The 71,667-nt window shown below is 46.3% G+C and overlaps 1 protein-coding gene across 2 annotated transcripts; it reads left to right on the top strand.

The window, feature by feature from the left end:
- The first annotated feature begins 37,815 nt into the window (after positions 1-37,815).
- Positions 37,816-71,441, top strand: USPL1 (ubiquitin specific peptidase like 1). 2 transcript variants are annotated; one of them, XM_006278367.4, is made up of 9 exons: positions 37,816-38,010; positions 50,734-50,900; positions 51,492-51,620; positions 54,447-55,098; positions 58,610-58,696; positions 59,887-60,016; positions 60,940-61,065; positions 65,675-65,835; positions 66,949-71,441. In XM_006278367.4, exons 2-9 carry the CDS (start codon positions 50,802-50,804, stop codon positions 68,976-68,978), a joined length of 3,414 nt encoding a protein of 1,137 aa, XP_006278429.2. In that variant the 5' UTR covers positions 37,816-38,010; positions 50,734-50,801; the 3' UTR covers positions 68,979-71,441. The 2 variants fall into 2 exon arrangements, with proteins under 2 accessions (XP_006278429.2, XP_006278430.2); XM_006278368.4 differs by lacking the exon at positions 50,734-50,900 and having other exon boundaries at positions 37,817-38,010.
- Positions 71,442-71,667: the final 226 nt, after the last annotated feature.

The raw sequence follows: 71,667 nt of genomic DNA, 5'->3' as shown, positions 1-71,667 counted from the left end.
CATCCCGTCCTGCCTTGTCACCCAGTGACCCCGTCTCCCTCATGCCGGTCATGTGAGCCAGGTTAGCGATCGCGGCCAGGCTCAAATAACCCTCCGCTCCCTCGCTCCCTTCCCCCTCCCTTCCGGGCTTCATTCCTCTATTGCGGGTTCTCTTGGGTGTTTCGTCCCCCCTCCTTTGTCTCCCACCCCTTTCTTCTTCTTCCCATCTCTTCCTCCCTTTTCCTCCCTTCTCCCCTTTCTTTTTTCTCTTTAGCTTTTTCTCTGTCCCACACGCTGCCTGCCCCAGCGGGATCTCCTGGCTCCCGTCTGAGCATGACACATCACCCTTTGTGGCTGGTTGTGACCCTGCCCGCTTTCCCTCTTCTCTCCCGCCCTCAGGCTCTCTTTCCACCACGATTTCCATCGTGGAAGTTGTCAATCTGTCCAGCTCCTTCAACATTTCTAACCCTGTCTCCAATTCCAAACCTTCCCCTGCCTCTGTTTCCTCACACACCGATTCTTCCCGGCTCTCCAAGACCTCATTAGCAGACATTGCTGACTCGTTGTCTGCCTCCATCTCGCTCTCTTGTGCTTCTTTTTCCTCCTCCCTTCTTTCCTCCTGGTTTTTCGCCCTATTCGCATAGGAGTAGGGACACTCCCTATATGTGTGCCCCTCTTCCCCACATGTGATACATTTTATTTGTTTTTTGCACTCACTCGCCCTGTGTCCCATCTCCCCACATTTAAAGCACCTGGTTAGTGAGCAAAACGCTGCAATGTGCCCCCCTTTCCCACATCTACTACACAGCCGTGGCTGCCCAAAATAACTCACGTAGCGCCTGTGGGGCCCTGTGTAAAAGTTGGGAGCGATATGCTTTACCCCTCCGAAATGGGGGTCCTCCATTAGTCTCACTCTCGCTCTCCAGGACCCTGTCCAGATCTTATACTTATCCAGTACTCTCTCCACCCACATCACACTCTGTACTTGTCTCTCCACCCATCTCTCCACGTCCTCTTTTCCAACTTATCATTAAACATTCTCAAAAAGAGGACTCGCTCTCTCTCTCTCTCTCCTGTTTCGAACTGTAGCCCTTTTAATTTCCCTTCTTTCGTTAGCTTCCCTTGCCTTTCCCAAAACTCCTCATAAGCTTTCCTGTTCCAAAAGGTTAACCCCCACACTTTATAATTTTCATGTGCGATCACAACACTCAGATCCCGCGGGTTTAAGCCAATGTCTCTAAACAACACTTTTTCCATAAACTCAGTCCTCGTGAGCCGAGTTGCTCCTTCAAAGTCCTCCTTCAGTCCTCCTTTGCTCGTAGTTTCACTTGCCTTTGGGGGTCTTCCTTGCTCCACCATGGCTCCTGCTGCTCATCCTCTGACTCAGCCGCTCTCCTCTTCTCCTCCGATGTCTCTCCTCCACCTATCGTCGCCTGCTTCCGGTGATTCCCTTTCTCATCTGCCGCCAGCTCTCGCTCCTTCCAGCTGCTCTCATCCTGCTTCCGCTTCCGTCCCGCCACCACCGTCGTCCACATGCTCTGCTCCCTTTCGATCAGCTCGCCATTCTCCCACACCATCTCCGTTTGAGGCTCCATGGCTCCTCTCTCGATCTGCTCCGCCGTCGCCTGCTGCTCTGCTCTCATCTGCTTCGCAGCACCACTGCCGTCGCTATTCGATCTCCATTTTCCTCCTGGGGCTGGGAGGCTCGGCCCAGCTGCCGCTGCTTCGCTCCTGCCGCCGCCGTAGCAGGAGCCTCGCCAAGAGACCAGATTGACTTTTATTAGTAAATGGTAAGGATGGTAAATCCAAAAAAAAGATGACAAAGCCGATAGGGAAATACAGAACGCCCGGGCGAGGGACTAACAATAGAAGGATGGGGGTGAGGTTGGGAACGCACCTAGGTTACATGTGATACAAAGTTAGCCAAGAGACCAGATTGACTTTTATTAGTAAATGGTAAGGATGGTAAATCCAAAAAAAAGATGACAAAGCCGATAGGGAAATACAGAACGCCTGGGCGAGGGACTAACAATAGAAGGATGGGGGTGAGGTTGGGAACGCACCTAGGTTACATGCGATACAAAGTTAGCCAACTAAGCCCGGGGGTAAGGGGAGAGGGGAGTGGGGAGGGGGAGGGAGGGGGGGGTTTCGCGACGCTGAGAGAGAAAGAGGATAGAAACACACATACCCGTGACAATGGTCCGCAACGGTGGAAGAAGTGGTCCGAAGATGAAGTGTCTCAGTCTAGATATAGTCTATCGCGGGGGTCCTCTTCGGGTGGCGCTGGGTCATCGTCCGTTGTTGATGTTACACTTGATCTTAGCCAAAAGGCTGAGAAGCGATACCCTGAACCCCGCGAAAACCTCGGGGCCCCCACGGGCAGCCTCCCCAAAGACATCGCAAGGTGCCACGGAGGCCCCTCCGCTCACAGTCGTCACCTGCAGCTTCTGGCGCCACAGACCCACGCGAAAAAGTCCTTCCGCAATATCTCCTGCCCAACAGGTCCGAAGCACCCCCCACCTCCCCACGTAGCCCAAAGGCCCCCTATTCATGCCCTCTCAACACTTCCCTGCCTCTCACCTCCTCCTCCTCGCTGGCCGTGAGATGAGAGATGATTTGCTCAAAGCCCGAGCGAGCACGATGACGACAGCGTCTCGCTTTAACCCTCTCCTGTCTCGCAGGGTGCTCCTCCAGCCCTGCTCTCGCCAGCAGCAGCAACCCCCTGAGCAGACATGGGTACACTGGGAGCCCTTGTCAAAGGGGCAGGGATCAAAAGGGCAGCTGCTGATCCCTGGGGGGGAATTGTTGCCCGTGAGAGTGCGAATGTCTGCAATTGTGCTTGAACACCCGTTAATCACTGAGTGTGAAACCCACCCACCGGTATTTGAACAGGAACACCCTTAATTGTTGCCTGTGAGAGTGTGATTGGGCTTCAGTTGTGCTTGAACACCCGTTAATCACTGAGTAAGAACCCACCCACCGGTATTTGAACGGGAACACCCTTAATTGTTGCCTGCGAAGGAGCTGCGGACAACCGAAACAGAGCAAAACCTTTCTTTCCAGTTTCGGCTGCGGCGCCTCTCCTTTGCTTCGTCTTAGTTGTTCTCAGCTAGCTCACAGCTAACAAGTAGAACAGGGTTGCACGTGACTGTGCTTCACTGTTTCTGTGCACACACTTAATTGTGTGTCAGTGGACATCCCTGCTGCGTGCAAATGCACTTAATCGCAGAGTGAACACTGAGTGAACACGCTTAACGGTTGTGCAGGCATGAGCTGAGAACGACTTGAAGGTGGCAGCTCCCTTCCAGTTTGGGGCATGGAGCCTCTGCTTTGCCTCATTTGAAGCGTTCTCAGCGTGCTCACACCCCACCATTCCAACAGAGTTGCTGCTCCCCTCTCTCGGCTGTCACGAGCAGCCTCTGGTCCCAGCAACCTGGGGAGAAATCCCTCTCGCAACACCACCCTCAGCACTGGCATCTCCCTCTCTCATGTATCCCAAAGATTCCTGCCCCCTCAACACTTCCCTGCCTCTCACCTCCTGGCTGGCTGAGTGAGGAGAGGAGACAAGACAGAGACAGAGACACTCAGGATCTGCATGAAGGCAGCAGAACGCCCCAATGTGATGACGACATCCTGATTTTAACCCTCCCCTGGCAAGGGGATGTGCCTCTGGCCGCCCGCCCTCTCCTCAGAACCGCAACGCGTGGCTTCTGCCCAGCCCTACTTCCTCCAGGAGTACGCGCGACTCGAGCAGGGGACCGACCCTAGACAGGGACCCTGCGCTTACTGGAAGGCGGTGTCAACAAAGTGCACGTTAAATACACAGCTGGAACTGACAGTCAGAAGTCTTCAACAGGACGGGAGGCTGTCAGTATCCCTGCTGCAAATACCGCGGCACTGACAGCACGGTAAGTGATGCCCGTGAAATGCCCAGTGCTGTCAGCAATAAGACCAGTTCAGAAACTGACTTTTGGGGGCCTTGAAGGTTCGCGGAACTTGTCAATTCAGGACCTGCCAGCAAATATAACAACAACAACAAAAATAACAACAATTGTGGGGCTGGTAATATTAATACTGCGTAACGTCAAAGCGAACACCTTCAAACGTTCGAAGTGAACGTTCAAAAAAGTTGCACATTACTGTATCCTACAGAGAAGCGCTGACCCACCCTGTTATCTGCTGAGCACAAATCGTGACAGATAAATCTGGTCTCCCCAAAATTCAAGGCCCAATTCAGAAATAGGGAAAAAACAAAAAAAGCTACGAAAAGTCTATAGTATAAATAAAAGTACGAGGTCTAAGGAGATGAGGCGTAAGAGGTGCTTCTGAAAAACTGGACAGCCCTGCTGTAAAACACGATGTTTCTGAAAATCTTTTAAAAACACAATGCACATATTAAGTAATCAATAGCACCCATTTCTAACGCGCAGCTTCATCAAGTAACCAGAGTATGAGCATCCACCATCCTTTGATATGCCGTGGCATCAGGTTTCACTCTGGGCTGCATACCTAAGGGCCTGCCTTCAGCCTGCTCATTTAAGGATCCGAGCAGAGAGAGTAATTGGCCGTGCTAGCCTGGATTCAGGGGAGATTTGCAGGGCAGATCTGCCCTTCCTAGATTCACTAAACCAGGGATGCATCAGCTTTCATAAGCAGCAGCTTGCTTCATCGGATGCTGAGAAGCAGCTGTAGGAAGCAATGGTGCTAAACCGAAAGCAGGGATTAGGGTACCAAAGGGTAGGAAAGGGGAAGGACAAAGAAAGGGGTACCGCAAGCCCCGCTGACACCCGCAGGGTACCGCAGGCCCTGCTGACAGCTGCTTTTTCCTCCCTTTCCATTCTAATCACTGCTTTATATAGAAGTTCTGCTTCCGGCAGTCCCTTCTTAGCATCTGATGAACAGAGAGGGCCCCTGGTTTTGTCTGATGAAAAAAAAATCCCGAATTTTCAGTTAAAAAAACCACTAACCCCGAATTCACATTTTCCCATGATTAAAATGAAACCCCACTATATATATGAGAAAATTGGGGATTTTTTTAAATTGGAGAAAACCAGGATCCCTGCTGATGAAGTGAGCTAGCTTACAAAAGCTCATGTGCCTCTGATTTACTTAGTCTGCAAGGAGTCCATTTCACTCACAGGCGCTATAGTCTTTGCCCGTGGCCACCGGGTTCCTGGGATGGGGTACTTACTCAGACCTCCATGCCCCTGGGGTTCTGTCCTTGAGTCAGCATTCAGCAGAGACCGGTGGGATGGTAGACAGCTTTATCTTTATTAGGAAGAGGATTCAGCAACACACACACTCACAGCTTGCGGGGAGAACAACAACAACCCACCACCCACACACCGCACCCACCGGGCATCAGGGGGAAAGACTGGAACGTTCCACCGCAGGCCCCTTCCAGGGACACACCATATACCGCATCCCCCTTCTTCACTCTGGGAGCTCCCTCTTCAGTAGTTGAAAGTTCATCAGCAGCTACTTTAACTCGGAACATTTCAGGATCATGGAGCTAAAGGTTGCTAGCACTTGGCTCACCAAAGGGGTCTAGATCCCATCACATAATCCTTGTACTTCACAGGCAACTTCACCCATTCACTCTTAGTTTGCGTGGTGCCATCAGGTGTCTCTGTGGGTACTGGTGGATCCTCTGAAATGTAACGAAACTCTTGCTCTTGGTGCTCTGGTTTTACTTCTGATGCTTGTTCTGCTGCCGTCTCTTGAGGTGCATTAACTTGTTCTGCTGGTACTGAGGACTGATCTTTCCTTAAGTGTCTTCTGTTTCTCCTGTAGACATTACTGCTGGGAGTTTTTACCACGTAGGAACGCGGTTCATCCTTTTTGCCATAGCGGATGCTGGTGTCCAACCTGTACTTGTTTGCATCCTGACCTTCTCCCCTTCTCGTAGAGGTGGCAAGACTGCAGCCATGCGGTCATAGTGCTTCTTTTGGCGCCTTTGAAGGTTCCGCAATTTGTGGGAGGCATTCGACGGTAGTCTAGGAGTTAGCACCGCCGTTGTAGCAAGGAGGGTACTGCGCAAAAGTCTCCCCATCAGAAGCTGCACTGGAGCACACTCAAGACCAGTAATGGGCGTGTTCCTCAGATTGAGTAAAGCCAGATATAGATCTGAGCCGTCCTGCAAAAGTCTTCTTAAACATGGATTTGATGGTCTGAACCACGCGTGCAGCCTAACCATGGGATTGCGGATAACCCACACTAGAATGGGTGATGGTTATGCCCCAGTCAGTCGAAATTTTTTCATCACGTGACTTTGCAAGTGGCATGTGATCACAAAGTTTCTTTAGGCATGCCATGGCGAGCAAATACAGATGTTATTTTGGCTATTACCATGCCAGCTGTCTTGTCTGCAAGAGGGAGAACAGCGGCAGCGTGGGGCGTTAGGTGGCGGCACGCCATCCCAGCCCTCCCCCGCTTCCTCCCCCTCCCCCCCGCCCCCGGCATTCTTGACGGGCAATTGGCTATTTATCAAATAAGACTGTCCCCGTAGGTCAAAAATGTCCACTGCTAGTTTTAGCCAAGGCAGGTCTGGGATCTCATATGAGATCATGGGCTCTTTCTGAGTACTGGGTTGGAGCTCTTGACAGGGTATGCAATTTGCAATCCATTGCTCGATGTGGGCGTTCGTTATTTTTGGCCCAATCATAAGGAAATCATCCTGAATCCAGATTTGGCCAGTAAGGCTTTAGTTCGGGTTCAACTTGTCTTTGCCTTCGGTACAGAGAATCTGGACGTCATCTTTTTGGAGCTCCAACAGCGTCCGCTGTAACTGTGGCGGAGCCTTGCCTACAGGCTTCGCAAAAATCGCTCCCAGGGGCCTGTGGCCCACCTGGACCCATGCCTGGGTGCCATACACATATTGGTGGAACTCTGTCATGGCGAAGACAATTGCCAGAAGTTCTTTTTCAATCTGAGCATAATTTCTCTCAGATTGTGTTAGAGCCTTCAAAGCATATGCAACTGGCTGCTTCTGCTGAAACAGACATGCTCCTAGGCCATCTTTGGATGCATCGGCTTGGAACTCCAGCTGCTCTGCTGGGTTGACGTACCTGAGCACAGGTGCCGTTGTGATGGTTTGCTTGAGCTTATCCAGGGCTTCCTGATGCTCGGGTCCCCATTGCCAGATAACGCCGTTCCTGAGAAGTGCCCTCAGCAGGGCCGTCAGGCTTGACTCACGTGGAATGTGTTGCGCCAAGCACTGAATGGTTCCGAGGAGTCTCTGAAGGCCTTTTTTATCTGTTGGAGGGGGCATCCTGTTGGTGGCTTCCACTTTGTCCTCATCTGGTTTGACACCATCTTTTGAGACAATATGGCCTGTATACCTACCGCTGTCGACTAAAAACTGTATTTTGTCCTTATTAAACTTTACTCCTTTCAGACGTGCTCTCTCCAGGACTTGTTTCAGGATAGCATCATGCTCCTCTTTGGTAGCTGCCACAACAAGCATGTCATCTGCGATTATGTGGATTCCTGGAATGTCACCAAAAGCACTCACGATTCTTCTGTTGGAATACTTCGCTAGCTGACTCAACACCAAAAGGAAGGCGACTGAAGTGGTACACAGCTCGGCTGATTCCTTGTCCAATTTGACTTGCCCGTTGCCGTCCTTTTCATCAAGAACGGTGAACAGCTTTTTACCTGACAAGCTCTTTTGCACATCCTCTACAGCGGGAATAGAAAAGTGCTGCCTCAATACTGCCTTGTTGAGGTCTCTCGGGTCTAAACAAAGTGGTAGCGAACCATCCTTCTTTTGTGCGATCACAAGGCTATTGACCCAGGGTGGGTGGGCTTAGTCACCTTCGTAATGACTCATAGCTTCCAGCGTTTCGAGGGCAGTCTTCTATGTGCCTAGGGTTGCATAGGGAATTTTTGTACACCCGTGCACCACTGGTGGTACTGCCGGGTCGACACAGATGTGGTAGGTACCGGGAAATTGGCCCACTCCTTCGAAAACGTCCGGATATCGTTTGAGAAGTTCCGCCTTGGTTGCAGGTATTGTCAGGGCCATTCCATGGACTACCAGGTATCGGTGGGTCACTGTTGTCGGTTAGGTAGAAATTACATCAGATTCATTAGCACCAGATTTGCAGCCTGCAATGACTGCACCTTTTGGTTTGATGGGTGCACCGCCAAATGCAACTAATGTAACGTGAGTTTGAGCCTTGCATACTTTTGCAAAGCCTTTGCTACATCTACTGGAATAGCGTTAGCTTCCGCTCCAGTATCTAACTTAAAATAAACTGGCAAGCCAGCTATACCAGGCTTATCAAAGGTCGGTGAGTGCTCCTTTGCAGACATTGCGCCCATATATAGGGTACTGACTCCTTTTGCAGATTTTGGAGCCTCTCCCTTTGATTTGCACATTTTTTGCAAAGTGGTTCGCTCCAGAGCATTTGTAACATGTTTCTCCAAAAGCTGGGCAGGATCTAGGCTTGCTTGTGCTTCCGCATCGTTTGCAAACTTTGCCCTTTGCAGCTTGATGGCCCTCCTGTGGAGCAAACTTCATTGGCAGTTTGCTTTGCTTTTGCAAAGTGCTATGGCAGATTTGCTTTTGCTCAACTGTATGCAAGCTTGCTTCTGCAGAGAGCCTTTGGTCTGCAGATATCCACAGCCTGTGCTAGGGTGAGGGAGGGGTTTTCCACAAGCCTTTCCCTGAGTTTGCAGTCAGTTATGCTGCAAACAAGCCTGTCCCTCAACATAACATCCTCAGCAGATCCAAACTCACAATGCTGTGCTCTGCTTCTGAGCTCTGTAACAAAATCATCTATGCCTGCAGCCTCATTGTATCTAAGTTGCCAGAACTGATACCTTTCAGAAACAGGGGCTTTTTTCTGGGTTCATTTATCTTGAATGCTGCAAGCACCTCTGTCAGGGTTTTGTTACCAGGGTCTGCAAACACCCTTTGCATGTTGTTGTAAATTTCGAGGCCTTTATACTCAACGCAGTGAAGCATGACTGCAGTTTTATAACCCTCTGCCTCTTGCCCGGCCTTTGTGACTGCAAGGTGTAATCGTAGCTTCTGTTCCCGCCTCCTCCAGTTCTCCCCAAGATTTCCAGTGAAGGACAATGCTGGTGGAGGTTTGAAATGCTCCGGTTTTTTTTTCCTTCTGAATGAAAGCTGTAACCCCCTTAATCAGGCTGCTGGTGACTCCACTGAGAGACAGGTCACTTCTGACACCATTGCCCTTGGCCACCAGGTTCCTGGGATGGGGTACTCACTCAGACCTCCATGCCCCTCAGGCCTTCCTGTCCCCTCTGAGTACTCAGACCTCCATTCTGTCCTCGAGTCAGCGTTCAGCAGAGCGACTGGGGGGATGGCAAACAACTTTATCTTTATTAGGAACAGGATTCAGCAACATACACGCTCACAGCTTGCGGGGAGAACAACAACAACCCACCACCCACACACCGCACCCACCGGGCATCAGAGGGAAGGACTGGAACGTTCCACCGCAGGCCCCTTCCAGGCGCACGCCATATACTGCAGCCATCACCAGCATCCTCTGGCCCCTTGAACCTGCAGAACATCCCTCCCGCAATGTCTCCTGCCCAATGAGTCCAAGGCACCGGCCCCTGCCCACCCATGCAGTCCAGAGGCATGCCCAGATTCATTCCCCCTCTGCCCTGCCCTGTCTCTGGCTGGCTGCCAACCGGAGACAGAGGCTCAAGATTTGCAAGGAAGCCTCAGCCCCATGATGGCAGCATCTCGCATTAACCCTCTCCAGTCCAATGGGGCCCTACTCCCAGCAACAACTCTCTTAGCGGCACACAGGCACGTTGGGAGTCCTTTCTACAGGGGCAGGGTTCAAAGGGGCAGCTGCTATTAAGCTCTAATCACTGAGGAGGAAGGGAAGGCGCTTCACTCTTCTATGTGAATGTGCTTAAACACTGAGTGTAAACGTGTTTCAACTGCGGTTGAATGCTCTTAAATCGCTAAGTGTGAATGCACCTAATTGTATTTGAACGCGCCTCATCGTTGAGCGTGAACACGCGTTAACTGCTGCCTGTGAACGAGCTGAGGATTTAACCAGAGCAAAACCTTTCTAGTTTCGCGTGTGGAGCCTCTCCTTTGCTTCCTCTCAGTTGTTCTCAGCTAGCTCACGCCTAACAACAGTTAGACTGCTGCTGCACATGAACAGGCTTCGCTGTTTGTGTGCTCACACTTCATTGCGTGTCAGCGTGCTTCACTGTTGTGTGTCAACGTACTTCATCACGCAGTGTGAACGAGCTTCATCGCCGAGCGTGAACACGCTTAAACGTTGCGCAGGAACAAACCGAGAACAACTTGAATGTAGCGACACCTTTCCAGTTTGGGGCGCGGAGCCTGTGCTTTGCCTCGTTTGAATCGTTTTCAGCTTGCTCACACCCGACCATTAGAATAGAGCCCCTGCTCCCTCAGCTGTCACAAGCAGCCTCCGGCCCCAGGACCCCAGGGAAAAATCCCTCTGGCAACACCGCCCCTCCCGTGGGGCCCACAGCACTGGCATCTGCCTTGCTCATGTATCCCAAAGGCCCCCCCCATTCCCGTCCCCTCAACACTTCCCTGCCTCTCTCGCCTCCTCGCTGGCTGTTTGAGCACAGGAACCTAAGACTAGACGCTCTCAGCAGGAAGGCTGAGAAACGCCCCAGCGTGATGACGACATCCTGACTTTAACCCTCCCCTGGCACTGCTCTCCTCAGAACCGCAGCGCTTGGCTTCTGCCCAGCCCTGCTTCATCCAGGAAGACGCAGGACTGAAGCGGGAGGCTGACCCTAGACAGGAAAACTGCCCTTCTTGGAATGCGCTGTCAACAAAGGGCTCGTTAAATACACAGCTGGAACGGGACTGTCAGGAGCCCTCCATGGGATAAGAGGCTGTCAGCATTCCCGCTGCAAATACCGCGGCACTGATAGCGCCGTAAGCCATGCCCAGCGCTGTCGGCGATAACGCCAGTCCGGAAACTGACTTCTGGAAGCCTTGAAGACTTGTGGAACTTGTCAATTCAGGGGCTGCTAACAAATGTAACAGCAGTAGTAGCAGCAATGACAAAACTAACCATGGTTGTGGGGCTGGGAATACTAAATACCGTGTAATGTCAATGGGAACGCTTTGTCACACGCTCCGAGAAGTCGCACGTTACGGTATCCTAAATAGAAGTGCTGACCCACCCTGTTATTTGCCGACAGAAAAACATGTGATCTCCCCAAAATTCTAGGCCCACGTCACACATATCGGGGGAGGGAAAAGCCATGAAAAGCTTATCATATAATAAAAAAAAAATCAGCTCTAAAGACATGTGCTGTAAGAGGTACTTTTCAAATGTAAACGGTGGAACTCACCAGGCTGCGTAGATGAAAACAGGATTCTTTCCCTGGAGTCATCTTAACGGATAAACTTGTTTTACCGTCAGGATCATTCAGACCTCTGTTTCGTAACCTAGGAGATGTTTCGAAAAGGGAGTAAGAAAAGAAAAACTGAACGAGAACTAAAATTAACATAGGGACAGCACATAAGGAGAGTAAACCACGGAAAGCCAACCAGTTGCGGTCATCCGACTGGCGGCCTGTGGGCTGCGTGCAGCTCCCAAACTCCCAGTCCAGATTCTGCTTGCCCCATCACTTTTCTGCTACTGCCACCAAAATCCCCTTCCCTAGCCCAGCATCTGCTTCCGGCGTGCCCACCTCCCCCGCCTCCGCACTAGGGCCAAGGCAGGGCAGCACAGTCCTGGTGCAAGGGAGTCTGTGGCTGGGGAGGTCCTGCAGACCCCTTTCAGCTCATGCAGGATGCGGCTCTGGTGGGCATGCAGCCCCTACAGCATGCAGATAGGGGGCCTGCAGCCCCCAGCCACTCAGAAATTGGACGGAAAACACTACATTTCAGGAAGCAGAGGTTCTAAACAGAAAGCAGTTACTGGAAAACAAAGGGTAGGGAAGGGAGGAAAAAGAAAGGGGTATGAAGTGAGCTAGCTTACAAAAGCTTACGCACCTCTGATTCACTTAGTCTACAAGGTGAAAGCCTACCCTGCCATTTAGCATGAGTCTTTCAATGTAGAAACAACATAACAGAAGCATCTACAAAGCCCCAGCTGAAAAGGAACTATAAGAGGGGGTGGCAATCTACAGCCCACAGGCTTAATCTGGCCCACAAAGAGGTCTGATCTGGTACATGGGATCAGTCTCACAGGGTTGAGCTGCACTGCCCCTCCGCTCCGCAGCAGCGCACTCTGCAACTGAACCTGCTGCTCTACCGCAGCGTTTCTCAATTCGCGGGTTGTGTCCCAAAAGGGGGTCACAAGTACATATGAAAGGGTCATGAATAAACTTTAAAAATGGATCAACAAACTTTAAAAGTGGATTGTCTTTTAATGGAGGAAAACATGGGCAAAGGTAGTTTCTCCCCTGCAGGCTGGCAGAGGTCCTGGGATGCTGGGGGACTATGTGTTAATATGAATCTGGACAGGGTCTGGGTCAGAAGTACAATAAACCAATTTAATGTAAATCAGTTAAGTCTAATACTACATCCATCCAGGCTTATCTTAAACCCGTTTCAGCAATCTTGGAAGTGGCTTATGTGCACTTTACTTCTGTTGTGTTACAGATCTGAACCTGTTTCCAATCTCTTATACCAGTTTATGTGTAATTTCTGTCCCAAGCCTAACAGACAAGTCAAGAATTTAAATAGCTAACGACACTACTTGTTTGAAGAACATACCAAATGCATCCAGCAAATGTACTTGTGCAAAGCATTTGCACGTAACAATATATGTTTATATTTCATGCCTTTGAATGGATATGTTCCTTAGAGAACATGTGCACATTTGATTTTTCAGCAATTAAGTTATTCAAAACTAAGATGGGAGCCAGGTTGTTTCCTTCCAGCCTGTGCAAAGCGGAGGATGAATGCCCCGATCTCTGCCAGGGGCCACAGAAGGGTAAATCTAGTATTAAGTAAAATCAACATCAACCACTCTTCAGCCAATTTACTACCAAACAAGGAAGCTGCTCAGATTTAACCCACTTGTTTCTCCAAATCATTTCAATTTGTTGCAATTTACCTGTTTGGAACAGGCTATAGAATCATCATTCCTCCACGCGTGAACTGCCCAGGAGCTCATCCACTGGGAAAAGACAGGGAGACATACACTACTCCTGCCATGCCTCAAGGATAATTCCCTTTGGCTAAAAACAGACCCAGGATTTTTCCTCCTTTTTGCTCCCTCAAGAGTCTTTTATTTGGGGATCCTAGAGGTAAAGTACCCCATTCCCTACCATAAGTACCTGTGAACTGAGATAACAGGACTCCTGGGACAACTGTGACTAATCCATGCTAATTTTAATTCAAGCCTCATGTGTAAATGACTTGTCCCTCACTCCCCTTTTGATAGGAGTTAAAGACCAGTGATAAAGCCCTTGTTTGTTTTCTGCCTTAGGTACTTACTAGTGCTACTCTCTCACTACACCTTTGAAGAGCCTGGAGCATTAGCTAACAGAAGAGGTTCTGCAGACTAAACAAAGTGTAGGATTTTGCATGCAGCATGTGTGGACACACACACACACACACGCACGCAAGCTTGCAAGGTTTTCCAGCATAGCTCCAGCAGAATGACATTGTCAAAAAGTGGGATGCAAGGAAGGGGGAGGAAATATAGAGAATTACATGGTCTGTGGATTCCACAAGCTCAAAATGCATATTACTTCACTATAATTGAGCCTGTATTGTTCCAAAGACTAATTTAGGAAAAACAGGTGCAAAGGAAAGGGACCGATTCCTAAAGTGAACTGAAATTATTTCCTCCTCCATAAGTTAACAAAAATAAAAGGAAAGAAGAAATACCTTTCAACTGCAGTTTTTACTGTACCATAACAAACTTCACAGGTGGCCGTGATGTTTTAGCCTAGAGAGAGTGAGAACTATTTTTACAAAGAATGATGTTATGTCTGAAATATAACTGCCTCATAATTTCTGCAGATATAGATTGCTCCTTGTGATGCCTACTATAGCACTGCTATATGTCAAAATGGTGAAATATGCCCCACAAATTTAATGAGAATATTTACATACTATATTAGCAGGGGTGCAATACCTTAGCTTTGCATAATATTTCAGAAAGTTTTAACTTCTACAAATTAAAAGAAACAGACATAAGGACAGTTCTTAAAAAGCCACTCCTGTGCCCCTAGCTCTTGCATAAACTCTTCTAGTTTCTATGCAATGTTCTATGCAAGCACGTAGATTGTAATGTTTCTATCATTACATACTCTACCCAGGTTCTCAGATGTTTGTGTATAACAAAGTACAATCCTCAATCTGCATATCCCATGCATACAGAACTTTAAGTAAACAGCCCATTTTTCAAAAGTACATAAAATATGGTATTGAGAGTTCTTTGCTTTAATGTCAAAAGCTACTTAAAGAGGAAAATTGCTCTTTACCAGACAAGCTTTCTTTTTGCAGAGATCACATCCACTATTCCTTCCTTGGAAGAAATCTGGGCAGGGTGGTACACTGGAGACTAACTGGTTCAATGACACAGAAGCTTTCCTTCTTGGGATGCAACAAAGGCACTTACAGAAAGCAAGGGTTCTAAATAAAAGAGAATTTAAATATAAATGTTAAACTAAGGTACATTGAATAGTTCAGTAGAGATAAACAAGGTGAACAGGGGCAGCAAACAGGGAAAGGAGAAAAGGGAAGAGGAGCCAGGCACCTGACCCTAACTCCTGGAAGGAAAGTGAGCTGGGGCTGCCTGTATGTTTGGGCATGTGCTCTAAGGAGTTGGGAGTGCTGCAAGCTGGGTGACTGCTACCTGTGTCTGACAAAAGTCTTAACAAGGCCCAGGAGGGTATAAAATGAGACTCTGCATGACCAGAGGCAGCAAACAGGGCAGTTTGCAAACAGTTCATAAGTCAGTTTGCAGGTTTCAATGTGATGGTGATGGGTGTGCACACTGCACAGTACAGTCTTCGTAACAAGACTAAGAATGGTGTAACCGTAAAAGTGTGTTTTGGACTGTCAAGCGAACCATAGCAGTCAGAAGGCAGGTTGTCGGAGCAGTGCTTCCTAAACTTTTCCTCAGCACGATCCCATTTATGGTCCCATTCCTCAGCATGACCCCTCACTCCCAACCCATAGCCCCCCACCCCTGCCACCCCATCCCGCTGATGTTTCAATCCCATTTGGGGTCATGACCTACAGTTTGGGAACCACTGTGTTAGAGGTACAGTTATATATATATTTATATATAGAAATAAGGTTTTTTTCAAAGTTAGTTCACAGGTCAGTTTGCCCCCTGTTCTTTAAAGGGGAGCCTTTAAGGTAAGTTCTTTCTTTAATTAAGAGTACCTAATCTACATCTATTTACTGTAAGTAGCTAAAACACAGCAATTAGACCAGTTCTTGTGCTCCTTGCTTAACTAGAGTCCATAGTGAGAGGGAAGTTTGAGGGGGAGTTTGCTAGGTAATTTATCTGGAAAACTCTCTCTCACCTTCCTTCACCCTAAACTTGGAGAGAGGAAGCAGGTTAGCAGGGGAAAGGGAAGCTTTTGGGACCAAGGAGCAGCAAAGAGGCCAGTTTACAAGGGAGTTTGCTAGGAAAGGTCTGGTTGGAAAGAGGGGCAAGAAGAGAGAGGTAGCAAATTAAGAAACCTAACAACACGGCTGGAAGACATCAAAATCCCAGAGCCAATGCCACTGCCAGCTCTTTCTGTGCTCCTACCTGTGAGGTGTCCATCCAGGCAGGAGTGCTCACCATCTACACCATGGAGTTTGCCGCTGGCAGGTTCCTTTCAGTGACAGCAAGATGGGGGAGCCTGTGACGTGAGCAGCGTCTTCTGGTGGTGCCCCTCAGGAAGCAGGCAAGAGAGCTACAGAAGGAAGCTCCAAATCATCCTCCACCATAAAACTTCATCAATTTGATGCTTGAGGATACTTCTACTATGGGGAAAAGACTGCCAAAGGCAGCACTAGAGAAGGAAGGACTTGAACTCCAAGGAAGGTAGAAGCTGAATGCTTGTGACGTCTTGCAGCAAGGAGAAATATTCACGCCCACCTACAGCGGTTTGCCTGGAGAAGAGACATGAAGCCCTAACAACAGAGGAGGAGCATGTTCCATCGGTGAAAGAGGCCAGGCCAAGCATTTCCAAGATAGGGAGGGTCGAGACCACTGCTACCAAGAGGAAGTGAAGGGTGGTGGTGGTTGGAGACTCCCTCCTCTAGGGGAAGGAGGCATCTGTCTGCCAGCCTGACCTGTTGTCTCAGGAGGTCTGCTGCTTCCCTGGAGCCTAGACCTGAGATGTCACGGAGGAGTTACCGACACTCATCCAGCCCTCTGACTATCTCCATGCTGCTCATCCATGTAGGTACCCATGATACTGCCAGGGGTGACCTTGAGCAGATCAAAAGTGTTTACAGGGCTCTGGGTGCCTGGGCGAAGAGGAAGGGGACTCAGGTGGTGTTCTCCTCAATACTTCTGGTCAAAGGGAAGGGCCTGATTGGAAGCAGACGCATCTTGCAGATCAATGCATGGCTACACAGATAGTGACACCAGCAGGGCTTTGGCTTCTTCAACCAAGGGATGCTGTTCCAAGAAGGACTGCTAGGGAGACACAGGACGAAGAGAGAGAACAACGTATTTGCAGACAGGCTCACTAACCTAGTGAGGAAGGCTTTAAAATTTAAACTATGTGCGCTGGAGGATGGAGACCAAAGCCCTGAGGTAAGTGGGGAAGCAGGTGACCAGGAGGAAGTGCAAGAAAAAGGAGGCAAAAGGAAAGTCTCTCATTCTTCCTGAGAAAGCAGAGCAATCAGCTAGGTCCTCAGGTGTCTGTCCACAAATGCATGAAGCTTGGGAAATAAGCAATAAGAATTGGAAGTCCTTGCAGTCACAGAACCATGACATGATTGGAGTAACAGACTTGGTGGGATAGCTCGCATGACTGGAGCACTGTAATGGATGGATATAAACTGTTCAGGAAGGACACGCAGGGGAGAAGAGAAGGAGGAATTGCACATACACAAATATCTGTACAACAGCTCAAAGCTGTTGTAGGTATGAAACTGGAGATAGGTCTGTAGAAAGTCTCTGGATTAGGGTCAGAGGGAGGAGCAACAAGAGTGATGTCATAGTGGGTGTCTGCTATAGACCACCAGACCAGGATGAAGTGGTGGATGAGGCTTTCTTCAAACAGCTAGCGGAATTTACCAATCACAGGCCACGGTTCTCATGGGGGATTTCAATCACCCTGACATCTGCTGGGAAGGCAATACAGCAGTGCAGAGGCAAACCAGGAAAGTGTTGGAGAGTGTTGGGGACAACTTCCTGGTGCAAGCAGTGCAGAGGCCAACTAGGGGCCATGTTCTTCTTGACCTCCTGCTTACAAACTGAGAAGAATTGGTGGGGAATCAATAAGTGAATGGCAACTTGGGCAGCACCAACCACGAGATGACTGAGTTCAGGATCAGGAGGCAGACAGGCAGCAGGGTAAGAACCCCGCACTTCAGAAAAGCAGACTTCCATTCACAAAAGCAGACTTCCATTCACTCAGGAACTACTGATGGGCAGGATCCCCTGGGAGGCCAATCTGAAAGTAAAAGGAGTCCAGGAGAGCTGGTTGTATTTTAAAGAAACCTTACTGAGGGCACAGGAATAAACCATCTCAATGCGCAGAAAGAATAGCAAGAATGGCAGATGACCAGGTTGGCTTAGCAGGGAACTCTCAGCAAGCTAAAACACAAAAAGGAAGCATGCAAGAAGTAGAAAGTTGGACAAATGACTAGGAAGGAGCAGAACAGTACTGCTTGGCATGCAGGGATGAAATCAGGAAGGCCAAAGCACAACTGGAGTTGCACCTCATGAGGGGTTTGGACTAGATGACCTTCTGAGGTCCCTTCCAACCCTAATTTTCTCTGATTCTATGAACTCTTCCACATCAGTTTCATCCACCAGTTTTGTTCAAATGTTCTAAAAGACTAGAGACCAATTGTTTCCCTTTACAAAAGCTGCACTGGCTTGTCCCCCTTTTTTATCTATTTACTTCTTCAAACAGTTGAAGATAGCACTCAACTATGGATTATGGGTTTATAATTGCCAGGACCACCATTCCGCCCTGTTTTAAAAGTAAGGTATAGTTTATAACCCTCTGTTATTATAGGTGATTTTAATGAGACTGTATTTTTATTAGGAGAGAGGCAAGTTTTTTAGGGTGATATTTTTTATTGGATCCACTATATAGTTAAGATCAAGTTATACAAGCTTTTAAATGCAAGACAAGCTCAGTCATTTCATTCTTTACAGCTCCTGAATGAATGCTATGTGGTACTAGTGATTTAATGGTCTTTAATATACCACTTTATTCTAGCACTTGATCTCCTGGCACCAAAATCTCCAAACTTATCTCGTCCATATTATCTAAAAGGAGTAACAAAAACCTTGACATCCTTGGGGATGAGAACTGATGAGCAAAAGTTGTTTTATTTCTTTTTAATTCTCTCTCTTCCTTAATTGCCCCCTATAGTCCCAGGTAGTCCAGCACACCTAATAAGTCTCTCACAGACTTTGTGTTTCTAATATTTTTTAATGATCAGAATGAACATATACAGAAACCACAACCTTCAATTCACAATTAAAAAGTTAAATAGTTTAACAGATATTTTTCACATCAGAAAATATCCATAATTTTGAAGCAGCTCCTTGGTCACTTCAAAAGATTGATTAAAATATTAATTTGCATAACTATAATACTCAAGAATTGTCAGAAATGCACTGAGAACAGCTAGAATCCCTTGAAAAAGCTTATAACTCAGTGCATTGTCTCATCTAGTCCAAACCCTTCATTAGCTGCAACCTTGGGCTGCTGCTGCCACTGCCACTGCCACTGGGGGCTGGAAGCTGCACCAAGCTCTTCCCAGTGTGGCTCTCTTTGGGCATGGCCGGCGGCAGTGCTGGGAGGGGGGGCTACGGCAAATTATGGGGTGGCTGTAGCTCCCCCACCCACAGCTACCCCTTTCAATGCCGCTGCTGCCACTGTCCTTCTCACCCGGCCTGAGCACAGCCCCAGCCCAGCCCCCAGTGGCAGCCTGCCCTCACCCCGCGCACAGATCCAAGGGACACAAGCCCGCCCTGGGGACGCGTGCAGAAATGGGAGCCACCCCTTCCCTCCCTGCCACCCTCGGATGAGCCGCGGCTCCGTCTCAGTCCTGCCCCACTTCAGCTGGGCAGTGCCTGCCCCTACCCCAGCCCCACTCCCTCTCTCACTGCGGAGGACCTCAATCTGCCCCCCCATGCCTCTTTCCTTCCCAACACCCCTTCACCCTCACAGACTTACCATCCAAATGCTGTTCTCCAAGCTGCCAGGATGCATATTGGCAATTGGATCAGTATCATCCAGTATGGATGGTCTACAATCGGTCATCGGTATCGGCCCCAAAACATCTTTATCGGTGCACCCTTACTGCTAGTACATCATCAATAATCAATCAATCAATCAATCAATAATAAATGAACAGTTTTAAAAATATCAATCATGACAGAGCACAATTTCAGAACTCTATAATTAACAAAGGTTGATAAAATAGTCTTGCATGTTAACACCAAAATCTTGGTGGAGCTATTCATTAAGAGCACAGCACAATAGTTATTTAGGAGGTTACACTCAAACTTAATGTACACTTGGTATCACCAAAAGGACAAATGAATCCCATCCACTATTAAACTGGTCAATTCACATATCTGGAGGGGGAAAAAGTTAAAATAAAAGATTATTTTTTGTTCTTATTTGAAAATGAGCATTCTCTCAGCTAATACATTCTGATTTTTTTTAACCGTTACTTGAAAGCAAAAATTAATGTGACTATTACTAACAGTTAAGCATACACTAGTAGGTATACATTCTTGTCTTCATAAGAGTAAGTAGACACACCCAAACCCTATATACTTAAGCTAGTTGTGAGGTCCAGGAAATGTACAAGAGGCAAGGATTTTTGTGGGTGATATCTTTTATTAGACCAACTGCATGGTTGGAATAGATTAGTCAAGCTTTCAAATGCAATACATCCTTCAAGATATCACCCACAAAAACCCTTGTCTCTCACATGCTTCCTGGATCATCACAGCTACAACATCATTCCAACAGTAGGAGAAGCAATGATTTTTTTGGTGATGTCTTTCATCGAATCAACTCTATCGTTGTGAGAGCTGTTAGATAAACTTTCAGACATCAAGTGTCTTTCCTCAAGTCCTAAAAACCTTGTCCAACACCTCTCCCAACTATACTAAAGATAGCACCAAAAAAACCTTGCCTCTGACTCCATGTAAATGCAAACAGTCTGCATGGAGGCACAGAGGAAAACTGTGAACTAGGAGTGAAGAGGAATTATCATTACAGGATACAAGAAATGCAATAAAATAGTTCAAGCACCATGCAGGCTTACCCAGAGACATCAAAATTTCTCACATACTGAAATACCTGCTATTTGAATATGAAGCTCAAAAGATGAACACCAAAGCCTGGTTCCTACTAATCACAAGTTTATTGTCATGGCAAACAAAAATGCAAAATAGTTCTAAATGGTAAAATATACAGTCCTCTGTAGAGGGAATAGGCCACTAGCACTATCGAAAGATTTTCATTAGCACACTGCAGGTTATATAAAAATTACCAACTTATATTTAATACAGTTTTTCAGACAAGAAAAAAGCACTATCAGGCTGAAGAGGCCAATTACTGCCATTCCCTTCTGTGATAAGACAAAGGTAGGAATTATACTTAATACAGAGCAATTAACTATTAGACATTACCACAGCTTCAGAACATGTTATTTCCAGTTTTAAATTACAGTCTGAGATGAAGAGACTGACAGATAATTAGAGGCAGTGAACTGGCCAATGTGTTGCAATAGCCAATTAGAAGGGTAATCAGCTTATACTGGCAAATACGAAGGGGAAATTAAGGCAGTTAAAATTTTATTTCAATTAAAACTTCTACAACTGACACTTCAGGTTCCAATGAAAAACTGCGTCTTACAAGATAAACTATTTTTCTTTCCCCAAACACAAGGCCTAAAAATATTCCCTAATCTTCATTAAAAATGTCCTTGATTCCTGATCAGAATATCTTGGTATAGCTATACCATTACAGTTTTTTAGTTTGGGGGAATACTATAAAACAAAAATATGGTTCAGTGGTAAAATGTGCAGCAATCCTGAAACACATAATGCCATCTTTACTTTGTGAGGGAGAAACCAAACAGCTCCATAGTTAAAGAAAGCCAAAATACCAAAACTTTTAATTCAGTGACTCTCAACCAAGGTGACTTGAGTTCCTTTAAAGGCAGCCATAGGGTACCACACAATCTTAGTGCTGGCAGACATGAAAATATGATTCATAAGTAGGGGTCTACCAAATTCAAGATTTTCGCAGAAACCATGAATTTGGTAGGTGCATTGTGAAAAAGCCCACCCCCCACCCCCAAGCCGAAAAACTGGCAGCAAGTAGGGTTGTGGGGGAGGGGAAGAAGGGAGCTGAAAACAGGCTGGAAGCCCTCTTCCTGAGGGGGGGTTGGGGGGAAGCAGGGGGAGGGTGGACTGAGGTTTTCTCTGCTGAGCATGACAGGCCCCTCCCACAGCTCCAATTGGCTGAGGGGCCCTGGAAGCCCTGCCCCTCACTGGAGATTGAGAGATGGCCATGGGTTGGGACTCCCAGGGCCCCTCAACCAGAGGTGTGGGGGGGGGGGGGGTCTGCCATGGTCCACCGTGAAAATGGTGACCATCGCTGCACTTGAATCACAGAATTGGGGGGAAGCCCCTGTGAATGACGTAGACCCCATATTCATAGGGTAAATTCAGAGATTTCAAGCAGGAATTCAATATTAAAGACATTCTGACCTGTTGTGGCTTTTCTGAGTTCTTTGCAACAGAAAAATTGCCATTATTTTTCTGTAGTAAAAAAAAAAGGTAGAAGCTAAGACCTGGAATTTTCCAAGCCATGTCTTCAGTCTAAAAAGCTGAGGAACACAGTACTAATTAATAGCTGATTATGAAAAATCTTTATGAGGAAAATTTGGAGAAAGAGCAGCACAAGAACTACAACTTTGACAAACAGGATGTTAATATGCAAGCCAAGCACCTGTTTAATTCAAATTTTTACTTGAAAGGTTATAAGAAAAGTTACTACACAACAAAGAGCTACTCAACACAGCTCACAAAGACATTCTCAAGGACAAAGAGGGACAGCCTTCCATCTTCAGCTCCCTCTGTGCAAAAATGAAGTTTATTTCCTACCTCTGGGGACTTTTTACCATCTTGTACCGTTTACACTTTTCCCAGAGCCGAACGAAGGGACTTTGATCCCGAAAGCTTGCAGAAAAGAACAATTTTCTTGCCATTTTCCAGTTGGTCTAATAAAAGGTATCATTTTGGAACCAAGAGTTCTAGTTTTTTGTATATAAGAAAAGTTAGCAACTTTGCACTCATATATGTAAGCCTAGAGGTACAATAAGATAGCTTGTGATTTGCACCACTTAGCAGCACTGTGAGCTATAATATAAATTAGAGGTGCACTGATACATTGGTCTGATATCAGATCGGTACTAGTATAAAGAAAACTGTCTGTATCGGATATCGGCCCGATGGGGCTGATAATTTGGCTGATAAATGCCTGTGCTGTGCACATTCACAGCATAGCACTCAGGAAGCAAAAAGCACATCTGGCAGTGTGGAGAGCTGCCTTCAGCTGTTAAGTCCGGTGTGGTGGAAGGGGAGGGAAGGGGCATGTGGGGGGTAGATCAAGGCTTCCGTTGGTGAGGGAGGGGGTGGGGGCAGGCACTGTCCAGGCGGGGTGGAAAGGGGGAGCTGCAGCTTGTGGTGGGGAGAAGTGGCTCCCACTGCTGCTTGCACTCCGGGAGGGCATAGGCACGGGCAGGCGGGGTGTGCCCCTTGAAATTGTGCACAGCAGGGTGGGCTGCAGCCGGGGCTGCATGGGGCTCTTCTCGGTGGAGGTTGGGCTCGGATAGGACGCCAGTGGCACTGGGAGGATGCTGCATCCACCCCAAATTTCACCACCGCTGTGCTCCCAGTGCCACCACTGCCAGCAGCCCAATGCAGCCCCGGATTTTCCTAATGTGAGGGTGGAGGTGGGGCGTTGAGCCAGGGCTGCACCGAGTGGCTGGCAGTGGTGGCGCTGGAAGCAGAGCACTGGCAAAATTTGGGCTGGATGCAGCATCCTCCCCGCGCTGCCGGCACCCACTCCAAGCCTAGCCCCTGCCGAGAAGAGCCCCACGTGGCCCTGGCTGCAGCCTGCCCTGTCCCACACAGATCCAGGGGGGCACATGTCCCCCTGGTGCCTTCCTGGGTTGCAAGCAGTGGTGACAGCCGTCCCCCTATCACGAGTTGTGGCTCTGTCCCCTCCACCCCGCCTGGGCAGCACCTCCCTCTGCCTCCTCCCTCACCACAGGCAGCGTTGATCTGCACCCCCGCCACGCCCCTTCCCTTTCCACCAGACCAGACTTAACCAGCTGGAGGTAGCTGTACCAGAAATCAGATCAGTATTAGCTAATATGCCTCCTTAAATATCAGCTATCGATATCGGCCCCAAAAATCTCCATCGGTGCACCCCTAATATAAATTCATAACTTTTAAAGAATATTTTAAAGGTATTACTTGGTTATTGTCCCAAATTTCATTAAGCTTTTAATAAACATGAGAGTATCTTACTACTCAGAAAGAGCTTAACTAATTTCCTTTTTCTCTAAAAGCTGTAAAATGATCAGCAATTAATAAAAAAGCACAGGTTTCTGGGCAAAGTCTTCAAAAGCCAGAACAACACTGCATGTTGTGTTAGAGTTTGATTGAGTGTATCAGTAACTCAGCTATAATGTCTTTATTAAATCCAAAAGCCAATAGCAGATATATAGTTACTTTAAGCCAGTTTTCAACCTTTTTTTTAGTAAGTGTACCCCCAGCAGCCCCCTTTTTAAAAAGTGTACCCCCAGGGGGGTGGGAGCAGCCAGATGCGGAGCAGGTCGGGGTGGCGAGCGGTCAGATGTGGTGGGGGGTGGCAAGTGGCCAGACACAGAGCAGGGGCATGGTGGGTGGTAGAGCACCGGCAGCGCAGCTTCTGTGGGCCCTGCTCTCACTCCGCCCTGGCCCTGCTCCTGTGAGGCAGCAGGTGTGCTACATCTGTGCCTGCCCCTGTATATTCCCTGGGACCTTTCAAATTACCTCCAGGGATATGCATACCCCAGGCTGACAACACCGCTTTAAGCAAATGCTCTAAAACACTGACAAAGAATGTTTTGCGTTTGAAAGCTTGTCTAACTTAATTCCAACCATGCAGTTGGTCCAATAAAAGTTATCACACCCAAAAAATCCTTGCCTCTTGCATACTTCCTGGATCATCACAGGTAGAACATAACTCTAAACAAACGGGTGCTCAAACCAAGGGGTGCTCAAACATCACTTTAAACAAAGGCATGCCAGGGCCCCATCCATCTGTGCAGAGGGAGGCAGGGGGCACACCAGCCCCAATACAGCGCAGAAAGGGGGCTTTGTCAGCCTCAACCCGAGCCCAAGGGGCATGACAAGGCCCCACTATAGCGGCAGGTTGGGGGCGTGCCCGTCCCCACAGCAATCCCATGGAAGGAAGAATGGCCAGGCCCCAAACCAGCCATGCAGGGGAAGAAGGCAAAGTTCCATAAGAAGAAGTGCAAAGTCCTGAACTTAGGACAGAACAGTCTCATGCACCGCTACAGGCTTGGGACTAACTGGCTAAGCAGCAGCTCCACAGAAAAGGACCTGGGGGTTATGGTGGACAATAAGCTGAATATGTGCCAACAGTGTGTGCTTGTTGCCAAGAAGGCTAACAGCATACTGGGTGCATTAGTAGGAGTGTTGTCAGCACTGAGGGAAGTAATTATTCCCCACTATTCTGCACTGGTGAGGTTACATGTGGAATACTGTGTTCAGTTTTGTGCCCCCTACTACAGAAGGGATGTGAAGTTGGAGAGTCCAGTGGACAACGAAAATGGTCAGGGACATACGCCATGAGACTTCTGAGGAGAGGCTGAGGGCACCGGGTTTATTTAGTCTCCAAAGAGAAGACTGAGGGGAAATTGATAGCCGCCTTCAACTACCTGAAAGGGGGGAGGGAGGCGGGGTCCAAAGAGGATGGAGCTAAATTCTTCTCAGTGGTGATAACAGAACAAGGAGCAATGTTCTCAAGTTGCAGCAAGGGAGGTTTACATTGGACATTAGGAAACACTTTCTGACTAAGAAATTGGTGAAGTACTGGAATGGCTTATCTAGAGAGGTGGTGGAATCTTGGAGGATTTTAAGGCTCGGGTCGACAAATCTCTGGCATGATCAAATTAAGGATGGTCCTGCTTTTAAGCAAGGCGTTGGACTAGATGACTTCCTGGAATCCCCTTCAACCCTAGTCTTCTATGATTCTATGATTAGAAACATTTGGAAAACTAGCACTATAAGAAACAAAGTTAGCGATATAGCATCCATGGGCATCTACACGCAAACAGCAGCTACATACCCATTGCAACACACTCCCCTGGTATAGCGCGCCACTACAGTGAAGTAGCTGCTAAAAATAATCATGTGCCACACATACAGCACAGTAAAGTTGCCATAGTGACACATGTAGATGCGCCTTGTATGTTGTGTTAGAATTTGATTGAGCGTGTCAGTAATTCAGTTAAAATGTCTTTATTAAATCCAAAAGCCAACAGAAGAGATGCACTTACTTTAAACAAATGCTCTAAAATATTGATAAAGAACCTCTTGTCTCAGCTCCAGTGGGTTAGCATGTAGTACTTATAAAGCAGCACTGGGGAAGTGATGCCAAGGTTGTGAGTTCAAGCATCACCTAGAGCATTTAACTTTTAGTTGAGACCTGGACACTGAAGCAAGCATGTGTATGCCCTTGGCTCCTGTGGAGTGGTAAGGAGCCAGCTGTAGGGAATTGGGAAGGGGTTTTCCTCCCATCCCTATTTAGCTGAGGGGAGAGCAGGAGGAGTCTGAACTCTATGCATCAGCGTCATTGGCTTCTGACAGAGTCTTCAGGTGAGTGCACATAAGGGAGTCTTAATGGGGTGGTGACTCGGAGCCTAGTCAGGGACCCTGCTGCAATGCTGCCTCCCACCTGGTGCTCCTCTGAGGCCTCCACACAGACAGAGCCTTTGGGTGGGTTGTCAGCACCCGGGCCCCCTGCCTGCAGGGGTTGCCTGGGGGGAATGGGAATCCCCTCACCTGTCCTACATGTGCCCTGCTTGAGGCTTTGGAGAGGCAGGTGAGGGAACTCCACCTCCAAGCAGAGGATCAGGGCCACAGAGGATGAGATTGATGGTTACTTTCAGTCTCTGCAGGACAAGACACCTGACAGAGAAGTAGCAAGGGAATGCCCTGAAGCAGACGCAGGAGAGCGGAGGATGGTCCTGGGCCAGACCTCTCACCGCAGAGACAGCTTCCCCAGTGCAGATGGGGAACAAATATGAGGCCCTGGCTGTACTGGAGGAGCGTGTGGTGGAGGAAAGTGCACTGGAGGAGTCTACAACCATCACTGAGCAAGCTGAGGGCCAGCCAGATAACTGGAGGAAGAGACGCTGCGTCATCATACTGGGCAACTCCCTGCTGAGAGGAACAGAGGGACCCATCTGTTGCCAGGATCCCATGGCACAAGAGGTTTGCTGCCTGCCTGGAATCAGGATCAGGGATGTCACAGCAAGGACTCCTGACCTCATCCCATGGTCCTCACCCATGTAGGAACAAATGATGCGGCCAGGAATAGTCCAGACCATATCATGAGTGACTACAGGGTTCTGGGGACCAGGCATAGGAAGACAGGGGCGCAGGTGGTCTTCTCATCAATCCTCCTGGTCAGCGGTCGCAGTAGGAATCACGTCACCTGTCAGAGAAGTCAACCTGTGGCTCCGGAGTTAGTGCCATCGTGCAGGTTTTGGCTTCCTGGATCACAATCTGCACTTCCATGCAAGGGACTTCCTGGGATGCAATGGGCTTCATTTCTCCGCAAAAGGTAAGAGTCTCTTTTCTTACAGGTTGGTTGATCTCCTACGCTGGGCTTTAAACTAGGTTTGACGGGGGACAGGGAGGCAGGAGATGGAGAGAGCCTGGGACCTATAAACTATGAGACATACAACAGTACATCCCAGGTAAGTACTAAGGGACCCACTGGGCATCAGAATGGGGGGGCACCAAAGGCACCATTTGGAGGGCTCAAGTGCCTCTATACTAATGCTAGGAACATGGGGAACAAGCAGGAAGAACTCACACTCCTGCTTGTAGACAATAACTTCGATTTAGTTGGGCTAACAGAAACCTGGTGGGCCCCTACCCATGAATGGGCAGCATGCATTGAGGGCTATAGGTTGTACAGACAGGACAGAGTGGTGGGGGGAAGGGAGGGAGGTTGCTCTCTATGTTAAGAAGCATTATACATCTAGTTTAATCAAAATGGGATCAGAGGAGGAGAAAGTTAAGGCATTGTGGGTTAGGATACATGGAGGTCAAGGGGAAAGGGACTTGGTGATGGGGGTCTGCTACAGACCACCACATCAAGAAAGAGAGCTAGACTTGAAATTCTTGAGGCAGCTCTCAGAGGCTGTACAGTCTAGGGACATGGTTGTCATGGGGGACCTAAACTACCCTGACATCTGCTGGGAAGAGCAGTCAGCCAAATCTGACCGTTCACCTAACACAGGGAGTATATGGTCCCACTAGGGGGAATGCCTTACTGGACTTGGTGTTGGCTACGGGGGATGACCTGGTAGGGGAGCTACAGATTCGCGGTCACCTTGGGGACAGTGACCACCACTCAATCAAATTCATCATACAGCATAGAATGAGTAAGATAATAATAGGGTGGAAGTGCTTGACTTTAGGAAGACTTATCTTCAGTGTGCTCAGTTTAATCAATGATGCACTGCAGGATAGGAGTATTGGCGAGATGGGAGTCCAGGAAGGGTTGTCATTCCTAAAGGAAGTGATCCTTCAGGCACAGAGGGAGATGATCCCACTGCGAGGGAAAGGGGAGAAAGGGGCCAAAAAACTTCCTTGGCTAAACACAGACATCCAGAAGAGCCTAAGGGCAAAAAAAAAAAAAAAAGGCATATAGGTGGTGAAAGCAGGAGGAAGCTACCAAAGAGGAGTGTATCTACTTGGCCCGCACTTGCAGGGAGGCAGTTAGAAAGGCCAAAGCAACTACAGAGCTGAGGCTGTCAACACAAATTAAAGACAACAAAAAGTCTATTTTTAGGTATGTAGGGAGTAAAAGGAAGGCGCAGGGCAGCATAGGACCTGTACTAAAGAAACAGGAGCAATTAGTGACAGATGGGGGGGGAACGACGGGATGACAAGGCTGAGCTATTCAATGAGTTTTTTGCCTCAGTGTTCTTGAACAAGGGTCAAGATAAGTCTCCTAACAGGTTCTTAGATGGGTATCAGAGGGATACCAGCCTACCAACTGTCAACGCTGACGTGGTACAGAGTCACTTGGATGGACTGGATATGTTTAAGGTAGCAGACCCAGATGAGCTGCATCTGCGAGTACTGAAGGCATTTGCCGGTGTCATAGCAGAACCACTGGCATGGCTGTTTGAGCACTCGTAGCACTCGGGTCAGGTCCCAGAGGACTGGAAAAGGGCCAATATGGTCCCTATTTTCAAGAAGGGGAGGAAAGAGGATCCAAGTCATTATAGGCCAGTCAGCCTCACCTCCATCCTTGGAAAAATCTTTGAAAAGATTATTAAGGATCATATTTGTGGGAGTCCAGTGGGAAATATAATGCAGCAGGGCAACCAGCGTTGATCCGTAGCAGGTAGATCACGCCTGACTAATCTGGTTTCATTTTATAACCAGGTCACAAAATGCTGATGCAGAAGTAGAGGTGGATGTAGTTTTTTTGGATTTTAGGAAGACCTTCAATACGGTATCTCATCCCATTCTCTTAAATAAATTAACAGGCTGTGACTTAGATGTTTACATGGTCTGGTGGGTGGCAAATTGGCTTGCGGGTCGCACCCAGAGAGTGGTAGCAGACAGGTTGGTATCGACCTGGAAGGATCTGGGTAGTGGGGTCCCACCGGGCTCAGTCCTCAGACCTGCACTCTTCAGTGCCTTCATCAGTGACTTGGATGTGGACGTGAAGTGTCCTCTGTACAAGTTTGCAGATGATACTAAATTGTGGGGTGAAGTAAACACTCTGGAGGGTAGGGAATGACTGCAGGCAGACCTGGACAGGTTGGAAAAGTGGGCTGAACACAACAGGACGCAGTACAACGAAGACAAATGCAGAGTATTGCACCTAGGACGGAAAAATATCCAGCGCACCTACTGGCTAGGAAATGACCCTCTCAGCAGCACAGAAGCAGAAAGGGTTCTCGGAGTCATAGTGGACTCCAAGATAAGCATGAGTCATCAGTGTGACAAAATCATCAGCAAAGCTAAATGCACTTTATCATGCATCAGCAGATGCATGACAAATAGAACCAAGAAGGTGATACTTCCCCTTTATGTGGCATTGGTCAGACTGCAGTTGGAGTACTGCGTCCAGTTTTGGGAGCCATACTTTAAGAAGGATGTGGACAGCTTCAAGAGGGTCCAGAGGAGGGCCACTTGTATGGTTAAGGGTTTACAGGCTAAGCCCTATGAGGAGAGACTAAGGGACCTGGACCTCTTCAGCCTCCACAAGAGAAGGCTGAGAAGTAATCTTGTGGCCAACTACAAATTCATTAGGGGGGCGTAGCAAGGAACCAGAGATGCTCTGTTCACCAGGACGCCTCTTGGGGTAACAAGGAACAATGGTCACAAACTGACAGAGAGCAGATTTAGGCTAGACATCAGGAAAAATTTCTTCACGGTAAGGGTGGCCAAAATTTGGAATAGGCTTCCAGGGGAGGTGGTGCTCTCCCCTACCTTGGGAGTCTTTAAGAGAAGGCTGGATAGGCATCTGGCTGGGGTCATCTGACCCCAGCACTCTTTCCTGCCTAGGCAGGGGGTGGACTCAATGATCTGTTGAGGTCCCTTCCAACCCTAGCATCTATGAATCTATTAATGTATGAATCTTGTGTTTGAAAGCTTATCTAACTTAATTCCAACCATGCAGTTGGTCCAATAAAAGTTACCACACCCAAAAAATCCTTGCCTTTTGCATGCTTCCTGGATCATCACAGCTAGAACACCACTCTAAACAAAGAGTGCTCAACCTTTTTGTCTGGTGAAACGGATGGGCAGTGCCCAATCCATATGCAAGCAGTACGCAGTCAGTGGTTCCAATCTGGGGCCCAAGGAGTTCATGACAGGGCCCCATCCAGCTGTCCAGAGGGGGGTAGGGCACAGCCCAGTCCTGATCCAGCATGAAAAGGGATTTTTGGCCAGCCCCAATCGAAGCCCATGGAGGGAGGAAAGGTAGGGGCATGACAAGAACCCAATCCATCGGCAATGGGGGGGGGGGGGGGGGGTGCCTCACTGGAGGAAAGAGATTAGACAGGTGAGAAACTGCCAAATTTCCCAACTGTGGGGAGCCCAATGGGGCAGATATCATAGCTCTACAGGCTGTAATTGGCCCATGGACCAGAGGTTGAGCACCCGTGCTCTAACACTATCATCAAAATGCAATAACAATATTTATTATGCTTGCAAACATTGAATTAGAACACTTACAGCTGGGCTAGCACAAAGATTCTAGCTATCCCATGCTGGCTGACTCCCAGGGAAGCTCACTAGCAAAGAATCCACCTCTCCTACCTCTTCCCCTCCCGTCCCCCCTGCCCTGATGCAGCCTTGGCGCCCGGCTATCTTCCCCCATATCTGGCAGGTACCCATCCCCCCTGCCCACACACACACAGTCCCCAAGTCCTGGACCTCCAACCCCCACTGATCATACACTTACCTGCATCCAGCTATTGGTGCTACTCCCAGGACCCTGCCAACTGAAGCATTTTGATTGTCTGTCTGGCTGCCTCCCTCAAGTCACAGATTCCTGAAACTGTCTTGCTTGAACCTGAGATGATAAAATATCCCACTACCTATTACATTACATTTCTTAATTCCTATATGTTTAATTTTTGTTGAAGTTACAGTAATCAAATATTCAAATAAGAGCTATGATGCTATGCAATTGCCAGGTTAAGATTAAGTGCAGTTTTAGTAAAAAGAAAACCCTTATTTCTCTAAATCAAATTTGCTTAGTATATAAGGGAAGAGGTGAAATAAATGGGGTGGGTTTTTTCATCCCAGACCTACACACTACTCCTGAATTTAAAAGCCAAACTGACCTCTTGCCTATTTATAAACCATGACAGGTGGTAAAAGAAGATATTCTTACAGGATCGTTTTTCAGATTTTGTTCTGTTCAATCACTTCCCCAAAGTCACCCCTCCCTGTGTTTTTCCTTTTTGATCCAAATCCTCCAACCAAGAGAGAAAGAGAAAGGTCCCAAGGCCTAAAATTGTAATTTATCAGCGTGAAGCTCATGTGTGTTTGCACAACAACCAGTGCAATCAGTGGGCTAATGTGGCCTACAAACATTACCAAAATAAAACTAACCTATAAAAACTTCAATATCCCATGCTGTATCTATTAAGACTCATTTCCTTTGTTTGGTTTACTCTAGCTAAGCAAATGAAGTCATAATACTAGATTTATTAGCTGCTTTAAAGGTAAGACCTGCCTTAGCTTTGCTGTATATTTGTAAAACTACAGTTTCACACCCCACTTCTGCAAATGATTATGTATACATTTAGCCTCATGCACTAATAGTCTTACTGAGTTTAACAGCTCATTTGTTTAAAACTATGCACACACACAGACTTGGTCTTCGAATACAAATGGAGCTTTTTCAGACTATATCTTTTCAAGATAAGGACTAACAAACAGGCCATAGTGACAAATGCAGTTGCGTTGACATAAACGGGAATTTTAATTTCATCTACATGCACCCTAAGTCTTTATTTGCATTTGTACAGCATCTGCTACAAAAGAACCTGTCAGGATTGTCACCTCTCCTCATCAAAGGACATACAAATAATTAACACATTAATCAAATATCATGGTTATCTAGTATACAGAAAAAGTATGTAGCAGGGCACTGGGATGTGCCTGATCCTTTAGGAGAGCAAGCAGCCTGAGAGGCTGCTTTTAGGGGGCAGGGGGGAGCTAATGAGGGACTCACCTGGCTGGAAGAGGGCTCAGGCTGGAGTTATATGAGCCCAGAGTCTGCACCAGTCTGTTAGTTTCTCCCCAGCTACTGCATAGTGCAGAACTCCTGGCAGCAGGGTCCCTGAAGGGAACTGGATTTTGGCTGAACAACTCTACAGGTCTGGAAACAGAGGCAAGTTCCTTGGACCGAGGAAGACTGGGTTTACAGGCAAGTGGTCTTTATGTTACACCTCTAAAGATTGAGGTGTCTGCCAGACGGTGGTGATGTTTCTTATTTATTTATGTTTAGCCTTGAACCCTGTGGGTGCAGACTCAAGGCTTGTTTAGAGAGCCAGTATCCCAGGAGCCCTCACACTGAGGGTGGGACCCAGTGAGTGGTCCCAGAACTGAAAAAAGGCTGAGACCCAGATCACGATGTCCAAGAGTCCCAGAGCCACCTGTGTCCGGGGCTGGGCAGAGGAGGGGTCTGAGAGCTCAAGAGGGCAGAGTGTATAAGAAGGAAAATCAAAGGGAAAACATCTCTGAGGCTTAGGGCATGGTGTAGGGGAGGAAAAGGAACTACACAGTTTGCCCTTAAGGCTACAGGTGCCCTACAGGGACCTAGTCAGGCCAAGAGGAACCTACCAAGGTTGGATGTCTGGATAGAGGCCAATGGGGCCTCAGACCCAGTGGAAACTTATTGGATTCAGGCTCACACTAAGGCCTGCTAGCAGCCTCCTTGAATCAACCTGTAATATTAAGAGCAAGGCACGGCTGGTGAACAATGAAGAGACAGTGACATTAGAGTTGGAGCCAGGCAGGAGCAGCAAGGCCACTAGGGGGGTGTCATGGCAGCCCCTGTGGCTGTGAGCCTGTCACAGAGTACTTTTATTTCTTCCATTGAAAGGAAAATATAAAGTAGTAATAAAATTATGATCGCATAATCTGTGATTCCATGACTTATTTAAAATTGGTTTAATGGACCACCTATAGTACAGTGCAGCCCCAACATTTTTACATGGCAGGCCAGACTGTCAGTGGCCAGTACATTTGTGGGCTGGATCCAGGTGTTCCTGCTCTGGCACATGGGTGGGCACCATCTGGCCAGGTGGGGGACAAACTGGCTCCAACACAGCCCTGATAGGGAAAGGAGCTTGACCCATCCTTGTGAAGAGGGAAAGAAGGCTAGCCAGGTGACCCTGTAGGGAGGGAAAGAGTGCATGACCTGGCCCAACCCAGCCCTGCAGGAAAGGAAGGGGACATGGTCCAACCCTGATTCAGAAGTGGGGGAACGTGGCCCAGGCCCACGGGGGAAAGAGGCATAGCTTGGCTCAGACCAGCCATGCAGGTATTGGGGCTTGGGGATTTGGCAGGGGAAAGTGGGGGGGAGGCTGTATTCATGGCCACCACTGGCTTGCTGCCAACTCCCCAGACCAATGGGGAGCCCCACAGGCCACATGTGATGGCTCCATGGGGCTGCATTTGGCCCAGGGGCTGGAAATTGAGCAACCCTTGTCTAGTAGATGTATAATATGTCAATTTCTATTTGCTTACATAGATCATTAATAAAACATAAATATCAATGAAATGTTAGTTAAAATCTCAGAAGATTAAAAAATATCTGTCACCATTTTCATTTTTATACTCTCAGCCTTGTATGGGTAGCCATTTTTTAATATAACATTAGATATCGTTTTCAAAAGATACTTCCTGTTTAAAAATATGGATAAGTGGAGCAGCTGTAAATGCTTCACAACAAGTTGTAGCACTGAAAGAAGAAGGAAAAAAAGTTACTTTCTCAATTAGTGAATTATTTAACATTTTGGACTCTAATAATATCCATGGTTAGTTCTGTAGACAATACATTTAGAAATCCTTTCCAAGAGTTACAAAAGTTCTATGTTCAATACAAATCACCATTTGCAAAGATATTAACAGAGCCAACAAACAGTCTTCAAAGCAACGTTGAAAACAGTACAAGAAAAGCTGGAAAGTAGGGTTTGATGCTTTTCCACCACAAATCATACTAGCCTATCTTCAAAAAGGCCAAAAGGTTCCCAAATAGTTATGACTTTTATTCCCTACCAGCCTTTACTACACCTGAACTAGCAGCTTAAAAGTCAAAACTTTTCATTCTATTTTTAATCCGTCTTGTTTTTTATTTTTTTTAATCTATTTTTAATATTTCTTATTTCCCCAAGAAAAGCCATTTTAAGGATCCAGTCCAATTGACACTGAAATGAATGGGAGTCTTTTCATTGACTTTACAGAGTACTGAATCAAGCCCAAAGCATTCATAGTGGATGATTTCCTCTTTGGAACCCCACCCACCCACTCTACAAGAGAAATCACCTATCAGTTATGACACCACATACGAATATAAAAGCAGAGACTCGCCAAAACAAAAGCAAAAAACCCAACCTCCATTAATCATTGTTAAAACAGAAACATGTTTCTGAATATAAATCAGGAAGAAGAGGGGCTTTTTTCAGAATTGAGGAAATCAGGACTGTTAGTCTTAATTTTACACAGAAGAGCAATTTAAAAAATATCCCATATAAAATCCTAAGATTAATGTAAAAAGATGATACTATCTCACCAGAGGAAAGAGTTGAGACAGGTGAGAAACAGAATCTAGTATTAATGGAAGGGTAATTATTGGTTTGCCTAGACACTTGTTTCTATTTCCTCTAATATAATTTCCCAACCTTAAAATACATTGCACCTTCTCTTTGGGTGTGCATCATACAGTATTTCATTACAATACTTTACCCATTTAAAGGTAAAAATCCCAGTGATACAACATTCAAATGGGAAGATTTAAAATTATAGCAAACACTATAATAAATATCCCCCCACCACAATTCTGCCTAGATAAGTCTTTTGGTTTATATTTAACAAAAGAAGATTAATATAATTCTTCATACATGTTCAAGTTAACAGGAACAGAATGATTCATATACACTACAGTGCTAAAATAACTGCATTACTGGACTCATTTTTGGCATCTAAACCTATTACTTATGTTCACTTTGAAATTTTAAAAGCCTTGGTGGGATGATATAGTTGAAGACAGTCCTGCTTCAAGCAGGGCATTAGACTAGGTGACCTCCTGAGGTCCCTTCCAACCCTAATTTTCAATAATTCTGTTTAGCTTTGAGAGCTTTTAAGTATGGAAAGTTTCATTCAAGAAGTGAGAGCTTCTATTCAAGATTTTTCTCCTCCCCCCAAAATGCAGGAGCATATGAAATCAGATTTTACTGTAAGTGTTTTTAAAGCATAATTATAACTGTTATTGCTAAATGAATAGATCAGCCTAGAAAGGTAAGCCAAACAACTTCCTATGTCAGGGAGCGGATACGTAGTAAATTAACCGGAATCAAAGTGGTTCCATAACTTCATCAAGCACTTTCTCTTTTCTTTTCCTATGTGCATGCATGACTATGCAAAGGGTGTGCGAAATAATGTTTCAGGCCTCACCTAGCCAGATATTGTGCCTATTTAATTAAAATTGGTTTTAAAAAGTTATCAATACAAGCTGCACCAAGAAAACCACTTGTGAATTGGTGTGCACTAGCTTAAATTGACCAGATTGAGTAAACCAGAGTTAAACTGGTTCAACTTTTCGTGTAAGCAAAGCCAGAGGCATAACCAGGAACTTTAGTGCCCTGGGGAAGATAGTGCAGAGTGCTGGAGAGGGAAGTGAGGAGTATCAGGCGCTGGAGAGTCCCTGAAAACTGGCAGGTACAGTAATGAACAAACTGCAACTTGAGGCCTTTAGGCCTAAGGTGAATAAAACAAGGATACAATTTTAGTCCTACTTAATGTCTTCACTGGAGCATTTCTGAAATCAGTTCCCATTAACAAGCATGAAAAATATATCCAGTTGCTATTTAAGATGCTATAGAGAAAGCTATCATCATGGCTTCCTGTATCTAGTACAGTGGTTTCTCAGCCTTTTTTGGCTCTGGGTACCCTTCTGTAACTTGCCTGAATTTTGTGGCACCTGCATTTCAAAAACTAATTTCACTCATTTTTTCATTATAAAAATAGTAGACTGACTCCCATCCCTACCTCTTGCAAAGAGCTTAGACCACAGCAGATAAGAATGGCTTCTGATGCTATGGATTCCTACCTGAAATCTCAAAGTTTATCTTGTGAATCACATGAAGGTGTTTACATGCCTAAACTAAACTAAGAGCTAATATCACAAAGGAGCCCAGTTGAGACTGATTTATTTAATGTACCGAGACAATCTTATAAGGTCTCTTTATTTAGGATGTTGCTGGAAAAAAAAGTTTATTTTTGCCAGATGCTTACAAAAGCTGATGCATCTCCATTTCAGTGAGTCTACATGGTGCATACAACAACCAAAACAATTCCTAAGGTTACTGCAGAAACCTAAGTATTGAACAAACCTTAAATCATACACCTGGGCTGCATCCAGCAGGGCAGGAAGCATGGGCTAGTAAAAATAAGAAAAGTACCAGCAATGGTTGCACGTACCCATGAGCTTCCAGTGAAATGGGTCAACTGGATTCAACTCATTGGGCTAAAAGGAATCTCATTTTAAATGGTGACTCCACCAAACTCTTTCCCCCACACCACATGCTCTGAGAATCTAATGCTCAAATCTACCCAGTGCTCTACTCTCTCACTCACTCTGTATGTGCGCACATGCAGCCATATACATGCATGTACATGTGTGTATGCATGTACATCCATATGCATGTACAGGTGTATACACATAGTGCACCTGTAGCGTATAAGGTATACCGTGCGTGCATGGGGGTGCATGTGTTTGTGTGTGTGCATGCAGGTGTGGCAAACATGCAGAAGTTTATGTGCATTGCCACGTGCACTCTTTCCATATATGTATACCTACATGCACACACATATATATATACACATGTATAAGTGTATATGTAGATATACACACATCCGCCCCCCCCTTACAAATACTCTTTGGCAATCCCTCACAGTTGAGGATGATCCTCCTTCATGAGGCCAATCCAGGATCAACGGACTCTACTGCAGCTGAGGTGTGCATTTCTGTGTGGGTGGGTGGCTCTGGATTCTTGATCCGACCCACAACAGGCTGTTTCTGCTGTTCCTGTTTCTCCCTCTCCAGCTGTTGTGCAGTAGACTCTACCTCCATTTGGGGCGATCCTGGGCCTGGGCCATCACTGTCCAAGAGTTGATGTTGGTGCTGCATTTTTTCGAAGTGGGACCTGAGGACGTCCTTGAAACGCTTTCTCTGCCCTCCTCCTGAACGTGTGCCTGCAATATAAACACCCCCCTCCCATCATTTCTGCAGGACTTCCCTTCTCTCCCCCCGCTGAGACGATGGAGTCTTGGCACCCAACTAGCAGTAGGGCGAGGCCTCGGCATGGGCATGTGCCAGCGACAATGGCGCCTCGACTCCAGCCTCCGGAGCCTGCGCTGCGCTGCGCTGCGCACGCGCGAACGCCCCTATTCCTCCCCCCACTTCGAACAGTTCTCTCTGTCCCCCCCGCCCGCTGTTCTGACGCGCGAGCTCCCCCATTGGCCGCAGCGCCCGAGCTACGGGCGCCGGAAGTGCGTAGGGTTGGGGCGGCCGCAGCGTGAGGCGCGTTGGCTGCCGTCCATTCCGGAGCGCGCTGAGCGGCTCCGGGTGAGGGGCGGGGCGGGGCATGCGCTGTGCTGCTGCGTAGCGCGGGCCGGACTAGGCGGCACCCACGTGCGGGCAGCTGGCCTGGGGCTACGGCCCCCTCCCAGCCCCGCTGAGGGCGGCAGCCGCGTCTCGTTTCAGGGTGGCGGCAGTGGGGGGACATGAGCCGGGGCCGGGGCGCTCGCGGGTGAAGGCGGAGGCCAGAACTGGGCGAGGAGCGGCGAGCAGGTGAGATGCGGGCTCCTGGAGCCGGGTGGGCTGAGGGGCAGGTGCGCGGGGCCGGCTCCGTCGCCTCAAGTGAGTGCGGGCGGGTGCTGACGAGAGACCGGGGCAGCCTCGAGGTGGCTCCCTCCCCACCCTTCAGCCAGGCTCAGGGCATGGGGCAGTTAAACCTTGAATCCCTGTTTGCTGTTGCGACTGCCGCCTTTGCTTGCCGGGGGGGGGGGCAACGGTCAAGGGAAACTTCCAAGGTAAATCTCACTTCGGGCTGTGATGAGCTTTGTAGTTCCCGCCCCTCCTCCTTCCCATTCACTTCAGGGGAAAGCAGTTGGAGAACTGAGGCCAGCCAGCAGGAGTTTGTCCAGCTTGTTTGAGCCATGCAGTTAGTGCAGAGAATTGTTTCTCACTTCCATGTGGTTGATATTTATTAAAACTGGTCAGTAGGACTTTGAATAGGAATTCTTGACTATAAACTCTTTCCTTGTCTGCAAGAGACTCTATAAAAAATCTCCAAGTAGATGTCCTATTTTGTATATTTTGCTTCTGAAATAGATGCTGGCATTTTATTTTTAAGCCAGTAGATTTGACATACATTCTATCAAGCTTTGTCACTTCAGTTTAGAATATTAGTAATTGTCCTATTTTCTGATGAGTTCAGTTAGATTTGAGATGTAAGTTTTGACTTCATAGTTTTAAGAATGCACACTTTTGAAACCCCTTCATTTCTTTTTGATTATTAAAATGCAGGGTCTCTGGATAAGTGTTGGAAGGGTTAGGAGTAGTTCTAGGACCAGGTTTGCAAGAGGGGTATACCTATGCTGGATAGAAAAGGAAAGAGTACAGGGGATTGAAAAGCTGTCCCACAGACTCTACAAATATCTCATGTAGGTTTCTTTCATTTCAGCCTTGTCTCAGAGAGAGACTGTGGGATAAGATATATCCTGTGTTTTAGAATATAGCAGGGCTTAAGTAGTTGTCCCTCTTGGCTACTGCTGAGTACAAAGCTGTTATATCATAGTGACACTGAGAAATTGTCAATAAGTTAAAAAAAAACAAAAAAACAACCCTCTCTGATGTTGCAAAGATATAAATGCCTGAACAGTTCAACTGGTGCCACTTTGCTTCATTTTGTTTTGCCCACTTTGAGGAGCAAAAGTACTGCTGTCTCTGGGATCCCCACTTGTTGGTTTATTCTGTCTATTCTGCACTAAAGGAGTGGTCACTGAATGTTTTCAGCTAAAATTTATTGTACTCTTAAAAGCGCAATAAAATATGGACATACATGGCTGAGGATACTGTTATAAGTAAGTGGTTGTGATTTACTTGGATGTCACAAAATAACATCTTGGGAAAGATGGTGGGGCTACAACACAAGCTTGTGCATTCTGTCCTGTCCAAGTGTTTTCCCTTTGTAAAAGTAGATAGTAAAAGGATTATGACTTGAGTTGAGACATAATCCATTCTGTTCCTCTGTTAAGTCATCCATAAATCAGTATTAATGAAGCCAAAAGATAAATATTGCCTGAAACAATCAAACTAGGTAATACATATTTTTTAATATTCATCAGACATACCAGTTTCAATGGCCAGGGATTAAGGATGCTGACACATGTTCATGTACATGTTAATCGCACCATAAATAGGAATAGTGCCACACATTCAGAGATCTGTGGTGCTATAAAGTAGCAAACCAGCCACAAAGGTAATACATAAAATGTGGACCATTTTTGTGGCTGGTTTGCATGGTACCATGAGTTGAGCATGTGGTATGTGTCCCTACATGAGCTGTGAGGCAAGGCAGACAACCAGTCCAGTTGCAGGCAGCCCCTCAACTCCCTACACTGGTAATCTTGTAAAAGCAATTGATTTGCAAGGTTCCTGTTAAAGTAATGGTGTATTTGGGATTGGTCCTCGATCCAAGCAATTGCCCATCCTGCTATATGTTTGTGGCCTGGTAGGATATGTAGAGTGTTTTTTTTTTTTTTCAGATTGGGGATGAGATACCATGACATTATTTATATGTCTGCCAGTGTTCCAAAAGCCACAGCTTCAGTGTCACGGTTTTGCTGAGCTTCTAAAGTAGGGGTCAGCAATGTTTTTGCAGGGTGCCAAAAACACCTACAGCCTTGACTTCTAAAATGTTAATGTGATGGTAGGGAGTTGCAAGGGGCCGGATCCTTGTTGTGGCAGCATAGCCCCACCCCTTTCTCCAAGGTGTGCATGCCAAACAATGCCTTTGTATGCCACACTTCGGTATGCATGCTAGCTAGGTGTTGCCTACCCCTGTTCTGAAGGGAGATGTAACTAAAAGTTTAGCAGCCAAATAAACAATGATAGATCACTAAATAGTATATACTAGTGAATCGTGTTGCCTGCCTTTTTAATATTGTGCATTTCTGGGGAGGGCAGCAGCAGAAAATTACTTGTCACATGATACACAAAAACCCCTATGGTTTTAACTATATGTAATAATTAGAGGTACACCGATACATTGGTCCAATATCGGATCAGTACCAATATAAAGAAAATTTTCTGCATCAGATATCGGTCCAACGGGGCCGATAATTTGGTGGATAAATGCTCATGCTGCGCGCAACCGCAGCACAGCACTCAGGCAGCCAAAAGAGCAGAGCCAGCAGCGTGGAGAGCTGCCTTCAGCTGGTCAGTCCGTTGTGGTAGAAGGGGAGGGGGCAGATCAATGCTCCCTGTGGGGGGGGAATGCTCCCTGTGGGGGGTGGCGGCTCCCACTTGCACCCCAGGGGGCGGGCTGCGCAGGGCTCTTCTTGGTGGGGCTAGTCTCGGAGCGGATGCCGGTGGCACCGGGAGGATGCTGCGTCCACCTGAAATTTTGCCTCAGCTCCGCTCCCAGCTGCTGCTCTGGCTCAATGCCTGCCTCAACCCATGCACCGGAAGAGCGGCAGGCAGCAGCAGCATTGGGAACAGAGCTGCGGCTTAATTTGGGGTGGATGCAGCATCCTCCCGGTGCCCACTCTGAGCCCAGCCCCTGCCAAGAAGAGCTCCGTGCAGCCTCAGCTTCAGCCTACCTTGCCCTGCCCAGGTCCGGGGTATACACCTTCCCCCGGTGCCCTCCCAGGGTGCAAGCAGCAGTGGGAGCCTCTGTCCTGCCTGGGTAGCATCTACTCCTGCCCCTCCCTCACCACAGGGGGGCATTGATCTGCCTCCCCCATGCCCTTTCCTTCCCCTTCCACCACACCGGTCTTACTGGCTGGAGCTAGCTGTATCGGAAATTGGATCGGTATCTGCCGATATGCCTCCTTAAATATCGGCTATCAATATCGGCCCCCAAAATCTTTATTGGTACACCCCTAGTAATAATCGTCATAATAGAGAGGTAATGTGCCACAAGGCAAAAAGATAGCATATAGTCCAGGAGAGCTGCACTTGAGTTAATGTTAGGTATAGGTCATTCTTGAGCCTGATATGCGCTATAACATTCATATGTTTTGATTACAAATAATTAATACTTAGATACCCCTTTGCATTGAAATACGAGAATAAATGCTTTTATTACTACAATTTGGCCAGTCTCCATTGATAAGGTAAATGGGTTTGATTGAGTTGGACTGGTATTTCCATGGACCACCAAGGAAAACTACTGGAGAAAGTGGAGTTGCCAATTTAGAAAGTATCGTTCTTTCCCGTGAGTCCAAATTATATGAGTTGGTATCCCCCGTTCATGGTAATTGAGAGCATTGCTGCTGAAAATGTCATCCTCCAAATGTAGGCTATGCCTAAGCTTAATTTACGTAGGAGTAACAAGTTACCAAAACAGGGGTGTACTAATAAAGATTTTTTGGCCGATTATTAACCAGCCATGTCTGCCAATATTGATCCAATTGCCGATATGCAGCCTGGCAGCTTGGAGAACAGTATCTGGCCAGTAAGTCTGGGGGGCGGGAGGGGAAAGGCATGGGGGGGCATAGATCGAGGACCCTGCAGTGAGGGAGGCAGTGTGGTAGGGGCGGACATTGCCCAGCCAGGGCACAGGGCAGAGCTGCAAGGGGGCTGGGTTCCTGGCCACTGCGCACATCCCCAGGAGAGGCGTGGGGGGCACGTGCCTTGGATTTGTGCTCAGGGTGAGGGCAAGTTGCCCTCTGTGGACTCAGGGCTGTGCTGGTCTCTTCCCAACAGGGGCAGTCTGGGCTGGGGCTGTGCTCAGGGCAGACAGGCAGCGGCATTGGAGCGGGGGGTAAAGGGGAACTGCAGCCACCCCAAAATTTGCCATAGCCCCTACTCTCAGCCCACTGCCCTGCCCCCACCTGCCCCAAGTGCAGCCCCAGCCCAGCCCCACATCTGGGAAGAGGCCAGCACAGCCCCTAGCTATGAGCCCACAGTGGGCAGCCCACCCTTGCCTCATACACAAATCCGGGGGGCACGTGCCCTCCATGTCTTCCCCTGGGGTGCGTACAGTGTCTGGAGCTGCCTACCCCTTTCCCTTGGACAAGCTGCCCACAGCTCCATCCCACACCCCGCCCCACCTGGGCAGTGCCTGCCTCTGCCCCAGCCCCTACTCCCTCCCTTACCATGGGGCCTCAATCTACCTCCTCCTCCATGCCTCTTTTTCCCCCCACAGACTTACTGGCTAGACCACTGGTGACCAACCAGTGGATCTCAATCTACCAGTAGATATCGGAGCCATTTGGCGTAGATCCGAAGCTGGTGTAGGGGGCTGAGCACACCCATGCGTGCACACGCGTGCCCCATCCCAGCAGGTCAGTCTGTGGGGGAGGGAGGGGGTGGGGGCCAGATTGAGGCCCCCGTGGTGAGAGAGAGTGCTGTAGAGGTGGGAGCAGGGGTAAGTTGAATGGGGCCCTGCCACTGTGTGCACCCTGGTGGAGGCCCCAGAAAGGCACATGCCCCCCTCTCTGTGCACGGCAGAGGCAGCTATTGTTGCAGGCTGGGCTTTGCGCCCTGAGCCCTGCTGCAGCCCTCCCGAGAGCAGCCCAACGCTGCTTGCGTCCAGTCGCTGGATAGGCAAGGGACGTACGCAGCAGCAAGACGTGCATCGGGCTGCTCCTGGGCAGCCCAGCAGCAGGACACAGGTGTCAGGCTGCTCCTGGGCAGGCTGAAGCAGGGCTTGAGATGCAAAGCCCAGTCCACAATGGTAACTGCCTCTGTGCACAGATGGAGGGGCACTTTGCCTCCTCCCCCTCCCCCCCCCCAAACAGGGTAGCCTAGGTGGCTGTAGCAGTGAGGAGGGAGGGAGGAAGTGGGGCTGGAGCAGGGGCAGGCCCTGCATGGCAGGGCAGGACAGAGCCTCAAGTGGCTCGTCCGGAGGGGAGGGCACGGGGGGCGTGTGCCCTTGGATCTGCACACCAGTGGGATTGGGGGCCACTGCAGGCTGGGGCTGGGCTGTACCCGGTGGCACTGGGAGCAGGGCTATACAGGGGGCTCTGGGCACCCGAAAATTTGCCATAGCCCGCCCCCCTCCCAGCGCCGCCACTGCTCAGCCTGACCATAGCCCAGCCCAGCCCAGCCCGGTGCCATGAAAAGCGCGGTGCTCTCTTCTCCTTCTCTCGCCCCCTCCCACCCAGGATCTGTGCTGGGCGGGGCAGGCTGGGGCTGGAAAGCAGAACCATGGCTTCACGGCAGTCGCTGTGTTGCACAGTGCTGGGAGGGGGGGGGGCTACGTTGAATTTTCAGGTGCCTGCAGCCCCCTGTGTAGTCGCACTGCCTGGCACACCCCGGTTTCAGTCCACAGGGGCAACTGGCCCGGCCGGCATGCAGATCTGGGGTCACAAGCCCTCTGTGCCCTCCTGGGCTGTGTGCACCCCTTTCCTGTGGCTCCATCCCATGCCCCTGCTCCAGCCCCACTCCCTCCCTCCCTGCCATTGGGGGAGGGGGAGCAAATCAAGGCCTCAGTGGTGAGGGAGAAAGTAAGGCTAGGGCTGGAGCCTCAATCTGCCCCCCCCCACCTCTTCCCCCACAGACTTACCAGCTGGGGGGGCATGCTCCCAAATAATTTTTTCTCCCTCTGCCTCAATCTGCCCCCCACTTCCCTCCCCACAGACTTGCCTGCGAGTGGGGGGCGGGGATCGTGGTGATGGCAGCACACAGTAGATCTTGGGGACGACCTAATCAGCGACCTAATAATGATTGAAGGGAAGCTGGGTGACGGTGACCATGAGCCGATCACCTTCACCATCTGCCGTAAAGCTGGCAAATCAGTCAGTAATACAGAAGTCCTCGACTTCAGGAAAGCTGACTTCGACAAACTCAGGAGGCTTGTCAGTGAGGCCCTAAAGGGCCACAACCCAAAGGGGAGGGGAGTTCAGGACAAGTGGTTGCTCCTCAAGGGAGTGATTGAGGATGTGCAAGCAAAGTCTATCCCATCTTGGAGGAAAGGCAGCAAAAGGGCACAGCAGCCCCCTTGCCTCTCCAGGGAACTAGTGGACCTCCTGTGTCTTAAAAGGGAAACCTACAAAGGATGGAGGACTGGAACCACCACCAAGGAGGAATACTCTACTCTGGTCTGGACCTGCAGAGAGCAAACCAGGAAAGCCAAGGCTGTGATGGAACTCCAGCTAGCTACAAATATCAAGGACAATAAAAAGTCTTTTTTTAGATAGTGTGGGGAGACGGCAGAAAAACAAGGGCAACGTTGGACCCCTGCTAAACCAGATGGGACAACTGGCGACCAAGGCCCAGGAAAAAGCAAACTTCCTAAATGGGTACTTTGCGTCAGATTTTCACTGGTCCCACGGGACAACCCTGCCCACTGCGGGACAGGGAGGCCCAGGTGAGGGAGATTCCTTACCATCCATCAAAGCTGACCTTGTGAAGGAACACCTTGACAGGCTGATTACTTTCAAGTCAGCCGTCCCTGACTGTTTACACCCAAGGGTACTCAAAGAGCTGGCGGACATCATAGCTCAGCTCCTGGCACGGATCTTTGAGAACTCCTGGTGCTCTGGTGAAGTGCCTGTGATTGGAAGAAGGCCAATGTCGTGCTTATCTACAAAAAAGGGAGGAAAGTGGATCCGGCAAACTACAGGCCCATCAGCGTGGGGAAGGTCTTGGAAAAGATTATCAAAGAGGCCATCGTATACAGGCTAACTGACAGCAATATCCTGAGGGATACCCAGCACGGGTTTGTTGCAGGTAGGTCTTGCCTGACCAATCTCATTTCCTTTTATGACCAGGTGATCTATCACCTAGACAAGAGGGAAGAGATTGATGTCATATATATTGACTTAAAAAAAGCCTTCGATCTGGTATCCCATGATCACCTCTTGGCAAAACGGGCTAACTGCTGCCTCGACCTCGCCACGATCTGCTGGCTGGGGAATTGGCTCTGCGGTAGATCCTGTGCAGGCCGGGGGCGAGCCGGGCCTGTCTTTGCGCATGCGGGCTGTGGCCAGCAGCCCGGGCACGTGGGGCTGGAGAGGACTGTGTGGCGGTAAGGCACGCATGGGCTAAAATTAGTCACAGGGGCGTAATGGTTGATTTAAAGATTATTTACTTACATCCAAGATGGTCGCGGTGTAGGCTGGACAGTTTCCCAGGTACAGCTCCGCTTAAATCCTCGTTGGAGGACTACGACAAATTCGGTTCTTTGGCCCCGGAGTTGTTAAGGCTCTGCGGGTTCGGCAATTTCTTTCCCACGGAGTTGTCGAAGCTCCGTGGGTTTGGTTCTTGAGTATATAGGAAAGGGATACGTCTAGGATTGTGCTTGGCGATGGGGAGAGGCCAGAGGCTGTTTAGACCTCTGTTGCCTGTTTAAGAAATGCGTTGGGTCCGTGAGGATCCGCAGCGCTTAGAGATCTTCATGCTCTCTAAGTGATTTCTCTCCAACTTGGGCGGAAGCCACCCAAGCTCTTTATACGGCTAGCAAGCCAATCGCTAGCTGCCACGTGTGCATATATTAGAATCGGCCAATAACGTAGCACGAATCTTCATACAAATGGCGGGAACTCCTTTGCACCGTGCATTTCTGAGATGCAGAAGAAATGCACCATGCAAAGAAAGCTAGAAATTGGCGGGAAATTCCCCGTTGCACCGGAGTTCTCTTCTGCAGCAGAGAACTCCACCGTGCAAGGAAGCTGCAATTTAACGGGAATGTAATTTAGCAGTGCCGAAGCACACACAAACAAACTCACAACTTTGGGTTGTGACAGATCCCAGAGGGGTGGTGGTTGATGGAAGTCAATCGTCATGGTGCCCTGTGACCAGTGGGGTCCCTCCAGGGCTCTGTCCTAAGGCCTATACTGTTTAACATCTTCATCAATGATGTAGACATTGGTGGCAGAAGTGGACTGGCCAAGTTCGCCAACGACGCCAAACTCTGGGATAAAGCATCCACACCTGAGGACAGGAGGGCAATCCAGGCAGATCTTGACAGGCTCATGAAATGGGCGGATGAGAACTTGATGGTGTTCAACACCAAAAAATGCAAGGTTCTCCACCTTGGGAGGAAAAACCTGCAGCATCCTTATAGGCTTGGCAGTGCTACGCTGGTTAGCACTACGAAAGGAACTTGGGGGTCATGATTGACCACAAGATGAACATGAGCCTTCAGTGTGATGCTGCGACTAGCAAAGTGAGCAAAACGCTGGCTTGCATCCATAGATGCTTCTCAAGCAAATCCAAGGACGTCATTCTCCCCTTGTACTCGGCTTTGGTGAGGCCGCAGCTAGAGTACTGCGTCCACTTTTGGGCTCCACAATTCAGAAAGGATGTGGAGAAGCTTGAGAGAGTCCAGAGAAGAGCCACACGCATGATCAGAGGTCAGGATAACAGACCTTATGACAAAAGGCTGAGACCCATGGGACTCTTCAGCCTGGAAAAGCACAGGCTCAGGGGTGATCTGGTGGCCACCTATAAGTTTATTAAGGGTGTTCATCAGGATTTGGGGGAACATCTGTTCACCAAAGTGCCCCAAGGGATGACAAGATTGAATGGTCACAAATTCCTCGGCGACTGTTTCGGGCTGGACATAAGAAAGAACTTCTTTACTGTCCGAGCCCCCAAGGTTTGGTATAGACTGCTGCCGGAGGTGGTTCAAGCACTTACTTTGAAGGCCTTCAAGACACTTTTGGATGTTTAGCTTGCTGGGATCCTGTGATCCCTGCTGACTTCCTGCCCCTGGGCAGGGGGCTGGACTCTGATCCTCCGGAGTCCCTTCCTGCCCAAATGTCTATGAAATCTTAGGTTGCTTTTAAATGCCAAAGGTGATCTACATAAAAAGGTTGGAGACCACTTGGCTAGACACTGCTTTCCAAGCTGCCAGGCTGCATTCCTAGCCATGTGTATGCATGTGGCTTTGTTTGCACATGCACACAGCATTTATCAGTGACAGTATTGGCCACATTACCCAAAAAAAAGCTGATTGCCAATTAATGTCAATTTTCCTTTTATCAGTGCCAATACAATATGGACCAATATATCGGTGCACCTGTGTACCGAAGCGTGGTTAAGCCAAAGGCCCCAAAGCCTGTCTGAGTGAGTGTAGTGTGAACCTTTGCAGATGTAACAACTAGCTTGGTTAGCAAAGTAAAGAAAGCCATCGACTGTTTAATTATGCTTTATTAAACATAAGTACAAGGCCTGAAAGCTTAAAATATTAGCAGTAGTAATTGGTGTAACCAAACGTATTAAATGTTATTTTGCTATTATTTTGCTACAATAGATGTATTTTTGTTAAAATGCTTAGATGATTTGTTTAAAAAAAACAAGTCTGTTACAGAAGACAAGAAACTAGGGTAAAGAAGTAACAGGCCAGTGTTAAACAGCATTCCCCGATGGGAAAACAAGAGATAAGAAATCCTTCCTTATACTTTCCCAAGGACATAAACCCAACTAACTGACACCTTCCAAGTCCACAAGAGATGTGGTTCAATCCAGTTCTAAAAGCTTCAGCGTTTCAGTAAAACAAAAATGTAAATAAACCAATCAGTGATCATTTATTAAAATATTAAAACCAGCCAATTATAAATATTAGACATAGGGTAAAAAACCTCAGACTTCTCTGAAGCTCAGCAAAACCACTCAGGTGCCCAAGGGAACAAAGAAAACTGATCAGCAGACCTGTTTTTTCCCTTGAATCCAAGGCTACACTAGCACTGTGTTAATTGATATTTCACAGTGTATAGGTTGACCCCTGGCATTCCGATTTGAAAAGTAAACATTTTCATAGGTACGGTGTATAAGTTTGGGGCCAGGTTCGGCTGGCACAACCCAATCCCTTGTGAGTGGCACTGCCTGGGCCACACCAGCTGAGCGCCAAGCCCAGCCACATCCACTGTGAGCGGCACCGTGCTGGGCACTCGGCAAGACCACTCACAGCAGACAGGGCCTGGCTCAGCTGGCATGGCTCCATCCCCTGTGAGTCGTGCACCCCTGGCCCTGTCCCTGACCCAGTCCACGGCGAGCAACATCAGGCTCGCAGGAGATGGGGCTGCATTAGCCAAGTGCTAAGCTGGCTTTGTCTGCTGTGAGCGGCACTGCTGAGCCTGCTGCCGCTCACAGGGGATGGGGCTGGGCTTAGTGCTTGGTTAGTACAGCCTCATCCCTGCAAGCGGTGCTGGGCTTGGTGTTTGCCTGGTGTGGACCCATCCTCTGTGAGCGGCACTGGTGCGGTCCAGGCAGCACCACTTGCAGGGGATGGAGCTGCGCCAGCTGAGCACCAAGCAAAACCCCATCCCCAGTCTCGTCCCCTGCAAGCGGTGCTGATGCATCCTCATCCCCTGCAAGTGGCGCTGTGTGGGCTGCACCAGTGTCGCTCACAGGATGGGGTCATACCAGTCCAGCACTGAGTCCAGTGCCGCTCGCAGGGTGATACGGTATATAAGTCAAGGTTGAATTTTAAGGGTTAAAAATTGGGCTTCAAATCTTGACTTGTACGCTGCGAAATATGGTAAGTCTTTTCTATTGTGTAGTATCTTAAAGTTTTTGAGTTGTGACTGGAATGGTCTCACTGGTCATCAGTCTCCTCTCACCCACAATTAAAATTTAGACCTAACACAAATGAGACATTAAAAGAGGAGGAAAAAACTAGCATGAGGAAGAGTATTAAAGTCGGTGATGTGTCCAGCATTCAGCTTAGGTAATTATTAGAGCTGTGTGAAGCTTCAGTAGCCGATTCGATTCAGAGGAGATTCAGCCCAATTAGGCAGACGAATATCCAAATTGGGAGACCCATTAAAAGGTCTGAATCGAATCAGAAGCCTCTGAATCGATTTCTGAGAGGTTCAGAAGGCTTGCCGCAAATGGAAACTGAGAAGAGGGAGGCAAATGGAGTGATTTTTCCATATATGGAAAAGACTGGGGGGGAGGGGGGCCAGGAAAGACTGCCCTGATATCTGTAACTGGCCAGTGACTACGATCTTTCTCTGAGTTCCCTTCCAATCAGTGCTCTGGGGGAGGGATGTAGAAACAACATATAAAGCTGTGTTTGAGGTGCACTTTCACAGAAACCCCTGTGCCTATCTCCTTGAAACTTGGCAAGGGGCTACGATCCTTGCTGTTTTCATCTGAATCTGCAAAAAAAAATGACAAAGTTATAGGTATTTTAGTGATGCTCCATTACAGTCTATGGCCGTATCTCTGAATTGACGCCAGATCTCTGAATCTGAATCGGCCAAATTGAATCGGGACAGTAATTCGAATCACCAAATTGAATCACTGTCTCTCCTGTATCGGCCGAATCCAGATCCAAAGCGAATACTTGCTGCTTCACACAGGCCTAATAATTATACTCTGCATGTGTAAACTCTCTAATGTTTCAAAGGGTACATTTTCTTGACATTTGGTTTGATACTGCACCTTTGAAGTCCGTGGAAGTTTGTGTAAAACTTCTGTAGAATCAAAATTAGGCCCAAGTTGTCCTACACTGCTGCATTCTGCTACCTTTCATTTTAGATGTACCTGAATTTCAGTGCTGGATGACATTTAAGTTCTATATAACTGTACTGTCTTAACAAGTAGCTCTTTGATATGTGTACGTGCCGTGTCTCCTCCCTTCCCCTTCCCAATAATATATTTTGATTTCTGGGAGATTACATGCATTCACACATCCAAAGATAAACCTGGCCCTAAATTTATAAAGTTACATCATACAGAGCCTTAGTTAAATATTAATTGTAGTAGTAGTATTGTTGAAATAATACTGTAGTAGTGTTCTGGAATTACTAGTAAAATTACAACTTTGAATTGTCAGAAGATTACACGTTTTGGCAACATGGATTCCCTTGTCTCTTCTCAGGATGTAGTTACTCACATGTGGGAAAAGAAATTCCTTAGTTTATTGTGGACACAGGTTAAATTCGCCATTTAAAAACCCGTAATTGTTTCTACCCCATAGTAGACAAATTATGATAGGATTTTGTTTTTGTTTTTTCTCCTGTCATTTTTCATATCTTGAAAATAACCCCTTTTTATCACTAGAGGCTTGATCCTACCAGTAGCTTGGCACAAGCAGACTGCTTATAGCATCAAGCATTTGCCAGACTAAATTAGCATGGGCACTGGAGATGCTTGCATGGAGCCCCTTGCAGGCACAGGGCCTGAAGCTGGAAAAAACTGTTTTGCCACTAAATACAGATGCTCTTTTATTTTCCTGTTCAAATTATAAAGCCACAGCTGTTCTAAATTCAAGAAAGCACTCCGTAAACTTCACTTTCAGAGAAAATGCTTTGTTGTTAGTGCAGTTTTTAAAATCAAACTTATTCTAATTTTCATTTAACTTGTTTGTATTCGCTTCTTATTTTTCAGGGTTCTTTGAAAAATCCTTAGTGGTCTTGACAATGTTACAACTGACATAAATTAGCCAGTGGCTCAGAATGATGGATTCCCAGAAGACTGGAAATGGTTTGCAAGTGATTGGACAAGGGACTGATATAGGGATATCCACACTCCACATGGTGGGGTATTTGGGAAAAGTCAGTTGAAACTTGTTTTTCATGTGTGCAAAGTTCATATTTTCTCTTATTTTTGAGAGACTATAATTTGGTCTTGTTTGCAAAATGAACTGCTTTATAAAATTGTTTTTCCACGGAAATCTTATACTAAAGGCGAAAGATTGTTCTACTGTACTTAAAATTCAAAGAAGTCATTATATTTATTGCCAGCTCTGTTCTTGAAAGTGTTTGATCTAATCAAGTCACCAATTTGTGATTTGTCTATGAGAATTCAGAGTTTGTGTTCACTGGCAGTTAACCTTTTTGTTCATTGCAAATAAAACAAATGCCATTTCAACCTGTACTCTTTTAAATAAAATCATTTCATGAAGTTTATTCTATTTAAATCACAATCAAGGAGACCAATTAATTTAGAAAACCATACACTGTATGTGTATTTTATTTGCTATGATCAAATTCTAAACTGTCGTGGTTAACTTCTAAATACATAGTGTAAACAATATATAAAACATGCATCTCATTTTCTGTGTTGTCATTTATGTCTTGCATGTGAAAAATAACATTTAAAATGCATATGCTGGTATCACTGGTTTTTGTTTTTGGTTTTTTTAGGATTATAATTTTGGGAGTACAACTTCAGATAAGTACTGTCCAGCCTGCAAAGAGAAGGGCCAGATACGAGGTTTACGGACCTACCGCATTAACTTTCAAGAGTCCATTTTTCTATGTGAAAATCCACAGGTAGTGCCTAAATTTGGTCTGTTGAATCTGTTTATTTTTAGCAATTCTACTTCCCTAGCCTATCATTTGGCATCTTTTAAATCACAGATGGGCAATTATTTGGGCCTGAGGGCCACATGGGAAGTTTTGATGAGCTGTCTGAGCTGGGTCAACACTCCCCCCACAACTTTTCAAAACTCCATATGGGGCTACAGGTGGGCAGGGAGCAGTGTTCAGGAGTGGGAGGGATGGGCAAGGCTGGTATCACGGGTCTGGGTCACGGGGTGGTGACAGCGGGGGAGGCTGCCTGGGTGCTAGGTCCCAGGAGCCTGCCATTGGTGCAGTGGGTACGTGCAGCAGAGCTCACCCAGGCACTGTGGTCTGTTCTGCCCTTGCAGCACTCCTTCCCTTGCTGCATTGTGCTGTGTAGCTTCCTGTGGGGCTGTTCCCAATGTGGCTGCAGCCAGCTGGGTGCTGCTCTGCTCCCCCCACCTCTAGTGGCAGCTCCTACTCTGGCCCCTGTTGCACTGTGCCACTCCCAGCAGGTGGCTCCTGAACCAGCACGTGGGGAACTGGTTTCAGCTCCCGGTTGCCTTCCATTGGAAGACGGCTGGGAGCTGGAGCCCCACACACTGGGTCAGGAGCTGCCCAACTGAAGCTGCTCACCCGGAGTGGTGCAGTGCAGTCTGGTAGGGGCAAAATAACAAGCAGAAGCCAACATTGGAGGTGGGAAGAGTAGAGTGGCATCCAGCTGCAGCTGCACTGGGAACAGCCCTGCCTTAAGATGCACATGTGGGCCGGGCCATGGGTGCCAGCAGGAACCAAGTGCAGGCTGCCCCAGTGTGAGTGGCCCCAGCTGGATCCAGTCACTTGGCGTGTTAGACCACGGGCTATATTTTGCCCAGCCTTGCCCTCTCTAAGGCATGATTTACGAGCCTCTATATTGAGTGACTATAAAAAAGAGCGGTCAGAAAAAAGGCTGGTATGCCTATACATATACATGTATTTATTTACCTATTTATATATTTATTACATTTATGCGCTCCTGCCCGTCCTAAAAAAGGCTCAGGGTGTCTTCCAGTAAAAAAAACCCCAAAATAATTTTATAAAAGCAGATAAAATATTTAAAAGAAATAAGAGGAACAAGGGATATAACAGAAATTCCCCAAACAGTGTGCTGACTTAGGCAGATGTTTAGTGATCAGAATTAAGTCAAACGGTCTTGCAGTGCTTCCAGAAGATGGCCAGGTTCAGGCTCTGGTGGGCAGAATAGAGGAGCTACTACCAAGATTTACCAAAGGGGACTAAGAATGCTGTGTTTTTGCTGCTTGGTGCAGCAGTTCTTGCACAATGTTGCTGTCTAGGCATAAGTTAGTAAATTACTGTATTCACCTGAATTTAAGACAACCCACCCCAATCATTAGGTTCTCTACTTGAAAAGTTTACCAATTTGTTATAATTTTCCATGTATACATTCTAATTATTGGAGTGTCTTAAATTTAGTCTTGCTGTGGGGAGGCAGTAGCAGGTAAAGGGGGGAGCAAGGCATGTGGTACATGTGGGTGAGTCATTTGCCCCCATGCTAATTACCTTTTGGCTTTAGCCCAACTACAGACCAGGGCATGGAGTACACTGTCACTTTGGCCCCTGAACCACAGTTACAGCAATGGCAGCTCCTGTAAATGTCCAAACTTTCAAGATACTGGGTTTCTTTTAACTATAACCTTAGTTAACTTTCTGTGCTGCTTAATATTTGGGGGTCTTTGCTTTTAAACACACTTCTATGTTCTCCTGAGAATTTATACCCTTATGCTACCTGAATTATTCTTATACTTTAAGGAAGGAGTGTCAAACTCACCTGTCCCCCTGGGTCAGATGAGGAGTGCAGGCCAGGACTACAGGTTGGATTGGGCCTACAGGCCAGCCTATGTATCGGATCTAGCATGCAGGAGCAATGCAATGCAGGTGCCATATACAGCATGTACCCCAGACTGGCCCCATATGCTGCCTGCTGTATGTAGCACCTGGAACAGTCCAGAGTGTCAGACTGTCAGATCCAGCACGCAGGGCCATGCAAGGCCAGTATGGACCCTATCCAGACTGGCCCCAAATACGGTGTGCAGTGCTGGTCCAGTGTAGGCACTGCTTGCAGCGCACACCTTGGACCAGCCCCGTGCACCTTGTGCAGCACATGCCCCCGACTAGCCCTGCATGCCTTGTGCATTCCCCAGTTCCAGCCCCATGTTGTAGGCAGTGTATACCAGATGGGATCTGTGTGCAGTGCACAGGGTCAAGGCTTGGGCTAGCGTGTGCTGGATGTGGCAGGCAAGGCCAGTCTGAGACTGGCAGCATTGCAGTCGAATGCTAGGGCTCTGTGGGCCAGGTGCAGCCCACAGGCCGTATTTTTGACACTCCTGTTTTAAGGTAAGTTTCATGTGTCAGGGTTTATGTTTTTCTTTTTAAAAAGCCCATTAGTCTGGGAGAATAAAGGGCTGGAAGACATTTCTCCTTGTTCCAGGAGATTGGATTGGAGATTGGGGTGTGAGAGGAGATCCTATGAGATCTGTTTGAAGGGTTGGAGAGAGCTAGAGAAAGAGGAAAAAATGTACCAACTCTCACCATTAATGGAAGTAACTTCCATTAGTGCCCATTATTGTCATTTGTAAGCTAAATGGATAATGTGCATTTCAGTCATCTCTGATTTGTATACAACTTTTAGTAATGTGTCAAAGAGCAAGAAATCTGAGTTCTGTTTGAACTGCATGGTTTGTATTTCCAGTTGTTATAAGATGCTGTCTGGATTTCTGTAATCTTTCCTATTTCTACAGTCTTTATTCTTCCTTTCAGTGCATCTATCCTCTGGGCTATAAACCTCTTGACAGCGTAATAATGACTTGTGATTCAGCAAATCATCAAACTCCAGGTATTCGGAGAAAAAGGAAATGCTTTGAAACCAGTCCTATAACTTCTCCCATTAGATCATGTTCAAAACAGGCAAGAACTACCAACTTGAAGGACACTGAACAGACTTCAGACACTGATCTTGTTATCAACTACAGTGGAAGTAATTTATATAGGACTCTAATTGATGCATCACAGGATGATCAGCAGACATCAGATGGGACAGTTGAGACCTTGGAGCAGAAAGTGGGCTTGGAAGCAGCTATTGCTGTCAGTGGTTCTCAAGAAAGTCATATTGAGGGCTCTAACTCCAGAACACAACTTCTGCCAAATTCTGAACTCTGTCCAATAAAATCTGAAATACTGTTTGAAGATGATAAGTCTGCATTGCTTGTAACGCCTTTGTGTCTTCAGTGGAGGAATGTATATGCTCTCTGTTGGTTAAATTGTATCCTGTCAGCGCTGGTACACTTGGAAGTGTTAAAGATTGTGATGACTAGAGCATGCACTGAAGATGAATCTGTCCTCCAGAGACTCTTGACAAAATATAGTAAAGCAACTGCACTCTTGAAAAACTGCCAAAGTAGCGAGCTAAAAAGTGAGTAAATTTTATGTTCCTATTTCTTTTGACATTAGAATACTTGAATGTACAAGAATATTGATACAAGAGCATGGAGAAATTCAGTAGTGTGTGCAGAAGTCTGTTCCCTTCTGTTTCAGATTGCCAAGGCTGAGCTGATACTTTGCAATAGAATTCAAGATAAAGATGTAATTTCCCAGGGCAGATTCTCAGTAACAGGTGAAAACATTTTCTGAGTCACTAGAAGAAAGTGGGGGGATGGGAGGGATCGTACCTCTTTCCTCAGCACTGATTAGGCCTCATCTAAAGTACTGTGTGCAGTTTTGGGCTCCACATTTTAGAAAGGACATGGAGAAGTTAAAACGGTCCAGAAGCAGATGACCTAAAATTAAAAGGGCTTGAATGGGAAGCCATATCAGAACAGTTTGAAGCAAATAGGCATGTTCAGCCTGTGAACAACATGCTTCAAAGGGGACATGATAGCAGCTTTCAATCTGAAGGGTTTCTATAAAGAAGAGGGGGAGCACTTTTTTCTCTCACTGCAGAGAGCAGGATACAAGTAATAACTTGAAGTTGTAGCAAAGTAGGTTTAAATTGAATATCAGGAGAAACTTCTTCACGGTTAGAACAGCAAGGCAGTGAAATAGACTGTCGATGGAAGTTCTGCAATCTGCATCATTGTGGGTCTTCAAGAGAAGGTTGGATAAGTATTAGTCAGGTATGATCTAGGAGTAGCTGTCCTTATGCTATGCTGTGGGTATTTCCCATGCTTCTGGGCTTTGCCATGTGAGACAAGGAAAGAGTTTTTCTTCCCTTCCTGTTGTGTCAGAGGTTTCTTGTAGGTTTAAATACCTTCCTCAGAATCCCTGAGAGTTGGCTGCAATCAGGGCTGAGGATTTTAACTGGGGTATGCCAGTGCTCCTTCTGGGGATAAAACCTGGAGGTTTGTGGCTAGAGGGTATAGCCCCTCCACTTAGGGTCAGATTGATCACCACATTTGGGGTCAGAAAGGAATTTTACCTTTTGGTCAGATTAGTATGGACTGGGGAGGTTTGCCTTCCTTTGTAGCAGGGGACTTGGCCCTCTTTGTTTCATGATTGTATATTAGCAACCTTTGCAGCAGCAGGGCACTGAACACTGTTGCTGTCCCCCTCTCCCCCTGCTCTGTGTGGCAAGTTAGGGTGCCTTGTAGTTGTGTGACATTTGTTTATTTTATGGTTTTATTACTATGTTAGACAAAGATTTGTATGGGATGGTCTGAATAGGGATGATCCTGTTTCAGGCTAGAAGTTGAACTAAGTGATGACCTCTGGAGTTCTGTTCCATCGCTACTTTTCTGCAGTTTTGTGAAATGTTTTCTCAAGACAGATGTGTACGTTTTTGGGGTTTTTTTAAGTGGATTGAAAATTCAATGTTTCATTGATGCATTTTGTTCTGGTACAAACGAGATGAATTCAGATCATTTATGTAAATAGGGGTTTTTTTGTTTTGTTTTGTTTGTTCCTAGTTAACTTTCCTAGTTCCTAGTGTACTTCCTTTTCTTCACTGAAGACTTACATTCTAATATAGCTATATATCTATATTAATGAATAGTTGACCTTCACACAAATATTTAGAAGTATGGCCTTAGAATCATAGAAAATCTAGGTTGGAAGGGACTTCAGGAGATCAACCAGTCCAACCCTCTGCTCAAAGCAGGACCAGCCCCAACTAGATCATCCTAGGCAAGGCTTTGTTGGGTCAGCTCTTAAAGATGTCCAAGGATGGAGATTTCACGGTCTCTCTGAATAACATGTTCTAGTGCTTTATTATCCTCCTCATGAGCATTTATTTCCTAACATATAACCTAAACTTCCATTGATGCAACTTAAGACCATTGCTCCTTGTTCTGTCATCTGCCACCACTGAAAACAGTCTAGCTCCATCCTCCTTGTAACCATCCTTCAGGTAGTTGAAGGCTGCTATTAAATTCCCCCCCCCAGTCTTCTCTTGTGCAGATTAAATAAGCCGGGCACCACTTTCCCGTATCCAGGTATCTCCACTTCTCTGCACCGCCGGCTTCACGTGTGGCCAGATGGCAGCACCTAGCTGCCGCCGCTGCCCCCCCCCCATGAGGCGGCAGCACTGAGTGTATAGATGGCAGTGGGGGTGGCCACCAACATGTGCAAGCTCCCCACACCGCTGCTGCGCACTGGGGAGGGGGTGCTGATGGCTAGCCACATGTGAAGCCGTGGCACAGAAAAGCTGTGCCTGGCGGCAGCACGGAACATATGCTTGGCGGCCACATACAAGCTCCCTGATGGAGTAGGGTCCTGTTTTGTGCTTTATGCAGCCTCGTTTGTTTGTTTTGCATTACTAATTTGCAGAGCTGCTGAAGGCCATGTCTGGGGAGTAAGATTATAGTGCCTGGCAGCAGTGCTCTTAAGGATAGCATATGGCTCTACAATGGACTGTCCTGAAGCAAAATAGTTAGTGTAGCTGTGCCTGTGCGTCACTTTGAGCAGACTAACTTGCCCCAGTGAGTGACAGTTAATTAGCTGGTTTGCATCTCCATATGGATACAGCTGCACTGCTGTTGGTTTATGGTGCAGTCTCTGCAGAGCAGCCTGGTATCTTTAGCTGTGCATCTGCTGGGCACAATGAGTTTGTTTTGTAGATGAAGCTTCAAACTCAAGGCATTTCTTAAGTCTACAATGAATTGTCTGAGAACTTAACTCTAAGATTTATTTCTGACTTCCATAAGAAATGTAGTACTTAATCTGCAAAAACGCATCTTAATTTCTCTAATCATTTAAATGGGATTGAATGTCATCACCAAGGATCCTGTTTTTCTCTGATTTTAAAAAGAAACAACCCAATTTTCAGATTTAAAACAAAAAAGTAACCTAAAATCCACATTTTTCCATGATTAAAATGAAACACCACTATCTCTCTCCTCTCACTCAATAGTGGTGTTTCATTTTAATCATGGAAAAATGTGGATTTTGTGTTGCTTCTTTTTATCTGAGAAAACCAGGATCCATGGTCATCACTATAGGGTAGAGTTAAGCTTGTTTGGGTACTTTTGTATGTTTTTCTTTAGTATTTGAATTTCTGAGTGTAATTTTAATTTTAAACTCTGCCTTTCCTCAGATTATAGCACTTTGGTTTGAGAGAATGACACCATGCCTAATGCTTTTTACCAGTAATTTACTGATACCTTCTTCAAATCTTAACCTTCATCTTAGTCACTTATTGTCTGGTTTGATTTCAACATAGCCTAATCATACTAACACATTGTAGAGAGAGAAATTATTTAAAGTATCTTATTAAGTAAATGACAACAGAAAACCATATGCAGGACTAAGTAGGTTTTTTTTAACAAGTTGTTAAAACGTTCTGCAAATGATTTGACTGAGCTTTAATTATTATTATATCCAGTAGGCATGCCTTAAATTATACTAATACCAAATGTATTGCTTTGAAGGGAATTAATATTATGTGCTATATCTGAATTTAATATTTTTAAAAAACAATTTATTTTCTTTAGATGTTCTTCCAAAAGCTGAGATGCATTTAAATGAAATCCGAAATACAATTTTTGTACAACTTCAACCCCAGCTGAAGTGTGAATTAGGTAAGTGTGTGTGTGTGTGTGTGTGTGTGTGTGTGTGTGTGTGTGTGTGTGACTTCAGTTTGTTCCGGCTTTCTGAGTGCAAACCTTGCTGATATGTCAGCACTTAAAATAAATCTCATGAGTGGATACAAACAGCGTACCAGTGTAATTTGGTTAGGTCAAGAACACCACTCACAGTAGTTAGTTCTTTTCTTTTTCTCCCTTCCGCTCCCTCTTTTTTTTTTTTCTGTCTCTGTTCCATTCTCTTCTGTAGTACCTATATGCTCAGGCCTAATGAAGTGACCCTTCTGGTGCATGCTTTTCTTCTCTTTTGTAAAAAAGGCAGGAAAAAATTGCTTGACAAAGGGAAAGCTCATTCTGAGTTTAAAGAGAATACTTTCCAGGACTTTGAATTATGTATTTAGGTCAGGGGTTGGATCTAGCCCACAGCTGCAAGGCTTTGCCTGAACCTGTGCTACTACCACTTCTCCCCACCCTCCCAGCTCCAATCCAGTATGAGCTAGGTAACTTTGGCAGCAGTAAGGGTGAAGGGGGCTTTTTCTGTGCCCACACTGGGGTGAGGCAGCAAAAAGCACCTGCACTGCTGTTCCTTCTCCTAGCCCTCGCCCTGTCCAGCTGTTACTTTTTGGGATCCACTGCTTTAGCAAAGCAAAATAATGTATGGTGACTGCTACATCATCCTTCCTTTAGTTGTGTATGGTCCTCCTTAACTGTAGAGAACACTTGATAAATAATGCCCATTAAATGGTTCCATAGAAACAGCAGAAGTTGACAGCATTTTCCTTCACTTTGTCCTTTGACCTAGCCCATGGAAAGTACTTGTAGCATTTTGGCTTAAATTAGCAAATTGTTATCATTTGTATACTTTTATTATTTTCGCATAAAATGGAAAATGAAATTAATAGTTAGGACTGATGTCACTATTACTATAGTGTAACATCAATATTAGCCTCAAAAGCTTCTGCAAATATTAGTTTTCATGTAGTCTACTGATCTGTTTGTTGTGTTGTGTGCTCCCCTCCTGGTTAACTACAGCTGTAGTCTTGCAGCTAATGATGGCTTTGAGTCCTTTACGATAGGAATGAGAATATTGCTTTGTGAGTGCTCACAGAAGAATTGTCCTTGCTTTCTGATGTCCTGAGGACTGGTTGTGAACATTTAGTGACTATTTTTCTTTTTTTTCTTTGAAGGTAAAGAGGAGAGTCCGGTCTTTGCATTACCTCTGCTTCTAGAAAAGGATCCTGAAGTTAAGAAACTCTTTCTTCATACGTTTTCATGGAAATTTGAATGTTTACTTTGTGGCTACAAACAGCAGGACAGGTAAGGGTTTTTATTCAGGTAATATTCATTTATCTGTGTTTGTTTTTCAGTCTGTACTTGATACTTTTTAAACCAACACTTTGTACACAATAGTTTGCATGTGGTGACAGGGGAAAAGATATGATGGTGAAGTCTTGTACTTTGTATTTCCAAAAGTTTTGTACACCTGCTGTGTAGTGTCAAGATGTATGATGTAATAGTTTTGACTAGGAGAGATGTAAAAGATAAGTGGAGCAGGTTGTCAGCTGCTTACTTAGTTGTGCACTTAATGGTCAAATTGTAGCTGCTCTCCATGAATAGCAGGCCTGTCAAAACAAATAGGTATGCCTTATGCTGTTGAGTAGAAATGAGTTTCTGTATTTATTTGAACTATATGACATTTGAAAAAATAAATCTGTGATGTTTATTCACTTGGAAAAATGTGAAAAGTATCCTTTGCTGAGCAGGGATTTAAAATCTTAAATGTTAGACATAACTCTTAATTGCTATTTAGATGATTGGAGGTAGTATATGCTTAATGTAATGTGTTAAGATGTCCTTAACTATTATGCACTTGGTAAAAAAACAGGATGGAGAATTTTTTTAAAGCCTTAGCTAATTTAAATGTGATTATTAAATAAAATATTTTAAAGTAGCTAACCGATTAGCAGCAGGTTTGTTTTTCATTTTCTTGTGCCACGTAAGCATTATTTGTTGATGCTGATCAGATTATCAAGCCAAATTCTGTTCATATTTCTATGCTGCTTATGTGAACTTCAGTAGTATTTGCCATACAAGGCAGCACTGAATTTGGCCTATTTATTATGCTGTGTAACACTGCTTCCTTTGCCCTACCTTCTCTGGTAAAATGTAATGCATTGTCTTTTCAGAATTTCAAGTAAGTATCTTATCTCATCTTTTCTTCTTTTTTTCCTCCTGTTCAGCTGTAGGAAGATGCTAACAACGTTTACAAATATAATACCTGAGTGGCACCCACTTAATGCTGTTCATATTGGTCCATGTAATAAATGTCAGGATAAATCTCAAAGGAGAGAGATGATTTTGGAAAAGTAAGTCTGAATTGCCTGAAATCTTGACTGTAAAATGGATGAAGTGTTACCTGTAAATTTTAGATCTAAACGTGTCTCATAATTTTGTAATTTTTTTAAGCCAGGCATATTAAGTGGTACTTATGCTTAAGTTTCTAGTAAACATCTAGTTACCCAGCTTTGATAGTCTTTCATAGATTTCATAGACATTAGGGCTGGAAGGGACCTCAGAAGATCGAGTCCAGCCCCCTGCCCAAAGGGCAGGAAGTCAGCTGTGGTCACAGGATCCCAGCAAGATAAACATCCAGTTTGCTCTTGAAGGTGTTCAATGTAGGCGCTTGAACCACCTCCGGTGGCAGGCTGTTCCAGACCTTGGGGGCTCGGACAGTAAAGAAATTCTTCCTTATGTCCAGCCTGAAATGGTCTTGTAGTAGTTTATGACCATTCGACCTAGTCGTCATCCCTTGGGGCGCTCTGGTGAACAAACGTTCCCCCAGATACTGGTGGTCACCCCTGATAAACTTATAGGTGGCCATCAGATCACCCCTGAGCCTGCACTTTTCCAGGCTAAAGAGCCCCAGGGCTCTCAGCCTGTCATCGTAGGGTCTGCTTCCCTGACCTCTGATCATGCGCGTGGCTCTTCTCTGGACTCTCTCAAGCTTCTCCACATCCTTTTTCTTAAAATTCTCATTTACTATGTAAAGATTTTAGTGCACAGTATATTTTTATTATTCACATAGAAAGGACACTCACAACTTCTAATATTCTGAATAGAATTGAGCCAAATAATACTGTATTTACTTGAATGCAAGATGAAATTTTTCTCTCCCAATTGGCATGGGAGGAAAAGACCCTTATGTTATTGCATACAAGAAAATCTCATTAAATACATTGTCTATTATTAAACTGCTGCCAAAAGCACCATGTGCTCAGCAGTGGAAACCAACTGTGAAGTTGATTAAATGTAGCCAACACTGAGCATAATTCTAAAACACATGGCCCAGTTAGTTAGGGTGATATACTGATGGGATCCTACCACAAGGATAGGTTAGTGCAGGGGTGGGCAAAATACAGCCCGCGGGTCAGATCTGGCCTGTGAGGCCATTCTATCTGGCCCACAGGGCCCCTAAAACATTTAGAAAATTAATATTTATTTGCCTGTGGTTCCTGTCAAAAATGACAGGAACCAAGGGCAGTAGGACCCAGGGGAAGCTGGGCAGGCTCCCACAACAGCAAGGCCTGCCTGGCCCCACCCCTGCAACTAGAAGCCTCTGCAGGGACTTCTGGCCTGGGACCATGTGGCTGCCCTGGCTGGAACCGCAGGTAAGGGGGAAGTAGGGGAGGGCAAGGGAGGATCCCGGGCAGGGAAAGAGCCTGGGGAAAAGCTGGGAGCGGGTTGCCCCTCCCCCATCCCATGGCCAGTGCCCCGTATTGCAGTCACTCGCAGCCCACGTGGGGCTGCCTGTGCCTGCTCTGGACAGTGCCATGCGGGCTGCAAGTGGCTGCAGCAGGGAGCACCGGCCACAGGGTGGGGGAGGATCAGCTTTTCCCCTCCCCTGCGCTTAGCTTTTCCCCAGGCTCCATCCCTGCTCCTCCCTGGTGCGGAGGAAAACGGCCCCTCCCCAGCCCCGTGCCTGCGTTCACTGCTGCAGCCACTTACAGCCCATGCAGTGCTGTCCAGAGCAGGCACTGGCAGCCCCAGGCAGGCTGCGAGTGGCTGCGGGGTGGGCAAGGGGCCGCCTTGCCCCCGTGCTCCACATGAGTTTGTAACCTGGCCCCACTGCCAGCCTGGGCCCCGTGGTGGCTCTGGGCTCACCCACTGGGGCTGTGCATAGCAACAGCAGCTGTGGCCCCTGCACTTGCCATGCCCTGCAGTGTTTGCTGCTGTTGCCTCTCTGCTGCCCAGTGTGTGAGCTCTGGACAGGCAGCAGCAGCAAACACTGCCCAGTGTGGCAAGTGGGGGGGGGGCAGCAGGTGCTGCCGCCACGCACAGTCCCGATGGGCAAGCCCAGAGCCAGCACGGGGCACAGGCTGGCAGCGGGGTCCGGGTTACAAGCTGGTGCTGTGCCCGGTGCTCTGCGCTGCATCTGCTCGCATCCCTCATGGGGCTGCCTGTACCTGCTCCAGACAGCCCCGCGTGGGCTGCGAGCAGCTGCAGCAGGGAGTGCCGGCCATGGGGTAAGGGGCTGCTTTTCCCTGCACTCCGCACCACCTTCTTCCCTGTCGGTGAGCAGGCGGTTGGGGCTGTGCGCTGCGCCCTGCCTGTACCATGGGGCTGGGGGGCACTGGGAGTGAGCAGGTGTGGGAGCCAGTGGGAGCACAGGGCCCACACCAGTGTGACCCATAGCAGGGTGGCAGGAGCACAGGGTCCCAGCCAGCAGGGGCTCTATGGAGCCAGGCCAGCTCCCCCCTCTCCCTGCTGGTGCAGCCCAGCCCGGCTTCACAGGCCCCTGCCAGCCTGCACCCTGCTATAGGCCCCACTGTTGCTGGCCCTGGGACATTGGTCCCAAGATGGTGACCAGGGGGTGGGGAACCTGTCAGAGGGCAGGGCTACCCACATGGCCCTCAACAGGCTGCTAAAACTGGGTAAGCGGCCCTCCGCCCGAAATAATTGCCTGCCCCTGGGTTAGTGCCACCTACCTGCATAAGAGATGTACGCTAGTGCCCCCTCATCAACCCCATTTTTTAAAGTCAGGGTAAGCCATGAAATTGCATACAGTTCCCCCAGAATCCCTCTGTCGTATCCTCTATTAGCCTGGTACATATGATTAATGTGGCTCTGCTGTCCACAAGATGAAGCTGACCAGGTTGCCTTGTCTGCACGTAAATTTTTGGAGCATCCCAGGGCTTGTGACAAGAATACCTGAGTGGGGGGCCAATTAACACATGGATCCTTTGTGGGAGGTATCTGGAGTATACACATGTATTGAGCAAGGCTAAGCTGTGGGGTCACTGGGTAGGGTGGGGGCCACACTAATAATTTGTGCCAGGATAAGAGAGTATGCAGTGTTGTGGCTCACCATGGCTTGAAATGCTGCTAACTTTTGTGGGGCCCAGCCCAGTGAACTGTATGGTAAAACATGAGCTTTATGTCTTTGGACTAATACCATGCATAGGTTATAGTAGATAAAAGTAGGTGCCAAAGTGCTGCTCAAAAGTGTTTATGAAACACCTATGCTAAAACTTGCAGCAGTTTAAAAAAAAAAAAAAAAAATGGTAACATGCATCAATTCTGGATGAACTAATTCTGTGATTACTATATGTGAATTGCTACAGCTGTGTTTTAATTTCAAAGTTAATATTTTCAAATTTGCTCCTCACTTCCATGTGGTCAGGGGACAGCAAGATGTAACAGTAAGGGAAGAAGGGAAGAGCTGCCAGGGGGGGAAAAGTTGGGAGGAAGCAGAGGGCTATGTGACCCCCCTCCCCCCCACAGATTTATTTTCCCTGCTCTAGCAGTGGGCTAGGGACAAATTCAAGTCAGACCTCCAATAGTTAGAGTCTGTACCTGGAAAATTTATAACACCTACTTTTTCCATATATAGAATTTAATTATTGGAGGGTCATCTTATATTCAGGGTCGTTTTCTCTTCAAGTAAATACAGCTAACACTGAGGGTAGAAATGGACTCTATACTTTCTGTTGCACCACAAATGCTCAAATTTGTGGCCACAATGAATAGTAAATGGTAAGAAGACAGTGGTAAGTTGTGCTGCTTTAGTGCAGCTGATGCCTGTTTGTTTATGGTGGGAGAGCATGGGCACCCAAAGCTGCCCACACTCTCCACCTGCCCTGGGCAGGGGCTCCACATGCTTGAGGGGCCTGGTTCTCTGTACCTTGGGAATTCCCAGGCAGGATTCAGCCCTTCAAGCCTTGGCAGTGCCTGCCTGCCTGCCTTGCTTTCCCTGCTTAGCTAGATGTGTCCCTAGAATCTCCAGGGCAGGTCTGGGTTAAGTGGGGAAATTTAGGGATTCACCCCAAGGTGGAGTGCATCGATTTCCTGTTTGCAGAGACGCGCCTCATGGCCAAGTGCAGCCAATGATCAGTCAGTTGGGGGAATCCCTCTGCAGGGGACTTACCTAGCTTTTCCCCCTCCAGGGTTGCAGGAGGGCACTACGAAAATCCACTACAGGGAATTTCCACACTTTCCAGCAATACATTGCTAAGTTGGGGGTTTTGCTCTGCTTGCAGATGTGCTCCCTGTGTTGAGGAGTGGCACCCAGCAGTGTCTATATAGATGTCCATTTCCAGCCTGAGCATTTTTCCTCCCCCTTCCCCACCAGCAGCCTTTGGGGGTTGATGAATAGAACTACAATCTTATCTATGTTTTGGTATGAACTGGACTTGTTAGCTAGCCTTTGCTGACATTCATTTCAGCAGAGCTGTCCTTATTGCAAAGCAAAATGTTGTTTTTTGCCCCCCCTCCTCTTCCTCCCCCTCCCTGGAACCAGTGCTCCCATAAGCCCCCAAAGACACTTGTATCTGGTAGCACAATCTGAGATTTCTACATAGGAGTAGAATGATGATCTGGTGAGCTATGGATCATCTATAAATTAATTGTTTGTTTGTGATTTCATTAATAGCTTGAACCAGTGTTTTGTTCTAATAAAATGTATTGTCTCTTTATCAGGATACCTTCAGTATTTATGCTACATTTTGTAGAAGGCTTGCCACATAACAAACTGAAAAATTACTCGTTTCAATTTGAAGGAGATTTCTATGAAATAACAATTGTTGTTCAGTATCAAAACAACCAAAAACACTTTGTGACCTGGGTTTTGAATCCTGATGGTAAATACTACAATTTTTTCTTATAACGTATTGCCTTGTTTTACCAGTTTGGTGGGTTATTGAAATAATGATTGACATTCTATTCTAGACAAAAATTAAAAGGTGTTCTTGTCTGTAAACCTAAAAATTAACCATGCAAATAGGTTTAAAAATTATTTATGCATTTCTTTCTTTTCAAATTCTGATTTGATGTACTGATCCAGTAAATTGCTACCAGTGGAAAAAGTGAAAAGTTACCCTATAACTCTGGTAAAAATAATTTTGGCAGACCTGACCAATTCTTTTGGGTGCTATTTATCAAGTATGTGCATGTCTTGATTGGAAAAAACAAGTTCCCCTCAAACTTAAAGCACTGGCAGCAGCTTCTCCCTCTTGATTCTGCCATTCTTTCTTGAATGCAGCTCCTACAGTTACTAGCTTGTTAGTGAGTAACAGCTTACAGCCCAAAATTCACAGGGTGGGGGTTGGGAGGAATAGCTTATCCAGCCTCATGGATGGGAGGACAAAAGAGAAGGGATAATGATCTTACCAGACCATTGGGATTAAAGTTGTGTATTTAAATTGCCTGATTACATGAAAAAATAACATGATGGGAAACATTCATTTAAGAAAACCAATTGTTTGTTGTGTCCGCATTGTTTCTCCCATTGTTTTTTAATTAAAGACTTACATATGTTTTGCAGTATTTGAACTCAGTCAGCCATCACGAGGGGGTTAGCTTATGAATATTATCAGTTTGCCCTTGAAGTTTCTCCTGTTGGTGAGTTAGTGTGAAAAATTCCACAAAATAACACAGAGAAAGCTTGTGAAATATCCAGATGTGCTTAGACAGGAAATTGATACCTTGTCAAGAGAAAGAAGTGGCTTTGCTTCTTGACCAAATTATGATCTAGGAATTTAATTCTGCTCCTGGAAGTGGCCTATTTGTAGTGGAAGCCTCCAGTTTTCCTTTGGTACAGATCAGTTTTATTCTCTCTGGTATAGGTGTTAGTAGTATCACATAGTGGGAAGGCACTAAAAGTTAATACTCTTGTCACTCAAACAAATCTGAGAACCCAATTTTTTATTGGTAGTTGTACTGAGCCTTTCACTTAGTCACTCTTTATTTTTCAGAAACTTGGCTTGAATGTGATGACTTAAAAGGTCCATATTGTAATAGATGCGAGAGATTTGAGGTTCCTCCTTCAGAGATTCATATTGTCATCTGGGAAAGGAAAACATCCCAAGTGCCAAATAAGCGACAGCCACATAAGTTGAGTCCTCAGTTCCAAAGTAAAGAAACTGAAGAGCTTTCTCCCCGTGATGAACAATCAGATTCTTCATTGTTGCATTGTGATGATCATAATGCTGTAGACAAAATACCAACTATTCATGGCAATGATGGCAGTGTAACTGCTCCAGCTACTACAGAACAGAATTTAGCCAGGACTGAAAAGAAATTGCTTCATGGCTTAGAACATTTGGCAGATGATGATATTATAACTCTGACGCTTGTAGAAGTACAAGTTGATTCTGAAGGTAACCCCCTGGAGAATGAACAGATGGTGAAAAATAACCTAGTTGTTGAAACGGGCACAAAGCAGCAGCTGGAATCATCTTGTTTACCCAAAGCTCCATGTACGGGAGACGTCACTGGAGGTAATCAGACTCCAAACACATGCACATCATCTGAAAATGCCAGTGCTTGCTTACCCATAGGAGAATTGAACCCAGCAAACATTATACCTGCTGTACATACAAACCATGGTAGTTCCTCACCAGAGCCATCACATTTTCAGTGGGCAGAGGCTGAAGCAAATCCAGTTAACACAGAGAATGATATTAGGTTAAATTCAGCAGTATTAAAAAACAAGGAGCCATCATTAATGGAGAACATTACACAGATATTGTCTAATATGACAAACTCCCATAAAATTGTAGAAGACTCTCAGGTTGCAGCTGTGTCTTCTCTGGAGAATTCCTCCAAGGCTTTATGTAAAAATAATAAAAAATCATTTGTAGGAAGTTGGGTAAAGAAGTTACTAAGCAAGAATGCTACTTTTATGCCCTCAAGTGCCTCATCTCATTATAATAATAAGAAAAGTTCTAAACATCCCAGTTCATTAAAAGTTACCGATTTGAACTTGCCTATTAAGGGGGCAAGTAATTTTGGTGGCTTCCAAAGTAAAGGAACAAGCAAAACAGTTGACTTGCACTTGCCTAATAAGGAAGCTAGTAACTTCAGTGGTTTCCAGGACAAAGATGCAAGCAAAACAGTTGAGACTTCTAAATCCGCTCTTCCTCATGATAGAAAGTTTCCTTCGTTAGCTGTCAACAGTCCTCCCTCAGGTACTTGTCTTCCTGTAGCAAACTTTGTAAGTAATGAAGGTACAACTTTGAATAAGCTTGGAAGCTCACTGAGTATTTTGAATAAAATGATTCAACCCAGCTTCAATTCCAGGCATGATCACAGTGGAAATGAGAATCATACATCTGTTGAGACAGTTAAAGAATCAGATGCTGACAAAGCCTGTAGACTTCGTCTAAAACTCCTTAAAAAACTTAATGCTAAAAAAAAGAAGCTGGCTTCACTTGACAAGCTGGTAAAAGCTCAGATGAACAGTGGAAACCCTCCACGTACAGATGGAAAAGACCATTCACAATTTGGATCTCAAAATGAAAGTGAACCACTACAGAACTTTTTAAGGGAATTGCAATATCATATTGATGTTGCAGATAATGAATCTGTATATAGTACAAGCTCCAATATGTCACTCTGTAGTAGCCAGAGTAATGCTGATGTTTTAGCAGAATTATTGTCTCCTTCAACTGTTGCTTCGTTAGAGGTTTCAAAGGATGAAGAGGAGTGTAGGTATTTGGAAATGGTGGATAATAATATTGCACCACAAATGTCTAGTGAGAAAATCAATAGCATGTGTGTGTCGGTATCAAGTGAGGACCAAAATTATTACTGTCCTGTAAAAGATAGTAAATATGAAGATCATATAACCTCACTAATGAGCAAATCCTGCTCAAAAAAGCTTTCCTTTGGCCCCATAAAGGAGGATATATTTGAAGACCTGCTCACCACTTCAATGCTAAACTCAATAACTGGTGACATAGATTTACCTCATTTTGATGAAAGTCTGCTTGAACCTTGTTGAATTATTGTTTGGTTTCTTGAGTGTTCAGAATTGTGTGTATATTTTTCAAACAAAGCACTATTAAATTATATTTTCAAAGTGGTTAATTTGCACACTGGTTGTACTTGAACTGTTAACTTTTGAAGTATTTGCTGCTTAAACTTCGTTATGGCAAGCAAATATAATTTTTATCTGTGGTTTATATTTCTGAAGGAGTTGAGATTGTTTACATTCATTAAAAGCCTTTGTGGCTCTTGATTATTTTTTTTTTTTTCCTTATTGCCTTTTACATGGTAAATTGATCTCTCTCTTTTTTTGGTCCAGAAACATAAAACCTTCAATTTTCTTGACAATACAAGGCATAAATATATAATGAAAAATCAATCCAGTTGTTGGGGGGGGGGGGGGTTGGTGTTTTGTTTTGTTTTAACAAATTGTTCAGGTTTAATTAAATCGTACATCCTGAGACACTTGTGAACAGACATGTTGGCATTCTTTTATACAAGGCTGAATTACCATGATGTAACAGTACTGGGGTGTTACTATCTGAGAAGATTCTCTGTTCTTCTCACAATTTGTTTTGGCCTTGTTCCTGCGGTAAATGCCAACTGGGTTCAGGGAAGGAGTGATGTGAAGGCAAAGATTTCCCCATGTAAGGTAATACAAGTATATCCTAGAGCTTATCTCTGAGTAAATCAAAGTATTTCTGAAAACCATGTGCAAGTACAGTGGGTAAGATTTTGGTTCTGAATTCAAAGATAATGTAATGTGCAGCATCAAATTTACCTTTTTATTTTAATTTAATTAAATTAATCACTACACATCCAACTAGTAAAATAGGTATTTTAGAGGAGATATATTTTTTTTTTTTAATTAGGAATTTAGAGAACTCAGTCTCTAACTTGTGCACATTTTCCTTTTGAGAAAATGGGAAGGAAAAAGTTGGGAAGGACAATTGGTACCAATGGGAGAAGATGAAGGAAGAAAGGGAAAATAGTTTAATTTTGGTGCACATAGATTTGTATATAGGGTTTCACTAATGATGCTTGTATAATTTGTTCCACACAGCTGTGGCTTTTCTAGTCCTGTATTAGATCAACTGTATGCTGTAGGATGGGTGGGGAAAACATCTTAAAACATTGTATTCTCAGGAATGGGATTTTTTTACATCAATGCCACTTCAGTGGTACTCTCAAGAATTTTTAAATCCTGAAATTGCGAGATTTAAATTTCAGGGCCCCTGATCCATAGTGTTTTAAGACCATAAATGATCATTCACTTCAGTCTCACCACCTGCCTTTTTGCAGCCCAGTTAACTGCATTTAGCTAGGCATGTCTTCCAGAAAGACACCAGTCTTGACTTGGGACTCCTCAAGGCATGACACTTCAATTGTTTTTCTTCTGTTAATTTTTTTTTAAATTTCATTGTCAGTGGACAATAACCTGAGTACTGTACATCATAATTTTCAAAAGCTGGTCTTGCACAGTTCTTATATGAATATGACTCCTGTTTTTTGTTTTGGTTTTTTTTTTTAAGTAAAAAAAAAAAAAAATCTCTCACCAGAAATTATCTTTGTCCAATCCATCCTGTGGTGGCAACTACTAGGGTATGAAAGTACCCTATACTCCTGTAACTGTTTCCATTATGGCAATGAGCTTTTCTTGATATGAAGCACTTCCATACTACTGAAACTGGATCCACAATAGATGGCTTATACTATATAATATATTCTTATAATCAGTGGAGAACAGTTTTTTTTTGTGTGTAGTTGGGTCCTGAAAGTATAAGTGGAAACGAGCAAGATTGCTTATTGGACTATATTGTCACTTTTTATGACTTATGCTTTTGCTGCATATAAGACTGATTTCTCTTCCTCCCTCCCCCTGAAATATCATTCCTTAATCTCTTTTTTTCACATCAGAAATATGGAGAAGAAACTGAAAATCCTGGTATATTTTAGCCTTTTCCATGGGTTAAAGGTCATTATTCTCCTACTTCCTTACTGACAAGTTGGCTGGTGGGTTTTTGTTTTGTATAGCTAAGAATGAATGTGATAGTACTGCTGAAGGAGAGCTGAAGTGAAGATGCATTATGCTGTGAAGTTAGTGGCCATTCATATTTCAGAAGCCAGGAGTTCCATATTCTAGTTCTCACAACCCACCCCATGTTCGTCAACGAACAAAGTAACTATTATCACAAGCTGTGCCCACAAAAACAGAAGTGGCTTTGGATAGTTTGGACAAGTTCCATGCAGCATTTCAGAAATTAGGCCTTGAACTGACTCTTAAACTACATTTCTCTAACAATTGTGTATCAGACTGGGACACCAAGAAGAAGGAACTTGTATTAAGAATTTTTACAAAGGGCTTGAGCTTTTCTTTGATTGTAAAGGTTCTCTGTAATGTGCTGCACTGGAAAAGCAAAGTGGAGTGTCATAAAGGCATTGTCTGCATTCAAGTTATTAAAAATGATTATTGACTAGAGTGATTGATCTGTAAAATTGTGGTTTCTTAAAAACACAACAACTAATTTACAACAAAGTTTGTGACTGTATACAGAATGTGGGAAAGAATTACAGAGTACAGGAGCTGAGGCTTTTGGCTGGGTAGTTCCACACCCTAGGTCAGGGGTGGGCAAAATCTGGCCCACGGGCCAAGTCGGGCTCACCAGGTGATCTTTATCCTGCCTGTGGCAGGTCTGTCAGCCCCA

The sequence above is a fragment of the Alligator mississippiensis genome, chromosome 1, assembly GCF_030867095.1.
Source record: "Alligator mississippiensis isolate rAllMis1 chromosome 1, rAllMis1, whole genome shotgun sequence".
NCBI lineage: Eukaryota > Metazoa > Chordata > Crocodylia > Alligatoridae > Alligator > Alligator mississippiensis.
This window is presented reverse-complemented; position numbering and strand designations above follow the sequence as displayed.

Coding starts and splice junctions, on each gene's coding strand:
- USPL1 (XM_006278367.4), top strand. CDS start 50,802: ATGATGGATTCCCAGAAGACTGGAAATGGTTTGCAAGTGATTGGACAA. Junction 51,621..54,446: donor TTCTATGTGAAAATCCACAG/GTAGTGCCTAAA, acceptor TCTTCCTTTCAG/TGCATCTATCCTCTGGGCTA. Junction 61,066..65,674: donor AGAGAGATGATTTTGGAAAA/GTAAGTCTGAAT, acceptor TCTCTTTATCAG/GATACCTTCAGTATTTATGC.